This window comes from Nycticebus coucang, chromosome 6, assembly GCF_027406575.1.
Source record: "Nycticebus coucang isolate mNycCou1 chromosome 6, mNycCou1.pri, whole genome shotgun sequence".
NCBI lineage: Eukaryota > Metazoa > Chordata > Mammalia > Primates > Lorisidae > Nycticebus > Nycticebus coucang.
In genome coordinates, this window is record NC_069785.1 from 19,528,529 (window position 1) to 19,589,476 (window position 60,948).

At 44.5% G+C, this 60,948-nt stretch overlaps 2 protein-coding genes across 7 annotated transcripts; both read right to left on the bottom strand.

Moving 5' to 3' along the window:
• Positions 1-25,479: 25,479 nt before the first annotated feature.
• PSMA6 (proteasome 20S subunit alpha 6) lies at positions 25,480-60,500 on the bottom strand. Of its 6 annotated transcripts, none has more exons than XM_053594457.1 (8): positions 60,284-60,500; positions 47,953-48,043; positions 43,057-43,151; positions 34,566-34,647; positions 33,699-33,854; positions 31,445-31,623; positions 28,614-28,708; positions 25,480-25,712 (listed from the first exon to the last, which is right to left on the bottom strand). In XM_053594457.1, exons 1-8 carry the CDS (start codon positions 60,353-60,355, stop codon positions 25,655-25,657), a joined length of 828 nt encoding a protein of 275 aa, XP_053450432.1. In that variant the 5' UTR covers positions 60,356-60,500; the 3' UTR covers positions 25,480-25,654. The 6 variants fall into 6 exon arrangements, with proteins under 6 accessions (XP_053450432.1, XP_053450437.1, XP_053450433.1 ...); XM_053594462.1 differs by having other exon boundaries at positions 60,280-60,478; XM_053594458.1 differs by lacking the exon at positions 47,953-48,043 and having other exon boundaries at positions 60,280-60,494.
• On the bottom strand, positions 38,952-39,481 carry LOC128587937 (60S ribosomal protein L26-like). The gene has a single exon (XM_053594463.1). It carries the CDS (start codon positions 39,419-39,421, stop codon positions 38,984-38,986), a length of 438 nt encoding a protein of 145 aa, XP_053450438.1. The 5' UTR covers positions 39,422-39,481; the 3' UTR covers positions 38,952-38,983.
• Positions 60,501-60,948: the final 448 nt, after the last annotated feature.

Here is a 60,948-nt window from a genome sequence, read left to right on the forward strand (position 1 = left end):
AGATAGGGTCTCACTCTGCTACCCAGGTTGGAACTCCTAGGTTCTGGGCTCAAAGGATCGTCCCAGCTCAGCCTCCAAAGTAGGTGTGTGTACTTGTTTTTCTTTTTTGTGGAGATGGGGTCTCACTGTGTTGCTCAGGCTGATCTTAAACTCCTGAAGATCCTCCTGTCTCAGCCTCTCAAAGTGCTGGGATTATAGGTGTGAGCCACTCTGTCCAGCCTATTGGTATTTTAGGACAAGACAATAATATGGTGCAGCAGTGAGTGCTTTACAGAAGATTCAGCTCACTGAGAGATGAGGAGTGGTTAGAGAAGGGACTGGTGTCAAGAGGAGCTCCAGGCGATGGCATCTTTGAGAGGGACAAAGGCAGGAAGGACACCCGAGAGGCGGCAGGACCTGTGGGAGCCTAGGTTACTTGGGGGTGCACCACCCCCTTTGGTCCCAGGAAGGAAGCTCATGACTGCAAATCCTTTCCTTTCTGCATTTTGGCCATGCCACCTTCCTCCTGGGGGCGGGGGTGAGACTCACTCTCAGGTCAGGACCCGTGTCAGGCTGGGCATCTCCCCGGTGCCAGTGGAGGACACCAGGGCCACAGTACCACCACCACCTCTTCTGATTCTGGCCCTGTTTCCAGTGTCCCCAATTCTTCTCCTGAGCAGGTAGACCTGGCCAGAACATCCTTCCAGACCTGCTTTTGTATCCCTCAGTGTACTTCCAGGATGCCCATGGATAACTTCTCAGCCACCTGAGGCCATCTTGCTATGCTAAACTCTGAGAGGCTGAAATAGCACCAGAATGGAAGATTCTGGATCAGCTCTCCTTTGGTCTCTCCAGCCCTGCCTTGAATGCCAAAGTTCAAGTTGAACTGGACCCAAGGGAGAGGACAAACCATAAAAGTAGCTGCCCCTCCTATTCACACACACAAACAGGCATGCTGGGGAAGGGACCAGAAGCTTCCAATTCTTGTATGTAAGGCCAGCACTGGGCAGATGGATCTTCATCAGCAAAGGAGGCGGGGTGGTCAGCAGCTTCTTCCAGTGTCCTGCCGATGATACCTGACATCTGTGAGCTCCAGACTGCTCTTTACTAATATTACATCTCTAAGATGAAGGGAAGTAAACCCCTGGCCTGAGGCAGCCTCAGTGGTGAGATTCACCCCTGTGATTCAAGTGGCCATTTCCAAGTGACTCTCTGGAGTGATCATGTGATCCAAGCCTACTTTTGGTGGACAGGATGGGGTTGGGTCATAGGCTCAAAAACATGTTGGCATTTCATTCATTCATTCAACAAATGTTTATTTATTTTTTTATTTTTTTATTAAATCATAGCTGTGTACATCAATATGATCATGGGGCACCATACACTTGTTTCATAGAATATTTGACACATTTTCATCTCATTAGTTGACATAGCCCTCCTGGCATTATCCTAGTTACTTTGTCAAGACATTTACATTCCACATTTGCCAAGGCTCACATGTACAACAAATGTTTATTGAACACCAGTGCCACGCAGTGTGTTGGATCAGAGGAATAATGGTGAACTAAACAGAAAGCAAATTCTCAGGCTGGGTGCGGTGGCTCACACCTGTAATCCTGGCACTCTGGGAGGCCAAGATGGGTGGCTTGCTTGAGCCCACAAGTTCAAGACCAGCATGAGCCAGAGTAAGACTCCCATCTCTTAAAAAATAGTCAGGCGTTGTCGAGGGTGCCTGTAGTCCCAGCTGCTCAGGAGGCTAAAGCAAGAGGATAACTTAGGGCGGCGCCTGTGGCTCAGTGAGTAGGGCCCTGGCCCCATATGCCGAGGGTGGCGGGTTCAAACCCAGCCCCGGCCAAACTGCAACAAAAAAATAGCCGGGCGTTGTGGCAGGCGCCTGTAGTCCCAGCTGCTCGGGAGGCTGAGGCAGGAGAATCGCGTAAGCCCAAGAGTTAGAGGTTGCTGTGAGCCGTGTGACGCCACGGCACTCTACCCGAGGGCGGTACAGTGAGACTCTGTCTCTACAAAAAAAAAAAACAAAAAAAGAGGATAACTTAAGCCCCAGAGTTTGAGGTTGCTGTGAGCTATGAGGCCATGGCACTCTACCCAGCTGGACTGAGTGAGACTCTGTCTCAAAAACAAAACAAAACAAAAACCAGAAATCCACCTCTCATTGAGGGTAAGGTGTTCAGAGTGTCTAACGCTAGGTCGTCCAATGGATCTTACTTTCAGGCTGGCAGGGCAGGCAGGTTGTCAGCCTGCAGAAGAGAGAGGACGGTCACGGCTCCTTCTACCTCAGGGATTTTGAAAATCCAGTCTGGACAGTCTGTGGAACCCTGGATATGTGAGGTGAGAAGCTGTTGGGAACCAAGATGGATCCCGTGTCTATCCATAGCTGCTCCAATAGTGAGAAGAGTTTGCCTCTGTTCTCTTCTGCATAGTTGCTTAAGTCACAAACCACAGGCCTTTGCTGCTTTCGGTGGGACAGGGTCCTTAGGGGACACATGAAGAGAAGTTGTACACTAGCAGCCTTTGGACGTTGTGGCTCATTGCTGGGGAACGACAGGGTGGAGGCTGGGGCCCCAGAGCAAGCCTTGAGTTTGTCTGCCATTCAGAGTTTCAGCAGAGCCTGGAATGCCTCCAGGGGCAAAGAAGGTATGTCTGCCAAAGTCTGCCCAGCTCTTCACAGCCACAGTCACCCAGGAGCAGCAACGAGTGGGCAGGAGCCAGGGGGTGTGTGGGGACTGAGGCCATGGCCAGCGGAGGCCCTTGAAGTCCCGGGCAGGTTCCTCAAAAGCAAAACCACTTGAAATATATTGTCTGGGACAGCCGAGTCCCTATGGCCAGTCCCCAACAGCCCCAGAGGCTTCTGTTACGGAAACCCCCATCCAGCAAGGGCAGCTGATGGCTGGAGATGCACGGACATAGCCAAGGGTAAGAGCTGAAGGACTGAGGGTAGGTGGCACCTCAGGGGAGATGGGCCCCACCTCGGGCTGCTCCACCTGGGCTATTCCCCTCTTCTCCTTTTGTTTTCAGCTCTTGCTTCTCCCCCAGAGAAGGGAGCTGGGAGATTCAATTGCCCTGAGGACCTGCCAGCAAACAGTAGAAGGCAGGGGCCTTGGCAAGCCCACAATGTCACCTCTGTGAGAGTAGGCGGGGTAATTATACTCAGCTGGCAGCCACAGTGGCAGCGGGAGTTTCCCATCTCACCAGCTTTGCCTCCTTCTGTGTGGTAGAGGCTGTGGGGAGATCTGGGGATGGAGGGGCAGGGTCCAGGGGCAGGAGATGAGCCAGGCCTTGAAGAGGAGCCAGGAGGTAAAAGTTTGCATTAGAATCCCAGGGTGAAGGGCAAGCCCCCTTCAGGATCCAGAGTCTTACTAAGGGAAATAAAGGGCCCACGGTCCAACCTGCTGGGTTATGGCGCAGCCAGAAAGGGACAAAGTGCTCTGGGAAGGCCCCAGGGAAGGGCCTGGTGGAGAATGTACCTCATCTGCCTTTCCTTTTTCCTTCAAATCTTGGGGACTTTCCTGGGGTCAGGGCTGCTGTGGACAGCTCCAGAGGTGTGGGCTGAGGCATGCGTGTTGGGCAGTATCCATCTGGACGATGGGTTGCTTTTTTCCAATTGGGTTGCTTGAACCTAGGAATTTGACCTGTGCAGGTCTGCAGTGGGTGTGGGGAGGGCAGCTCATCAGCTGTGGGCCTGCGGTCCCTTCCCCAGAGGAGGGGCTCAAGGAAGAGGGCACAAGCTGCACTCTCAGGCCACACACCTGACCTGAGTGAATGCCCAGCCTGGGAGGGGCATAGCAGGTCTGCAGAGTGCCCTGATGCCCTGGATGGGAAAGCCCAGGCCTCCTCCTCCCTGTCCCTGGGCTGTTTGCCTCCATACCTTGCCCTGCCTGGGTACTAATATCTGTCCCTGGAGCAGGGGCACCTCATAGAACCCATCAAATTTCATCCCGAGTGACTGCAGCCATACAGAATTGGAATGGAGTCAGTGTGGAACCTGCATTTGATCTGAAAATACAGATCGTGAGGGTGAACTACCTATCAGATGAGTGTTGGGTCAGGGCCAATTATTTAATTTCATACCTGCCCTAACATAACCGACAAGGATTTTAGATTCGCTCAGTCAGTAAACACTTACGGACACCTCCTGCTACCATTCAGCATCATCTCTGAGGATGTTAAAATAATGGCAAGTTGCAATTAGCAAGTTGCAAATAATGGCAAGTTGCAATTAGCATTAGGGGGAACATTTTCATGTCAAAGTAGAGATAATGGGCTCTATCCCCATTAAAGTGCAAAAGTCGTGACTGAGCTTGTCTACTTGCTTCTGAAATAAGATAATAGAAAACCCACCCCAATCTGTGTCAAAGGAAAATAGGCCTCGAAGTATCTCCTGACCACAGAGCTAAAATAAGAACCAACTTCCCTGCACACCTCAGAGCTGCAGCGGCTCGCAGAAGAGAAGCCTGTGGGGGGAGGGGGGCTTTGCCGTACTGACAGGAGGGTCCACTGGCCAAAAGGTGACCACCACAGGAGGGAGGCAGGGACCAATTCTCTCTCAGGGTGGCGGGAAGTATTCATATAAAAGGTGAAAGAGCCCAGATTGGTTTTGAAAGATGACACCAAACGTGCTGGCTGGCAAGGGAAGCCTGCCTGGCACAGAGAAGGGCACAGGGACTACCAACCTGGGAACAAGGAGGAAGGGGGTGCAGCTGGCACCCTGAGAGGCCTGAGACTGCGCTGAGGGCCCAGGGCTTCTGCCCGAGGGTGGGGGCAAGCCAGACAGTGCCCAAGGGGAGGACACCAGCCTTCCCTGGCCCCTTCCCCTAGAGCCTGGGGTTTTCCCCACACTGTCAGCCTGGCCAGAGTCCCACGGTGCAAGGTCCTGCCGGAGTTACTGGGGAGGAGGCCTCTGGAAAGGGGCCCCTGGGAAGAGGCTGCTTCTCCTCAAGCTTCACTGGCTCATTCCGCTGTGGAAAGCACCAGAGAAATGGTCTGTTACTGCGGAATTACTGGCGTTGACACAGAAATTCAGGGATGAGGGAGCTGTCTAGACAAAAAGAAATAGGCATTTTGCACAGAGCTGCCCCCTGCTCTGCGTGCAGGGCAATGGTTCTCAAACTTTGGCTAGAAGAATTACCTGGGGGCAAGAGGCTTATTAACACAAAGACTTCCTCGTCTTTCTTCTCCTCTGAAACCACCCAAGAATGTTCCATTTTAGTAAGCACCTGGTGACTCTGATGCAGTGTTTAGGTGGGCCCAGAAACCTGGAAATTGAGCCACATGGCCCAGAGCCACCTGGGAGGCTGGGAACTGATGGCACACTGAGGGGCACGGCAGTTCTGGAGATTCCAGAACTGTTACTGTGGTTAGTATCAGTCCCCCCATGCTCCCCTGCCACAAAAATCTCAGCATCCCCATCTACTCCTAATAGCTGGAGCAAAGGCTGCACTAGGCTAGGCGAGGTGGCTCGCAACTGTAATGCTAGCACTCAGGGAGGCCAAGGATGAAAGATCCCTTGATCTCAGGAGTTCAAGACCAGCCTGAGCAAGAACAAGACCTGGTCTTTAGTAAAAATAGAAAAATCAGCCAGGTGTTGTGGCGGGTGCTTATAGTCCCGCTCCTTGGGAAGCTGAGCCAGGATGATTGCTTGAACCTAGGAATGTGAGGTTGCTGTGAGCTATGATGATGCCATGACACTCTAGCCTGGGCAACAGTGTGAGACTGTCTCAAAAAACAAACAGTGGCCTCGTGCGGTGGCTCATACCCGTAATCCTAGCACTTGGGAAGCTGAGGCGGTGGATTATGTGAGCTCACGGGTTCAAGACAAGCCTCAGCCAGAGTGAGACCTCATCTTGAAAAATAGCCTAGCATTGTAGCAGGTGCCTGTAGGCCCCGCTACTTGGGAGGCTGAGGCAAGAGGATCACTCAAACACAAGAGTTTGAGGTTGGGCAGCGCCTGTGGCTCAGTGAGTAGGTGCTGGACCCTTATACCAAGGGTGGCAGATTCAAAGCCAGCCCCGGCCAAACTGCAACAAAAAAATAGCTGGGCGTTCTGGCTATTTTTGTGGTCCCAGCTACTTGGGAGGCTGAGGCAAGAGAATCGCTTAAGCCCAGGAGTTGGAGGTTTCTGTGAGCTAAGATGCCATGGCACTCTACCCAGGGTGACAGCTTGAGGCTCTGTCTCAAAAAAAAAAAAAAAAATTTTGTCTTCAACCGTTCACCCTCTCTAGGGTCAGAGGCTGTTAGGGGTAGATGGGCCCATTGCACAAGCTTATGGGCCTCAATTAAGAGGCTTAGTCACCTGCAGTCCGCCGTCTCCTAGATCCTAAATTGCAGCTTGGAAGTCAGGGCAGGGGGTGCAGGTGCCCTACCTTTGGGGCCCTCCTAAGGCTCTCACTGAGGGGCTGGGCTCAAGGAGGCCTGTGTTAGGACTTGCCAAACTGTACCAGCACTGTCTCAGTATCCTTTGGGGGAGGCAGAGATTTTGCCCTAATAATCCTCTCCCCTGCCCAGCCCTAACCCTAACTCTGGTCTGTGGCCTTTCGTCCCCTATGAGAGTTGCCGTGTGAAGGAGTTAGGAGGGGCTTCCCTGCCTGAGTGGGAGACAGGCCACAGGGACAGCCCCCAGAGCCCTAAACGCCTCCCTGGGGACACCACGGATTAGCTGACCACAGTGAATAAATTTAGCTAGATAACGTTACCCAGCAGGAGGCAAATTCTGCTTTTAAACCGTGCTTTGCTTTTTCTTTTCTTTCTTTTTTTTTTTTTGTAGAGACAGAGTTTCACTTTATTGCCCTCGGTAGAGTGCCGTGGCATCACACAGCTCACAGCAACCTCCAACTCCTGGGCTTAGGCGATTCTCCTGCCTCAGCCTCCCGAGTAGCTGGGACTACAGGCGCCCGCCACAACACCCGGCTATTTTTTTTTTTTTTATTGCAGTTCGGCCGGGGCTGGGTTTGAACCCGCCACCCTCAGTATATGGGGCCGGTGCCCTGCTCACTGAGCCACAGGCGCCGCCCTGCTTTTTATTTTCTTTTTTATTTTTTGAGGCAGAGTCTCACTATGTCACCCTTGATAGAGTGCTGTGGCATCACAGCTCACAACAACCTCAAACTCTTGGGCTTAAGTGATTCTCTTGCCTTAGCCTCCCAAGTAGCTGGGACTACAGGCGCCCGCCACAACACCCAGCTATTTTTGTTGCATTGTCATTGTTGCTTAGCTGGCCCAGGCTGTGTTCGAACCTGCCAGTCTTGGTGTATGTGGCTGGAGCTGTAACCTCTGTGCTACGGGCACCAAGCCTAAACCGCACTTTGGCTTCCTTCTTACTAGGCCACATGCCTCATTTGGTGAACATACTGACTGGGAGAGTTCAGTGTGTAACAACGGGAAGGCATTACCTGCTCAATTGCAATTTGCCATTGTCCCTTCCCACTAGGCAGTCCCAGGCCATTCCAGAGAGCTGAGCTGGACAAATAGCCATGTCTTTCTGTGGCCTCAAGGGAGCCTCTGGGCCCCATTTATGGGTGCAAATAAGTTCTGAAACTTGAGTTTGGCATTGGGTAAAACTGCAGACCGACTGTGCTGGGTTACCGCAAGCAAGGGTTGTGTTGCATGAGCAGCCCATGTAACAGGGCAAGACTCTGTGGTCACTGATCTGCACACAGACCTGGTTTGGAATCACCACCTGCCATTTGTGTGACCTTGGGCAAGTCATCAATCTCTCTGAGCCTCAGAATCCCATCTGTCAGGCAAGAAAAAAACACCCACCTCCCATGCTTGGTGTGGAGTCAGGAGGCCTCTATCTGAGGCCTGCTAAATGGTAGGTGGTGGACACTAGCTCCTTCACCTCCCCTCAAGTGCCCCTGGCCTTCTGCTCCTCTCCTGAGAAGTCAGGGCCTGTCCTGGAGGCAGCAGCAGCAACACAGGCAGAGAGCTGACAATAGGTGACACTCTCACCAGGCCCTCAGCCCAGGGGGTGCAGGCAGAGTACAGGGCAAGAGGAGCTGCAGGTTTGCCTCAGGCACCGCTCACTCCACCCCATTCTCCCTGAGGCAGCCTGGGGTGCCACCTGCCTGCCTGGCCCTGCCCCTGCCCTGGGGCTCACCAGAGTGCGCTGCCTCTGGTCATAGGCTCCATGTTCAAGGGTCTCAGGCCACCTTGACTCGGGGTCCACGCAGAGCCTAGCTCCAAGGACAGTGCAGGGCAGGGTTTGCTGCTCTCTGTGGGTCCCTGCATCCATCACCAGGACTGTAGGCTCAGAAGTGCGTGTCCGTGTGCCTGCACTTTCTGCTCTGGACAGGGCAAGGAGTTCAAGTTAGATAAATAAGCAAATGCTAAACATAAGCATAAACTTGAATATACAAACCATTAATACATTACAAGGGAGGGAGGGGGGAAGAACGGGAGTCTGAGGGTTTTGTGAGCCTTCCCCTGGGGTGAGCAGGGCCTTGTCTCCTGCACACCACATGGGGCTGCTGTGGGAGCAGCTTGCTCTTTGTCCCATGACAGCGGTTGGAGAAAGAGCACAGGGCCTTCCTGCCCTCCCTCTTCAGGTATTTGAAGGCAGACACTGCAGGCCGCCTGGGCAGCCCCAGGAACAGATTTGCATTATTTTGTGGCAACAAGCAAATCTCCTGGAGGGGATTTTTGGAATACCTGGGAGCTGCCTAGAGGGAAAGCCGAAGGAAACAAGAGCACAGAAGGCAGAAAGAAACAGGCCTCGGCAGAGGCTGAGGCAGAGGTGGCTTGGCCTGAGGCTCTGGGCTCAGGGACAACTGAGGCCTCTAACCCTCCTTCACCCTTCCCACTGCAGAAGGGAAGCCAGGCCCTGAGCAGGTCCCACAGCCCTCACTGACCTGTGGGGAAGCTTGCCAAAGCCAGGCTTGTCAGGTGCAGGGTGGATCAGAGGAGGGGCCAACCAGGCTGCAGACCTCGGTGGAAAATTTCTGCAGCACTCCTGCGCCTGCGGCTGAACCCCGGGTAAGGGCACCTGCACCAGGCTCCACCCTGGCCCTGACTGCGTGGGAGGCACCCCCACCTTTGGCCAGTAGATCAGGGGCTGGGGCAACAGCTGCTGAACAGCTCAGCTTTCAGGCTCAGCCATTGACCTTCCACTTTGTTCTTCTCTGGACCTGCCTGGCCTGACTGTGGGCTCCTTGGGTGTGGGGGTGCTGGGCAGGGGTGGGGAGGTGATTAGGAAACTCAGGAAGACATATGAAGAAGATTCAACAACGCTGCAAAACAGGCTGAGAATCTGAAAAAAAATCAGGCCATGTTGGCTTAAAGAAATTAAGTCACATTCCACTGGCGTAGCAAGATTTTAAATTTAAATAGCTGTTCCAGCCCAGATGCACACCAGGGGTCCTCAAACTTTTTTAAACAGGGGGCCAGTTCACTATCCCTCAGACTGTTGGAGGGCCCGACTATAGTTTAAAAAAAAAAGCTATGAACAAATTCCTATGCACACTGCACATATCTTATTTTGAAGTAAAAAAACAAAATGGGAACAAATACAATCACACCGCCTCATGTGGCCCGCTGGCCATAGTTTGAGGACCCCTGCTACTGGTTAGTGTAGTGCTTTACTCTCATGAGCCCTTGGGGGAAGAACATCCATGGGACACCTGCTGTAAGCTGAGCAGGTTCACAGTCTCTTGTTCAATCCTCAGTTGGTAAGGGCCCCCCCGGCAGCAGGACAGTACAAAGCAAAAGAGAATTGCTTCTGACCTCAGCTGCTCCCAGAAAGGTTGGCTGGAGCAGGCTGTTCCTGAGGTCCTGGAAATGCAAGTGTGTTCCATTCAATCAGTCTTCAGAGCAGGAGCATCATGGTCTCTATATCCCAGGAAGATAAGAAGCATGCAGGTGCCAGAAGGAGTGTCCTATGGACACTTGGCAGGGTGCCAGGCCCAGGAAGTCCACCCTGCCCTTCAGAGGCCCAGCCAGGGGAAGCGAAGGAAGGAAGCCTTAGAAGCTAGGATTTCCCAAGGCTGGGAATCCTCCTGGCTCCAATTACCAGATAGGCAAGTTAGTTGACCAGTAGTTTTCCATAGGTAACAAATGCCAGCGAGAGGTTGCAAAATCCCTCCTGCACTTGTAAGCTTCAAGAGGCCATATTCTGTCAATAAGAATGTGAAAAGAGGCTGGGCATAGTAGTTTACACCTGTAATCCCAGCACACTGGGAGGCTGAGGTGGGGGGGTCACTGGAGACCAGCCTGGGCAATATAACAAGACCTCATCTCTACAAAAATACAAAAAAATTAGCCAGGCGTGGTGGTGTGCAGCTATAGTACCCTTTTCAGGAGGATCCTCCCCACGCCCAGTTCCACTGTATTGTCCCTGGGCAAGTGCCTGGACAGGAGTTAGTGTGACTATCCCCCACCCTGGAAAACCCCTTCCTCCAAGGCCATTAGCCCCCCTCCTCTTACAAGGAGGCCTGGAACTGGGGTTTTCAGAAATGAAAATCAGCTGTGAGCACCTGCAGCTCTTCCTGCTTTAGAAGAAACAGCATTATGCTGGGTTTTACATGACCTTTTGTTTTTTAAGTACACTTACAGAGAAAGAAATAGAACAAAAAGAAAAAAAAAAAAAACAACCCAGAAGGGATCTCCAGGCAGTTTGTGGCAGGAAAGGGGCCTACTACAAGTGTTTTTGAGTAGTTAGAGGCATTCTTTCACCAATCAAGGGATAGTGGTTGCAGTCCCTGGGGGTGTCCCTAAAAGAGACACCTGGAAGGAGGCCTGGAGGCTTTTTTTTTTTGAGACAGAGTCTCACTCTGTCATCTTTGATAGAGTGCCATGGCATCATCATAGTTCACAGCAACCTCATACTCTTGGGCTCAACCAATCCTTTTGCTTCAGTCTCCTGAATAGCTGGGACTACAGGTGCTCACCACAATGCCCAGCTACTTTTTCTATTTAGTAGAAACGGGGTCTTGTTCTTGCTCAGGCTGGGCTTGAATTCTTGAGATCAAGGGATCCTCCAGCCTCAGCCTCCCAGAGTGCTGGGAATACAGGCTGGTTCTTGCCCAAGGTGTCTCTCCCATGCCCAATCTGCAAACTCCCACACTGCTAGATGCAGACAGGATGTGAAGCTGCCACGGGTACCTAGGCAGTTCACTGACTTGGAGGAGACACTCCGCAAGACACGCAAGGGCCTTAGTTCCTAGCTCCTGGTCCATCTTGCCTTATTCATCCCTTATGCCCCAAACCAGGTTCTGACTTGCTGGAGGGGCTCAAAAATATTTGCTGACCAATAAGAAGAACTAAGAAAATGTTTCCTAAATAGACAAGAGATGGTGAATAACATGGCCCCTGCACAACCTTCTTCCCTGGGTTCACTCTTGAAGAGCATTTTCTCCTTCCTTCCTTCCTTCCTTCCTTCCTTCCTTCCTTCCTTCCTTCCTTCCTTCCTTCCTTCCTTCCTTCCTTTCTTCCTTCCTTCCTTCCTTTCTTCCTTCCTTCTTTCCTTCTTTCTCTTTTCTTTCTTTCCTTCCTTCCTTTCTTCCCTTTCTTTCTTCTCTCTCTCTCTTTTTTTGACACAGAGTCTCACTTTGTCACCCTGGGTAGAGTGCTGTGGCATCACAGCTCACAGTAATCTCAAACTCTTGGGCTCAAGCGATTCTCTTGCCTCAGCCTCCCGAGTAGCTGGGACTACAGGTGCCCATCACAATGCCCGGCTGTTTTTTAGAGATGGAGTCTCGCTCTTGCTCAGGCTGGTCTCGAACTCCTGAGCTCAGGCAATCCACCTGCCTGGTCTTCCAAGTGCTGGGATTACAGGTGTAAGCCACTGCACCGGGCCTTTAAAGGACATTTTCTCGGGCGCTAGATGCAAAGGCACAGAGAAGCAAGCAGCCTTCTCCAGGAAGGCGTGTAGTCACAGGTCTCTAAAGTCCCTCTGCTGGAATGAATGGACCACTTTTTCAGACGGGGGGTTGGGGGATGGGGGAGGCTGTGATTTGCCCCCTCCTGTGTCCAGAACTTAATGGCAGCATGAGCCAGAAGCAGTTGTCTGTGCCTGTAATCCCAGCACTTTGGGAGGCCAAAGCAAGTAGAATTGCTTAAGATCAGAAGTTTGAGACTAGCCTGGGCAACATAGAGAGATCCTATTTCTTGTCTTTTCTTTTTTTTTTTTTTAATTGAAGACAGAGTTTCATTATGTTACCCTCGGTAGAGTGCCATGACATCACAGCTCACAGCAACCTCAAACTCTTGGGCTTAAGTGATTCTCTTGCCTCAGCCTCCCAAGTAGCTGGGATTACAGGCATCCTCCACAAAGCCTAGGTATTTTTTGTTGCAGTTGTCATTGTTGTTTAGCTGGCCTGGGCTGGGTTTAAACCTGCCAGCCTTGGTGTACGTGGCTGGCGCTGTAACCACTGTGCTACCAGCGACTAGCCTCTTTCCTTTTTTTTTTTATTTTTTGTAGAGACAGAGTTTCACTTTATGGCCCTTGGTAGAGTGCCAGGGCATCACATAGCTCACAGCAACCTCCAACTCCTGGGCTTAAGCGATTCTCTTGCCTTAGCCTCCCGAGTAGCTGAGACTACAGGCACCCGCCACAACACCCGGCTATTTTTTTGTTGCAGTTCGGCCAGGGCCAGGTTTGAACCCGCCACCCTCGGTATATGGGGCCAGCGCCTTACCAACTGAGCCACAGGTGCCGCCCTCCTTTTTTTTTTTTTTTTTTTTTGAGACAGAGTCTTACTCTGTCACCCTGGGTAGAGTGCCGTGGCATCATCATAGCTCACAGCAAACTCTAACTCTTGGGCTCAAGTGATCCTCTTGTCTCAGCTTCCCCAGTAGCTGGACCTACAGGTGCACGCCACAACACCCAGCTAATTTTTCTATTTTTAGTAGAGACAAAATCTTGCTCTTGCTCAGGCTGCTCTTGATCTCCTGAGCTCAAGGGATCCACCCATCTCGGCCTCCCAGAGTACTAGGATTACAGGCACGAGCCACCTCACCCAGCCGAGAGACCGCGTTTCTACAAAAAAACCTTCTTTTAATTAGCCAGGCATAGTGGCATGTGCCTGTAGTCCTAGCTACTCAGGAGGCTGATGGCAGAGGATCACTTGAGCTCAGGAGTCTGAGGTTGCAGTGAGCTCTGATGATGCCACTGCACTCCAGCCTTGGTGATACAAGGAGACCCTATTTCATAAAGAAAAAAAAGAAATGCCAACATGGCCATCTTTACAGAAGTTTTTTTGCCTTCCCTCCTGATGACTTGTATGAGCTCCCTGAAACAAGTCCCAGCCATGCCTTTGGGGGCTGCCCAAGCAGCGTGGCCCCAGTTATACTAAGTGACAGAAATACGGCTCTAATGGAGGTTGTCAACTTGGCCGCTAAACCCGGTCAGTAACTGAGGTGCTGCTCACGGCCTCTATCCCTGGAAAACCCCATCCGGGCGGCACTCTGCAGCTCTGAGCTGGGGCTCTCCCCAGATTATCCCTACCCTGGCCGGAGAACAGGTCTTTCCTGTTCTTTTTTTTTTTTTTTTTTTTTGTAGAGACAGAGTCTCACTGTACCGCCTTCGGTAGAGTGCCGTGGTGTCACACCGCTCACAGCAACCTCTAACTCTTGGGCTTACGCGATTCTCCTGCCTCAGCCTCCCGAGTAGCTGGGACTACAGGCGCCCGCCACAACGCCCGGCTATTTTTTGTTGCAGTTTGGCCGGGGCTGGGTTTGAACCCGCCACCCTCGGCATATGGGGCTGGCGCCCTACTCACTGAGCCACAGGCGCCGCCCCGTCTTTCCTGTTCTTGTTCTACTTCTCCTTCCCCCCTGCCCACCCTCATTCCAGTCCCCAATGAAGCCTTGATCACTGCAGAGCTTGGTAAAACCTAAACCCCTGGGTTAGCTCTGAGGTCCCCCCCTGCAGTGAGGTCGGATGTTGCCTTCTCTGGGAAGGATGCTCCTAAACCCGCCTTCACACAGCAACTACTCAAAAGGGGCATCAGGAGCTTCACCAAAGTGGATGCAACTCCACTCAGCACCTGGGACGGTAGATGCATATTTCTCTATGTCCTTGTATCCCTTGGGATCTGGGAGAGGCCTCTCCCCAAGAGAGTCTGCAGAAAGGCCTGGTGGATCTGCCATACACCCTTGAAAGGGGAGCCCCAGGAAGCGGTTGCTAGGCAGCGGGGCTAGCCAGCAGGGTAAATTACTGCTAGACATTTGCATGGTTATCCCCTCCACTGGCTCTGAGAGTCAGGGATGAGATCAGCAAAGGCACAGAGTCGCCTTCTGGAAACCTGTTTGACTTCTCAGCACACTGGTAAGCTGCCCACTGACCAGAGGCGGTATGAGCCCAGAATACACTTGACTGTGGTCATGTCACCTGCACGTCATCTCACAATGCTTCCTGACCAGCGGCCAACACCGACCTGACCAATGACCAGGAGGGGCCTCAATGCACACGTGCCTGGAGCAGCATCCTGGGGACTCCTGCTTTGATAGACCAAGAGCCTGGACTCTGAAAAATTTCCCCTGCTGCTTCTGATGCAAAACCCTGGCTGAGGACTACTAATCCAGCACCTTTCAGTTTACAAGTCTTCATGCTTACCCTCATGGGACATGGACAGAGAAAAGTGGTATTACGGAGAATTTAAAAGCACTGGGTTCAGTGTGTTCCTTCTTGCACAGAGAGGTCAGTAGGCGAATAATGCTTTTTGTCACCCAGGAGGCTCTTGAGTCAGAACAAAGCCCCAGCACATGGTGGTGTTCATCTTTCATCAGAGGCAAGGTAAAGTAAGATTCACAGGGCGGGAGGTGAGGACGTTGAGCCTGAGGTCAGACGTGGAACATGCGACAGGATGACGTGATGCCGGGGAATGCTGCAGGCTGCTCTCTCCTTCAGTGGCTCTTGCTCTTTGTACAGTGGTGACGGCTTTGCCAAGGGAACTATGAATGCACTTCATGTATGCACGGAGTGTGGGGCCACCTTCTAAGGGACTGTGACCCAGAGCTGCGGAAAACAAGTGCCCCACACAGAGTTAAAACTGGGGAGTCTTAACCAGCATGTGACCATCTGAGCAGGCGTCCTCTCCACCTAGTGCTAGCAGACCATGTGGGAACACTTCAAAAACAGGTGAGAATATCCACGCCTTTTATTTTGGCATTTAATGGGAAAATTGGGGGCTTATTCACTTCATAAAAAGACTGACAACTTTAATCTTTTAAAAAAATCCAGGCTGGCTTAGCACCTGTAGCTCAAGCGGCTAGGGCCCTATCCACATACACCAGCAATGGCAGGTTTGAATCCAGCCCTGACCAAAAAATAGCCAGGTGTTGTGGCGGGCACCTGTAGTCCCAGCTACTTGGGAGGCTAAGGCAAGAGAATCGGTTGGGCCCAGGAATTTAAGGTTGCTGTGAGCTGTGACACCACAGTACTCTATCCAGGGCAAAAGCTCGAGATTCTGTCTCAAAAAAAAAAAAAAAAATCCAGGCCAGCAGTGGTGGCTCATGCCTGTAATCCCAGGAGGTTGATGTGGGTGGATTGCTTGAGCTCAGGTGTTCAGGACCAGCCTGAGCAAGAGTGAGACCCCATCTCTACTAAAAACAGAAAAATTAGCTGGGTGTTGTGGCAGGCACCTCTAGTCACAAGTACTTGGGAAGCTGAGGCAAGAGTATCATGCCTGGCCTACAATTTTACTTTAATCAATGAATTGAATTTATTCTAGAGACTGAGTCTCCCTCTGTTGCTCCTGGTCTCAAGCAATCTTTCCAGCTTGACTTTCCAAAGTGCTGAGATTATAGGCGTGAGCCACCGTACCTGGCCTTAAAACATTTCTTGTTTGTTTTTTTTTTTTGTAGACAGAGTCTCATTTTATCACCCTTGATAGAGTGTTGTGGCGTCACAGCTCACAGCTCACAGCAACCTTCAGCTCTTGGGCTTAGGCGATTCTCTTGCCTTAGCCTCCCGAGTAGCTGGGACCACAGGCGCCCACCAGAACGTCTGGCTATTTTTTTGTTGCAGTTTGACTGGGGCAGGGATTGAACCTGCCACCCTAGGTATATGGGGCTGGAGCCCTACCCACTAAGCCACAGGCGCCGCCCCATTTCTTTTTTCTTTTTTTTTTGTAGAGACAGAGTTGCACTTTATCGTCCTTAGTAGAGTGCTGTGGCGTCACAGCTCACAGCAACCTCCAACTCCTGGGCTCAGGCGATTCTCTTGCCTCAGCCTCCCAAGTAGCTAAGACTATAGGCACCTGCCACAAAGCCCAGCTAGTTCTTCGTTTGTCTTTTTCTTAGAGATGGGTGTCTTGCTCTGGCTTGTCTCAAACTCCTGACCTCCAGCAATCCACCCACCTCCGCCTTCTAGAGTCCTAAGATTACAGATGTGAGCCCAGCATGGTTTTAACACATTTTTAATGGCAGCAAAATATTTTATTGAACTATGATTTCTTTTCTCTTTCTTCTTCTTCTTCTTCTTTTTTTTTTTTTTGAAACAGTCTTACTCCTGCTCAGGCTGGAGAACTATGATTTCCTAATTAATTTCCTTTTGCTGGCTATCTAGGATGTTTTCAGTTTCTTCATACATGTTTCTTATTATGAATATAGGCCAGGAGCAGTGGCTCATGCCTATAGTCCTACCACTCTGGGAGGCTGAGCAGGGAGAATCCCTGAAGCTCATGAGTTTGAGACCAGTCTGACCAAGAGCAAGTCCCCATCTTTACTAAAAATAGAAAAGTTAGCTGGACATTGTGGCAGGTAGCTGTAGTCCCAGTTACTCAGGAGGTGGAGGCAGGACATGAGGATCACTTGAACCCAGGAGTTTGAGTTGGCTGTGAGCCAGGCTGATGCTAGGGCAGTCTAGCCTGGGCAACAGAGTGAGATCCTATCTCAAAAACAAAACAAAACTACTCTGACATAATTCTACATTTCTAATTACTTCCCTCAGATAAATTCTTACAAATGGAATGATTTTCTGCTTTTCCGTTCTTGATGAATATTCCCAAGTCACCCTCTAGAGAGATATTTATACTTCCTTCAGCTATTTTTAGAAGTAGCTTACTTTTTTCCTCCCCCACTGGAAAATAACATTTCTTTTCTTTTTTTGAGACAGAGTCTAATTATGTTGCCCTAGGTAGAGTGCTAGAGCATCACTGCTCACAGCAACCTCAAACTCTTGGGCTTAAGAGATTTCTTGCCTCAGCCTCCCAAGTAGGTGGGACCACAGGCGCCCACCACAATGCCTGGCTATTTTTCTGTTGTAGCTGTCATTGTTGCTTAGCTGGCCCAGGATAGGTTCAAACCTGCCAACTTCAGTGTATGTGGCTGGCACTGTTAACCACTGTGCAATGGGCACTGAGCCAAAAATAACATTTCTTGAAATCCCATCAGCTGCACAATCTGTTTCTGACATTAAACTCTTTCTTCCTTGGCAATTTGATCTTTATTTTTTAATTTTTTAATTTTTTTTTGAGACAGAGTCTCAAGCTGTCGCCCTGGGTAGAGTGCCATGGCATCACAGCTCACAGCAACCTCAAACTCTTGGGCTCAAGCAATTCTCTTGCCTCAGCCTCCCAAGTAGCTGGGACTGGTAGATGCCCGCCACAAAGCCTAGCTATTTTTTGGTTGTAGTTGTCATTGTTGTCCGGCAGGCCCAGGCTGGATGCAAACCCACCAGCTCCAGTGTATGGGGCTGGAGCCCCAGCCTCTTGAGCTACAGGCACTGAGCCTAATCTTTCTTTTAATTAAAAAAAAAAATTTTAATTTCAAAATATTCAGTGTGTACAAATGTTTTTGTTACGTGGATGCGTAATAAGAACATTTGTATATCATCTGTCCGTCACCAGAATAATGTTCACTGTACCTGATAGGTAAGTTTTCATCTCTCATCCCTCCCACCTTTCCCCCTTCTGGGTTTCCAGTGTCCTTTACATGGGTGCCCATGTGCACCCCTCATTTAGCTCCCACTTATAAGTGTTTCTTTTTTCATTCCAGAGATACTTCAATTAGGATATTGGTTTCCAGTTCCATCCAAGTTGCTGCAGATGACATTATTTCATCCCTTTTTATGGCTGAGTAGTACTCCACGGTATATATTCACCATACTTTCTTTGTCCACTCATGAGTTGATGGGCACTTAAGTTGATTCCATATCTTTGCAACTGTGAATTGTGCTGCAATAAACAATTGAGTGCAGGGTGGCACCTGTGGTTCAGTGAGTAAGGCGCCAGCCCCATATACCGAGGGTGGTGGGTTGAAACCCCGCCCTGGCCAAACTGCAACAAAAAAAAGTAGCCGGGCGTTGTGGCAGGCACCTGTAGTCCCAGATACTCGGGAGGCTGAGCCAAGAGAATTGCGTAAACCCAGGAGCTGGAGGTTGCTGTGAGCTGTGATGCCATTGCACTCTACCCAGATGTCAAGCCAATGTCCGGCTATTTTTAGAGATGGGGGTCTCAGGCTGGTCTCCTACTGTTGAGTACAGGCAATCCACCTGCCTCAGCCTCCCATAGTGCTACAATTACAGGCATAAACTACCGAGTCAGAGGAGTAAATAACTTTTAATGTATCTCCTCATTCTTTCATACAACGAATATTTATTGAACACTTGCAATGTGCCAAGTAATATTATGTTATTTTAAAAGTTTTAGTAGTTTGGTAGAAAATGTTATCTTGTAATTTGCATTTTTTATGTTATTATCATTATCATATTGTTATTTTGAGACAGAGTCTCAAGCTGTTGCCTTGGGTAGAGTGCTGTGGCAACATAGCTCACAGCAACCTCCAATTCTTGGGCTCAGCAATCCTTTTCCTTCAGTTTTTTTCTATTTTTAGTAGAGACGGGGTCCCACTTTTGCTCAGGCTGGTCTCAAACTTGTGAGCTCAAGCAATGCACCTGTCTCGGCCTAGGATTACAGGTGTGAGCCACTGCACCTGGCCTGTAATTTGCATTTTAAAATTATTGAGATAAAATAAAAAGAAATAAAATTATTGAGATTAACCTTTTTTTTTTTTTTTATGAGACAGTCTCACTTTGTCACCCTTGGTAGAGTGCTGTCACATCACAGCTCACAGCAACCTCAAACTCTTGGGCTTAAGCTATCCTCTTGCCTCAGCCTCCCAAGTAGCTGGAACTACAGGCTCCCACCACAGCATTCAGCTATTTTTTGGTTGTAGTTGTCACTGTTGTTTGGCAGGCCCAGACTGGATTCGAACCTGCTAGCTCTGGTGTATGTGGCTGGCGCTTTAGCCACTTGAACCACAGGTGCTGAGCCAGAGATTAACCATTTTTTAAGCTTTATCATTATTGACTAGACATTTTTGTGATTTGTCTGTATTGATGGTATATTTCTCAATTTCTGTGTTTTTTTGTTCCGATTTGTTTTTACTATTTGGACTTTTATCTATTTATTTATTTTTAATTTTTTGTCCTTCAGGCAGAGTCTTACTCTGTTTCCTCAGGCTAGAGTGCAGTGGCATCATCATAGCTCACTGCAACCTCAAACTCTTGGAATAAAGAGATCCTCTTGCCTCAGCCTCCCAAGTAGCTGAGACTACAGGTGTGTTTAGCTACAATCAGCTAATTTTTCTTCTTATTTTTTGTACAGACAGGGTCTTGAGATTGCCCAGCCTGGTCTTGAACTCCTGGGCTCAAATTATCTTTCCACAATGGCCTCTCAGAGCGCTAGAATGACAGATTTGAGGCATTGCACCCTGCCATATAGGCATTTTTTTTTTTTTTAGAGACAGTCTCACTTTGTTGCCTTCAGTAGAGTTCCATGGTGTCACAACTCACAGCAACCTCCAGCTCTTGGGCTTAGGTGATTCTCTTGCCTCAGCCTCCCGAGTAGCTGGGACCACAGGTGCCCGCCACAACACCCGGCTATTTTTTGTTGCAGTTTGGCTGGGGCCAGGTTTGAACCCGCCACCCTAAGTATATGGGGCCGGTGCCCTACTCACTGAGCAACAGGTGCTGCCCTATAGCCATTGTTTTTGCTTAGAAAGTACACCACTGTCTGGAATTCAGTTTTTAAGCTAAATTATTTTAATTTCCTTCCTCTTTTTCTTTTTTTTTTCCTCTCTCAAGCATAAAAAAAAGTTATCTCTCTAAGCCATCTGGATTTTATATTGATGTAAGATAAGAGATAAAGAACATTTTTTTCCCCATATATTTTCTCCCCTGATTTTCCCATTGATTCGTGGCCCTAATTTTATCATATATTAAGTTCTTACATATGCTAGTTTGTTTCCGGGCAATTCCAAATATTAAAAACACATTCCTTTAGTACTTTGACAAGAATTACTTTAAACTTACACATTACTTTGGAAAAGAATTGGCTTTACCATGCCCAGCACTTCCATATAGCAGCAGGATGTCTCTCTGTCACGTTTTTTAGTTTCCATCCTATGGGTCAGTATTTCCAGTGAGAACTATCCCTGACAGAGACTACTGCTATTTATATTTTTGTTGTTATTGTGATATATGTATTTCATATAGATATATATCAATATATCACACACACACATATATATCAATATCACATATGTATATACGATTTCCTTTTTATTTTTTTTTTGAGAGTCTCTGTCACCTTAAGTAGAGTGCTATGGTGTCACAGCTCACAGCAACCTCAAACTCTTGGGCTCAAGTGATCCTCTTGCCCCCTGAGTAGCTGGGACCATAGGTGCCTGTGACAATGTCTGGCTAATTTTTCTGTTTTTAGTAGAGATGGGGTCTCTCTTTGCTCAGGCTGGTCTTAAACTCCTGACCTCAAGCAATCTGCTTGCCTTGGCATCCCAGAGTGCTAGCATTGCAGGTAGTTCTTCCTGTTAATATAGGAATGATACTTATTTTTTAGGTGTTTTGGGAGGGCAGGGAAGGGGAAACTCGACCAAGAGTAGTTTTTTTTTTTTTCTTTTTGAGGCAGGGAGGGTCTCATCCTGTTGCCTGGGCCAGAGTGCAGCGGCATCACAGTAAACCTTGAACTCTTAGGTTCAAATGATCCTCCGGCCTCAGCCTCTGGAGTAGCCAGGACCACAGGTTGTCACCACTGTGCCTGGCTAAGTTTTTTTTTTTGTGTGTGGTTTTTGGCCAGGGCTAGGTTTGAACCCGCCACCTCCGGCATATGGGACCGGCGCCCTACTCCTTGAGCCACAGGCGCCGCCCATGCCTGGCTAATTTTTATTTATTTATTTATTTATTTATTTATTTTTGTAGAGACAGAGTCTCACTTTATGGCCCTCGGTAGAGTGCCGTGGCCTCACACAGCTCACAGCAACCTCCAACTCCTGGGCTTAAGCGATTCTCTTGCCTCAGCCTCCCGAGTAGCTGGGACTACAGGCACCCGCCACAACGCCCGGCTATTTTTTGGTTGCAGTTTGGCCGGGGCCGGGTTTGAACCCGCCACCCTCGGTATATGGGGCCGGCGCCTTACCGACTGAGCCACAGGCGCCGCCCCATGCCTGGCTAATTTTTAAAAAAAGTTTTTTGTAGAGCCAGTATCTCACTATGCTGCCCAGATTTGATTTCGTCTAATGTTCCTGAGAAACACACTTCTTGAAGTCAGACAGACTTCAAGGGAGGCCGAGGTGGGTGGATTGCTTGAGCCATGAGTTCAAGACAGCCTGAGCAAAAGTGAGACCCTCGTCTGTACTAAAAGCAGAAAAACTGAGGCAAGAGGATCGCCTGAGCCCAAGATTTGGAGGTTGCTGTGAGCCGTGACGTCACAGTCTTCTACCCAGGGCAACAGCTTGAGACTGTCTCAAAAAAAAAAAAAAAATCATTTGGTTGTGGCACAAATCTGAATCTTGGCTGTGGGGGCTAGTGAGGGAGCTAAGGACCCTATCCTGTGAGAGGATGTTTTGAGGTATAAGTTAGAAACCAGCCTGAACACCGTAACAAGACCTCCATCTCTACAAAAAATAGAAAAATTAGCTGGGCATGGTGGTGAGTGCCTGTGTTTTCAGCTACTTGGAGGCTAAGGCAGGAAGATCGCTTGAGCCTATGAGTTTGAGGTTGCTGTGAGCTATGATGATGTCATTGCACTCTGGCCTGGTCAAAAGAGAAAGACCCTATTTTAAATAAATAGGCTCGGCGGCTGTAGCACAGTGAGTATAGTGCCGGCCACGTACACTGAGGCTAGTGGGTTCTAGCCCAGCCCGGGACAGCTAAACCACAATGACAACTACAACAAGAAAATAGCCAGGCATTGTGGTGGATGCCTATAGTCCCGGCTACTTGGGAGACTAAGGCAAGAGAATGGCATAAGACCGAGAGTTTGAGGTTGCTGTGAGCTGTGACACCACAGCAGTCTACCCAGGGTGACATAGTGAGATCCGTCTCAAAAAAACAAAACAAAAAACAAACAAAAGATGATTATATAAAATGCTAAGAAAAGTGCCTTGTTTTACCCAAGGAATATATATATATATGTTTTTTGTAGAGACAGAGTCTCACTTTATGGCCCTCTGTAGAGTGCCGTGGCCTCACACAGCTCACAACAACCTCCAACTCCTGGGCTTAAGCGATTCTCTTGCCTCAGCCTCCAGAGTAGCTGAGACTACAGGCGCCCGCCACAACGCCCGGCTATACCCAAGGAATATTTTGATAAAATAGTAATACAAGAATATAGACACAATTTGACACTCAGGGGGGTATATCCAGACATTCATGAATGTGAAGCTATTTTGAGTAGACATAGGCTTTTCTTCTCTTTATACTTCATTTTTCATAAACAGTATAGTACCATTTAGGTAATAAGTGATTAAGAAACTACTCTGTCTCTTCAAAAAATAAGAAAATTAGCTGGATACGGTGGCACGTACCTCTTGTCCCAGCTACCCAGGAGGCTGAGTCAGGAGGATGGAAGTTGAACTCAGGAGGTGGAAGTTACAGCAAGCTATGCTCATACCACTGCATTCCAGCCAGGGCAAAGAGCAAAACTGTGTCTCAAAAAAGGAAAAAAAACCCAAATTATTCTATATTTAATCCTAATTCATGTAGATTTTGCACTTAAAAAATTTATTTTTCTAACAAGTTAGAGTTTTAGTATCCTATCCCTAAAAGGTATCCTCTTACAGGAAAAACAGACTGATGTGACAGTCTCTCATCCATGACCCCAGAAGGGTGGAATCGGTCAAGGCTCGAAGGGTGCAGTTCAGTCTGTTCAGGGGATTAGCCCATCTACACAGACCCTAGTTTCAAAATGATGGCAGCACTTTGGGAGAGCCCAGTGGATTTCAACAGAGTAATCCCAGGGCAGCAACCTCGGAACTGGAAGAACCCTGCTTCCCTGTTAGGAAACTTTACTACTGACTCAGTTCTGAAGAGGATGTGGTTGGTGAAGTTTCCTGCTTCTGGTGGTCACATGCCCACGTGGCCTCCTCTTGTGTGGGCCTCATGGTGACAAAAACGGGCAACTCTGACTTCAGGTACTGGCATTAGACCAGCAGCCACTCACCTGTGTAAGTTCAACAGCAGCAGTCTTTTTTTTTGTGATTTTTTTTGGCCGGGGCTGGGTTTGAACCCGCCACCTCCGCATATGGGACCAGCACCCTACTCCTTGAGCCACAGGCGCCGCCCAATAGCAGCAGTCTTAATCAGTGCAAATGAGGTCATACATACTTTAGACTTCGCAAGATTTTTGGATTATCTATGACAATTAGTAGTTCAGGTCAGCCGTCTGAAGATCTTAAAAACTTAATTCTGTACATTAACAAAAAAGGTTACTGTGAATACACAAGTTTTCCCTTAATGTTATTTATGCCGGTACCTCTAAATTTTACTGTAAACCAATTCCTTAATGTCTGCCTTAAATTCTTAAGACACACACACAAAAATACACATTCTACAACTTTTCCAGTCCTGTTTCCTGAAGGTTAACAATTTCTACTCTAAAAAATAGTTTCTTGGCAGTGCCTGTGGCTCAAGGAGTAGGGCACCGGTCCTATATGCTGGAGGTGGCGGGTTCAAACCCAGCCCAGGCTAAAAATCACAAAAAAAAAAGTTTTTTATTGAGTATAGAGTAAATGTTTTATTTCAAAACTCCACGACCAATCAAGCTAATCTTTTTACTATAGTTGATGCCTTCAATGGAACTTGAGAGTCCAGGTTGAGGAATATCCTATATGAAGGAGGATTTGTAAAATAAAGGCCTTATGGCACATGACACACTAGGAGGAAGTCGCAAAACCAGACTTGTAGTTTGTTATTTAAATTATCTTATATAGGTAAAGTTTACATTTCTGGCTATTAAGTCCCTAAAGTCAAGAAAGCTTTTATCTGTCAACACAATGATAATGCTAAATGTGAAGGTGCTGAATATTTAAGTCAGCATATGCTAACAGCCTAATACTTAAAATTGGAGGTAAACCACAAAATCACCTCACTCCAGTTATGATTGTCAAAAAGGCGTAAGATAAAAAGTGTTGGTGAGATGTGGAGGAAAGGGAACCCTTACAGTTAGCGGGAATGTGCATTAGTGTACAGCTGGTTTTTTGTTGTTTTTTTTTGAGACAGTTTTTTTTTTTGACCCTTCTGCCCTCGGTAGAGTGCTGAAGGGTCACAGCTCACAGCAACCTCAAACTCTTGGGCTTAAGTGATTCTCTTGCCTCAGCCTCCCAAGTAGCTTTGACTACAAGCACCCACCACAACGCCTGGCTATTTTTCCGTTGCAGTTGTGATTGTTGTTTAGCAGGCTTGGGCTGGGTTCGAACCCGCCTGCCTTGGTCTATGTGGCCAGTACCCTAACCACTGTGCTACGGGCACCAAGCCTAGTGTAGAGCTGTTATGAAAAACAGTACAGTTCTTGAAATATGAAACATAGAACTACTATGTGATCTAGCAACCCCACTATATATGCTGGGTATACATATTCAAAAGAAATAAAATTCGTAGGTTGAAGAGATAGCCATAAAAGTTGGATGTGGTGGCATGTACCTGTGTGTAGTCCCAGCTACTCAAGCTCAGGTGGAAAGAAAGCTTGAGCCCAGGGTGAGTTAGAAGCTGCAGTCAGTCACCCACTGCACTCCAGCCTAGGTAAACAAGCAAGACCCCAACTCAAAAAACAAAAGGGCTAGGTATTAAAAAAAACAAAATTCTGTCATTTGTAACAGCATGTATGAACCTGGAGGATGTTATAAGTTAAACAAACTAGACATAGAAAGACAAATATTCTTACTCGTATACAGAATCTGAAAAGTTGATCTCATAGAAACAACGCATAGAACAGTGGTTATCAGGGACCACGGTGGTGGTGAGGGGACAGGCTGATCAATAGGTGCAAAGTTATAAGTAGAAAGGAAGAATAAGGTTTGGGGATCCTACTGCACAGCAGTCTCAACAGTAAAAATAACCCGAAAAGAAGGTTTGGAATGTTCCCACCACAAAGAAATGATACATGGTCTAGGCGATGGGCATGCAAATTACCAATTTGATAATTATGCGATGTACATACACATCAAAACATCACATAAATACATACAGTTATTATGCATCAATTTAAAATAAAAATAATTGAAAAAAATGCAGGTAAAAAAGACAGGATGCAATTATTTCCAAAAGGATTGCTTTTATTTATCCAGCAAGTGATAGTGACCCCTAACCACTTCCTAGCAGGAGGAGGATTGGGAGAGGTTCCTTTCTCAGTCCAAGGGCCTCCACAATGTTGGTCTGTTGGTTCCAAACACGTAGACAGGTGGCATCACAGATTTGGTAAACTAACAATGCTTAATCTCTCTCTGCTAGAGCAACAAGGTGAGCATCAATCTCTGCTTCTGTAAGAATTCTAGAAGGAAAAAGAGGGGAAAAAATCCAACTATTTACTTTTTAAAAATTTTTTCTTCATGGAAAATTACAAACACACAATAGTAGCACAGTATAAATTCCCATGTACCTATCAACCTATTTCAACTATGACCTATTTATAAGCAATCTTTTCCCAGATATTATATCGATTTCACCTATACACAAAAATGTTTACTTGAGATCAGATCTAGAATAAGTTTTATGAAAACAAAACTATACATAATGTATTCTATTTAGTGTCTATGTAAAAATGCATTTATAGTGTGATGAGTGTGTCAAACAGTCTGTGATGCTAGTGTATGATGCCCTACGATCATATCAATGTACACAGCTATGATTTAATAAAAAAAGAAAAAATGCATTTATACCTAGTACAACTCAAGTTCATATCAGCTGATAAAAATTCATTGAAAATTTTTAAACAGATTTTAAAAAGCTGCCCAGATTCAGCTGTAGTCCATGAAAATAAAATCATAATCTGATAAAGTCTGTTAGCCAGAAGGCACTCCAGGTCGAACATACGATATCTAAATGATGTTTGCTTTGAAAAGAATCAATTGCTTGGCAACCTTGTTAATGTGATCTGTTACTATCAGACTTTTAAAAAGCTAAATTTTTCAAAATGACATTTTTTAGTGCAATTTGAGACAATATTAGTTTATATAGTTGTTGTTGTCTATGCTATATATTCTCATCACTATTTATATATACTTACTGTCACAGAATTTATAAATTATACAAAGGCTTTTTAGGTTTTTTTGGAGATAGAGTCTTACTCTATTCCTCTGGCTAGAGTGCCATGGGGTCAGCCTAGCTCACAGCAACCTCAAGTTCCTGTGTTCAAGCAATCCTCTTCCCTCAGCCTCCCAAATAGCTGGGACTAAAAGTGCCCATTATAAATGCTCAGCTAATTTTTCTTTTTTCAGTAGAGATGGGCATCTCTCTCTTGCCCAGGCTAGTCTTGAACTACTGAGCTCAAGGCATCCTCTCGCCTCGACCTCCCAGAGTCCTAGGATTAAAGTGTGAGCAACCTTGCCTGGCCAAAGTCTTTTTTAAAGACAAGGTCTCTATGGAAAGAAGTATGGGGAATCCTCAAAGCGCTAAAAGTAGACCTTCCATTTGATCCTGTAATTCCATTACTAGGTATCTACTCAGAAGGGAAAATAAAGATCATTTTACCATAAAAAAAAAAAAAAGACAAGGTCTCACTCTTGCCCAGGCTAGAATATAGTGCCATCATCATAACTTACTGCAACCTCCAACTCCTGGGCTTAAGCACTTCTTCTGCCTCAGCCTCCCTAATAGCTGAGACTACAGGTATACACCAACATGGAAATTTTTCTATTTTTTTGTAGAGAAAACAGGGTCTCCCTCTTGCTCAGGCTCCTAGGCTCAAGCATTCCTCCTGTTTCATTCTCCCAAGTAGCTGGGACTACAGGTATACACGACCATGCTCAGCTCATAGTTTATATATTTTTCAAATCATATGAATTTTCTTTAAAGCTTTTATGTTTATATCACTTACCAGCAAGCAACCAAAAGAACAAATTACCAAAAAACAAACAAACAAACAAAAAAAACCACATACTAACAAAAACTCTGCAGGGTCTGGTTAAGCTTAGTTTTACCACTTCCCCACTCCCTATGCCCTACCACCATGTGCCGGGATTGTGATCTAAGAGTAAATATATATAACAGTTAAAATGCCTCCAGCAGTTTCTTACATCTGTGAATTTAACTGTAGTATTTTTATTGAACACAAAAGCATCTTTGTCCATAGTATGTCCTGGGAGGATTCAATGAGCCGATGTATATTTAGCACCCAGTAGATTTGAATCATGGAATCTGCAAGGCTGATGTGTGGTAGTGAGTCACTCAGTAAGTAAGAAAACAGGAGCATCCTGCATCTGCAATTCAGTTAGCCATATTCAAAATTCAGGTTTTTCAAAGATCTCTGGATAAAGGTCTGATGCCTATTAGTATTTCATATTATTCTTCAAAGTCCTACTTCAATAGCTACTAAATAACCACAGCTCCATCTGAAAACCTGATAAGTACTACTCTCAAGAGTTAAATGGGTGGTGCCTGTGGCTCAGTGAGTAGGGCGCCGGCCCCATATACTGAGGGTAGCAGGTTCGAACCCGGCCCCAACCAAACTGCAACAACAACAACAAAAGAGTTAAATGTTTACTGGCCTTAAACTAAAAACACAAAGAAACAATAAAATCAATGTGGCTGGGCACCTGTAGCTCAGGGGTTAGGGCACTGGCCACATGCTCTAGGGCTGGTGGGTTCGAACTTGGTCCAGGCCTGCTAAACAAAAACAAACAAACAAACAAACAAACAGCCCAGCGTTGTGCAGGGCACCTGTAGTCCCAGCTACCAGGGAGGCTGAGGGAAAAGAATCGCTTGAGGTTGCTGTGAGCTATGACACCATAGCACTCTACTGAGGGTGACGAAGTGAGCCTCTGTCTCCATTTAAAAAAAAAAAAAAAAAATCAACATAACAACAAAACCTAACACTTTACTCCTGACATAAAGAGGGTTATGTTATGTCAACTCTAGTACTGATATAAAACCACGCTGAAATGAGGACAAAAGCTGTTGTATTTGTCTTAAAGAGACTCTAGTAAATTTTAAAACAGATCTCTGAAGTGCTGAAGAAAAAAAAACTGTTATCATAGTCAAAAGCACTCCACATTGTATATCAAACCAGCACATTGTACCCCATAAATGCATTAATGTACATAGTTATGATTTAGTAAAGAATTAAAAAAAAATGTTCCCGCTAAGTTAACAGGACAAATGTACCCATACGCCTCCACCTTTCTAGTCTGCACTTGCAAACTTTTCTAAGTACATGCCCATGTATATAACTCACCTGAATTTAGGATTTTCAACTGTAACTACTCCAACTTCTATTTCTGAAGGTTTGAAATCAATTGACAGAACAGTAGACAGGCATGTAATAGCAGTCTGGAAAAAGTATCAAGATTAAAATACAGTATTTTTGAAAAATGCTAAGGCTTTTTCATTCTAAGCATATTCAAATCACACTAGTTAATCACAAGCTCTTTGTTAAATGCCAGCTCTATGGTTCGGTGACAAAGTTCTATGATCATGTGCTACCAACAGACAACTAAACTCTAATGTGTTGCCTGACAATGACGAGAAACCAAAAATCAAAGGAGTCCATCAAACAAAATAGGATGGTTTTTACAAAGCAGCTGATTTGGTTGATGTCCTATATTCCAGGCATTATGAATAGGGTAAAATGTGAAGAGGGGAAAGTTAAGAGATACGGTCTGTAACAATTTAAGAATGTTTTGTTTTTTTTTTTTTTTAATTTAAGAATGTTTTAAGTGTTTTGGCCAGGCATGGTGGCTCAAGCCTATAATCCTAGCACTCTGGGAGGCCGAGGTGGGTGGATAGCTTGAGCTCTTGGGTTCAAGACCAGCCTAAGCAAAAAATCGAGACCCCGTCTCTACTAAAAATAGAAAAACTGAGGCAAGAGGATCACTTGAGTCCAAGAGTTGGAGGTTGCTGTGAGCTATGAAGCCACAGACTCTATCTAGGGAGATAGCTTGAGATTCTGTCTCAAAAAAGGGAATGTTTTAAGTGTTTTGATATTTAATGTGGTTAATTATTTATGCAATTACAAATTCCAAATAAAAAAAAAGGTTGAAGAAACACTTAAATAGGGCACAGTATTCCCTGGATGAAAACTAGCTTTGCATCCCCTCTCCTCTTAGAATAAAATATATTGCCAACCAAATACGAAAGCATTAGATGGTCATTTTCTTGTCATTTATCAGAAGCATGTAGTTAAATCTTCAGAATGGCTTTAATCCCACATCCTTCCATCTAAAATCTACTAAAATTTTTGTTTTTAATTTCTCTGCAGTAAGAGGCTTCTTTATAGTTTAAGATTACTAAATATTTGTTTTGTTTTGAGACAGTCTCATTATGTTGCTCTTGGTAGAGTACCAAGGCATCATAGCTCAAAGTAACCTCAAACTCCTGGGCTTAAAGGATTCTCTTGCCTCAGCCTCCCAAGTAGCTGGGATTACAGGCACTTACCACAATGCCTGGCTATTTTTAGAGACAAGGTCTTGCTCTGGCACAGGCTGGTCTTGAACCTGTGAGCTCAATCCACCTGCCTCAGCCTCCCAAGTGCTGGGATTACAGGCATAAGCCACCGTGCCCAGCCTATTACTAAATATATTTGTATAAGCATTTTCGTTTATTCTGTCAATTTAAAACTTCCCAATCATTATGACTAATCCCCTCAAGAACCCACAGAAAGCTAACTCTATTTTTGCATCACAGATATAATTTCTTTTACTAGGAAGAGGTCTGTTTCCCTAAAGATTTGGTGTGTGGCTGTCTTTCCTTTAGGACTCTATGAGCAGTATTACTGACCTTAACCTTTTTACTTCTGCTAACAGAAGAGTAAGCCTAATTTGAGTTTCAACCATAACAATCATACAGGTCTTTGGGCTTTGTCTTGATTTTTCTTTTCTTTTTTTAGAGACAGGGTCTCACTATATTGCCCAGGCTGGCCTTGAACACCTCAGCTCAAATAATTCTCTTATTTTCGCCTCTCAAGAAGTGGGACTACAGGCTCATGACACCACAGCTAGCTGACTCCCAATCTTATCTGTATTCCCATTTTACTACATATGTTGCTGAAAGCCATCCTAAATACATTATGAAATAAGATATGAGGGCAGCGCCTATGCTCCGTGAATAGGGCGGCAGCCCCATATACCGAGGGTGGCAGGTTCAAACCCGGTCCCAACCAAACTGCAACAAAAAAAATAGCAGGGCATTGTGGAGGGCGCCTGTAGTCCCAGCTACTCAGGAGGCTGAGGCAAGAGAATTGCCTAAGCCCAAGAGCTGGAGGTTGCTGTGAGCTGTGACCGACGGTGACAAAATGAGACTCTGTCTCAAAAAAAAAAAAAAGAAGATATGCAATTAAGTGAATAAAAGCAGCCCTAATTTTCCCATGTTACCTTAATGACATCTATTTTCTTCTTCTTCTTTTTTTTTGAGATAGTGTCTCACTCTGTTGCCAGGGCATCATCATAGCTCACTGCAACCTCAAACTCCTGGGCTCAAGTGATCCATCTGTCTCAACTTCCTGAGTAGCTGGGACTACAGGTGCATGCCACCATACCCAGATAATTTTTCTTTTTTTTTGTAGAGACAGAGTCTCACTGTACCGCCCTCGGGTAGAGTGCCGTGGCGTCACACGGCTCACAGCAACCTCTAACTCTTGGGCTTACGCGATTCTCTTGCCTCAGCCTCCCGAGCAGCTGGGACTACAGGCGCCCGCCACAACGCCCGGCTATTTTTTGGTTTCAGTTTGGCCGGGGCTGGGTTTGAACCCACCACCCTCGGCATATGGGGCTGGCGCCCTACTCACTGAGCCACAGGTGCCGCCCCCAGATAATTTTTCTATTTTTTTGTAGTAGATATGGAGTCTCACTATGTTGCTCGGGTTGGTCTCAAACTCCTGGCCTCAAGTGATCTTCCCACCTCAGGCTCTCAAAGTGTTGGGATTACAGTTATGAGCCTCTGCACCAGCCCAATTTTATTAAGCTGACAAACTTGGATTTTGTAATATAACTCAGGAATAGCCATCATAGTGTCGATCAGGATTCTCACTGTTCTATGTAACATAAAAACAGTTCCTTTTGGTTAACTTACTTCCACTGTCTGTTCAAATGTCCAATCAAATTTCTTTTTCACTTTTTTTTCAAGGAAGCTGGTTGACTCAGTTTGTTTAACTCCTGCTGCAGTGGCTTTAAACCCACAGTAGTAACCCGCAGGATCACACTTGTACACCTGAGGGCCTTGTTCTTCATCTATACCAATTAAAATCATACCTAAAAATAAAGAAAGAACCTAATTAAATATGGTTTAGCTTTATAGCACAACATTTCCTCTTTCTGGTGTCACATAGCTGTTGTTAATCATTACTTTGGCCATCAATTTTAGCATATGTGCTTTGCTTTAAGAAATATTATAAACACTTTCCCACAACTCCAACGTTACCAGAAAAAAACAAAAAAAAATATAACCTAATCGTATGCACCCTTATGTTAATCCAAAATAAGAAAAAAAAAGAAAACTGGTAAGCAAATACAGGTTATCACCACAGATAAATTACCATTTTGGACAAGGATTTATCGCAGATTTTATTTATTTATCACGAAAAATAGCTTGAATTATTATAAATGTACTTTACAATTTTCCCATGTAAAATTGCTATTACCTAAACCATGTTTCTTTGAACCCCAATACTTTATTTTTTAGAGACAGAGTCTTACTTTATCACCCTCGGTAGAGTGCCATAGTGTCATAGCTCATAGCAACCTCCAACTCCTGGACTTAGGCAATTCTCTTGCCTCAGCCTCCCAAGTAGCTGGGACTATAGGCACTTGCCATACTGCCTGGCTATTTTTTGTTGCAATCTGGCAGGGGCTGGGTTCAAACCTGCCACCCTCAGTATATGGGGCCGGCGCCCTACCCACTGAGCCACAGGCGCTACCCCCAGAACCCCAATCCTTTAAGTTGTTATATGGTCAAATAAACTTGGAAAACATTTTCATATACATCTCTCTTGGAGACAAATAATAAACAACAGTATATTAAATGGGCTGAAATTTTAACTCAGCAGTTCTTAGATTTATTTAACTAAGGGATTATTTTCTTTCTTTTTAATTTAAGGATTACCTATTATGGTTCCAGGAGATACACTCTGGGAATGGTAGCACAAAGTGAAATACACTTAGGGGCTACATGCTTGTCTTTGCACTGCCCATCTTCAGTACTGCTGGTATAAGTATACATCCCGTTAGTCAGTCTGTATAAACCAAACTCTAAGTTCTGTACGTGGCTCAAGTGGCTAAGGCGCCAGCCACATACACCAGAGCTGGCGGGTTTGAATCCAGCCCAGGCCTGCCAAACAACTACAATGACAACTACAACCAAAAAATAGCCAGGCATTGTGGTGGGTACCTGTAGTGCCAGCTACTTGGGAGACTGAGGCAAAAGAATCGCTTAAACCCAGGAGTTGGAGGTTGCTGTGAGCTGTGATGTCATTGCACTCTACCCAGGGTGAGAGCTTGAGGCTCTGTCTTAAAAAAAAAAAAAGAAAAAAAATTCTGTACATGTAACTTTATTACTGCAAATCTAATGTTAACACATTACAAACACAATTATAATAAACACCACCATCAAATTTCTTTCTACTCAGCAGAGCAGGTAACAAAGTAGTTAAGTGGCTTAAATGGCTTAAGTCCTAATTATTATTATTATTCTTATTTTTTGAGACAGAATCACTGTTTCCAAACCACACGTTCAGAATCCATTGACCTTTCTCTGTGTGTTTTCTTCTTTAAAAGTTGCAATTTATTTACATTTGGCAGGATCTATTTTTTGAAATTATCTTTTATTTTTATTTATAAATATTAGTTGTTTATTTTGTGAGACTTAAAAAAAAAAGTTAACTGATGACTCCATACTAAATCTCAAAGTCAAGGCATTCTATAATAGACATACTCTTATTTGACAATGTGAATGTTATTTTCTTTGCATTATTATTATTGCTTAATATTTCGATGCAGCAATTCTCTGATTTCTTTTTTTTTGGGCCGGGGCTAGGTTTGAGCCACCCGCCACCTCCGGCACATGGGACCGGCACCCTACTCCTTGAGCCACAGGCACCGCCCTGATTTCTTTTCTGAATGTATTTATGTTCGTTCATTCTTGTTTTTGTTTCTAGTCCTTATCTTAAACATTGTTACTGTTATTAAACTTTAGGCCTTTTTAATTTTGTGAAGGCAAAAAATGGAAACCTAATAAACACATGTATATGTGTATTGTAAAAAAAATAAAATTTCTGAAAAAAAAAAGTTGCAATTTATCAATTATTTAAGAGACTTCTTAGCATACTTACAACAACCAAGAGGCCTCATTTCAGCATTCTGTGTGTAGACCTGAGAAATGTCAGCAATTCTTTTACACAGCATGTCCACGGGAATCTCATAGCCATACTTGTATTTCCAATTAGCTGCCTCATAGCGAGCCCTCTGTACCTGGGATCTGCTGTCAGCTTATAGCATAAAAAACAAGGGTTAACCTCACCAGAAGAATGAGCCTAAAAGCTAGACCACTGTCCTACCCTGTGTGCACACGAGTTAAGAAAAGGAAAAGGGGTCTGCTATGGCTTTTTCTCTATCAATCAACATTAAATGATCAGCAATAAGTACATACAATTTTTTTAGATGGAGCTCTATACACAGTACTGTCCTACTTATCTTTTTAATTAATTAATTTTTTTGTGGTGTGAGCCCCTCATCAGCGTTCAATACTATTTTTACAAATGTCTAGAAACTCCCAAAAGAATAGGTAATAGGAAGAGAGAATAATCTCAATCCTGGTTTGAAGGTCTGAATTTTTCAGAAAACAAAAACCCAAAGTAATTATCATAATTCTCACCCAATTCTAACTAGTGTCATTATTACCAGGTTTGAGATATACTGACTTAGGTCCTCTTAAACTACTAACTATAGCTGAAATAAAGTAAATAATCTGTGAGAGGGGCCTCAGCCCAGTTCTCACAAAGTAGCATAAAGACCTAATTTCATAATATCTATAATTTTGAAAAAGCTCACTATACTCTTAAAACTTGATGCTAGTCTTGGAAGACTGCAAATCTACTCACATCACCTGATGATCAGGCACTAAAGGAAACTTAAAATACAAAACCCGAGCAGAGAACAACATACAGCTTATATACCTAAGTAGACATCTGGCCAATTACCTGTCATTCCTGTCATCACACAGCCAATGTTTTCGGTTATCTTGAATAAGTGAGTCACTGTGCTGGAATCCAATAATTTATCCTAATGAACAAAATAAACACAGACTTTTTTTTTAATAAACTGATGGGTCTCTGTGTACTTATAAAAATAACACTATGAGGCAGTAACAACAAACTATATAATAAATGTCTTTTATTTTATAGTTAATATTAATTTTTTAAAAAAGAGTTGGGGTGGATAACTCTGTTTTCCTTATCTAGATCCTTTTCCACAGTAAACTGTGGATAAGAATGATAGCTTTTCAAAGCTTGTCTCCTCAAGGTCCCCAAAGAAAAAGACTTAGAAATCCCACTGTGGTTATAATCAGACTCTAAAGTTTTGGTTGTTTTTTTTTATTGTTAAATCATAGCTGTGTACAATCAAGGGTTCGATGTGCTGGTTTCATATAGCATTTGAAAGCCTTCATGGCATTTTCTTAGTTATTGTATGTAGACATTTGTATTCTGCATTTAGTAAGTTTCGCCTGTACCCATTCTAAGATGCACCGTAGGTGTGGCCCCATCCATCACCCTGCCTCCACCCGAACCTCCCCCCTCCCTTCCCCTTCCTTGGCCCTTTCCTCATAGTCTTGGGCTATAGTTGGGATACAGCCTTCATGTGAAAGCTATAATTTAGCTTCATAGTAGGGCTGAGTACATTGGATACTTTTTCTTCCATTCCTGAGATACTTTGCTAAGAAGAATATGTTCCACCTGCATCCACGTTAACATGAAAGCGGTAAAGTCTCCATCTTTCTTTAAGGCTGCATAATATTCCATACTATACATGTACCACAATTTGCTAGTCCATTCGTCGGTCGATGGGCACTTGGGCTTCTTCCATGACTTAGTAATTATGAATTGGGCTGCAATTAACATTCTGGTACAGATAGACGTCTTTGTTATATTGTGATTTTTGGTCTTCTGGGTATAAAACTAGTAAAGGAATTATAGGATCGAATGGCAGGTCTATTCTTAGGTCTAAGTATTCTCCGAACATCCTTCCAGAAGGAATGTATTAGTGTGCATTCCCACCAGCAGTGTAGAAGTGTGCCCTTTTCTCCACATCCACGCCAACATCTCTGGTATTGGGATTTTGTTATGTGGGCTACTCTTACTGGGGTTAGGTGATATCTCAAAGTAGTTTTGATTTCATTTCTCTGATGATTAAGAATGATGAGTTTTTTTGTCATGTGTTTGTAGATCATGCGTCTGTCTTTTTTTTTTTCTTTTGTGGTTTTTGGCCGGGGCTGGGTTTGAACCCACCACCTCCGGCATATGGGATCGGCGCCCTACTCCTTGAGCCACAGGCGCCACCCGAATCTGTCTTCTTTAGAGAAGTTTCTCTTCAAGTCCCTTGCCCACCCTGAGATGGGATCACATGTTCTTTTCTTGCTAATACGTTCGTGTTCTCTGTGGATTCTGGTTATTAGACCTTTATCAGAGGTATAACCTGCAAATATTTTCTCCCATTCTGAGGGCTGTTTGCTTGCTTTACTTACTATGTTCTTGGCTGTGCAGAAGATTTTAGTTGGATCAGGTCCCAGTAGTGTATTATTGATACTGCTTCAATTGCCTGGGGAGTCCTCCTCATAAAATATTCAACCAGACCGATTCCTTCAAGAGTTTTCCCTGCACTTTTTTCAAGTATTTTTATAGTTTCATGTCTTAAGTTGAAATCTTTTATCCAGTGAGAGTCTATCTTAGTTACTGGTGAAAGGTGTGGGTCCAGTTTCATTCTTCTACAGATTGCCAGCCAGTTCACCCAGCACCATTTGTTAAATAGGGAATCTTTTCCCCACTGAATATTTTTAATTGGCTTGTAAAGATCAAATAACGGTAAGTAGCTGGATTCATCTCTTCGTTCTCTATTCTGTTCCAGACATCTACTTCTCTGTTTTTGTGCCAATACCATGCTGTGTCGATCACTATCGATTTATAGTACAGTCTCAGGTTTGGTAGCGTGATTCCTCCTGAGTAATGTTTTGGCTATTCAAGTTTTTTCTAATTCCATATAAAACAAAGCATTATTTTTTCAAGATCTTTAATAGAAATTGCATTAAAATTATATATTCCTTTGGGTAGTATGGACATTTTTTTTTTTTTATGTGGTTTTTGGCCGGGGCTGGGTTTGACCCTGCCACCTCCGGCATATGGGACCAGCACCCTACTCCTTGAGCCACAGGTGCCGCCCGGTAGTATGGACATTTTAACAATGTTGATTCTTCCCAGCCATGAGCATGGTATGTTTTTCCATTTGTTAACATCTTCAGCTATTTCTTTTCTTAAAGTTTCATAGTTCTCTTTGTAGAGATCTTTCACGTCCTTTGTTAGGTATAGTCCCAAATATTTCATCTTCTTTGGCACTACTGTGAAAGGAATAGAGTCCTTGACTGTCTTTTCAGGCTTGGTTATGGTTGGTATATATAAAGGCTACAGATTTATGGGTGTTGATTTTGTAGCCTGAGACATTGCTATATTCCTTGATCACTTCTAAAAGTTTTGTAGTAGAATCTCTAGTGTTTTCCAGATATACGATCATATCATCTGCAAAGAGTGAAAGTTTGATCTCTTCTGACCCTATGTGGATACCCTTGGTCGCCTTTTCTTCCCTAATTGCAATGGCTAAAACTTCCATTACAATGTTAAAGAGCAATAGAGACAATGGGCAACCTTGCCTGGTTTCTAATCTAAGTGGAAATGATTTCAATTTAACTCCATTCAATACGATATTAGCTGTGGGTTTGCTGTAGATGGCCTCTATTAGTTTAAGAAATGTCCCTTCTATACCAATTTTCTTAAGTGTTCTGATCATGAAGGGATGCTGGATGTTATCCAAAGCTTTTTCTGCATCAACTGAAAGAATCATATGGTCCTTATTTTTTAGTTGTTTATGTGCTGAATTACATTTATAGTTACGTATATTGAACCAGCCTTGAGACCCTGGGATAAATCCCACTTTGTCATGGTGTATAATTTTTTTGATGTGTTGTTGGATTCTGTTTGTTAGGATCTTATTGAGTATTTTTGCATCAATATTCATTAGTGATATTGGTCTATAATTTTCTTTTCTTGTTGGGTCTTTCCCTGGTTTGGGGATCGAAGTGATGTTTGCTTCGTAGAATGTGTTGGGTAATATTCCTTTCTTTCTATATTTTGGAAGAGGTTTAGTAATATAGGTACTAGTTCTTGTTTAAAGGTTTGGTAGAACTCTGACGTAAAGCCATCTGGTCCTGGGCTTTTCTTTTTAGGGAGATTTTGTACAGTTGATGCTATTTCAGAACTTTATATAGGCCTGTTCAACATTTCAACTTCATTCTGGCTAAGTCTTGGTAGGTGATGTACTTCCAGGTATTGGTCGATTTCTTTCAGATTTTCCTATTTCTGACAGTAGAGTTTCTTGTAGCATTCGTTAAGGATTTTTTGAATTTCTGAGGGGTCTGTTACCATTTCTGATTGATGAGATTAGACATTTTATTCTTTTTTTTCCTGGTTAGGTTGGCCAAAGGTTTATCTATTTTATTGATCTTTTCTAAAAACCAACTTTTGGATTTATTGATCTGTTGTATAATTCTTTTGCTTTCAATTTCATTTAATTCTGCTCTGATTTTGGTTATTTCTTTTCTTCTGCTGGATTTGGGGTTGGAGTGTTCATCCTTCTCCAGTTGCTAGAGATGCCCCATTAAGTTATTAACTTCCTCTCTTTCCGTTTTCTTGAGGAAGGCTTGCAGTGCTATAAATTTCCCTCTTAGGACTTTGCAGTATACCAGAGGTTCTGGTAATTTGTGTCTTGATTGTTGTTTTGTTCCAAAAATTTGGTGATTTCGTTCTTAATCTCATCTATTTCCCATCTATCCTTCAGCATAAGGTTATTTAGCTTCCATGTTTTCGTACGGGTATGCAGGTTCCTGTTGTTATTGAGTTCAACTTTTATTCCATGATGGTCTGAGAAGATGCAAGGAATAATTTCTATTTTTTAAAATTTGCTGAGGTTAGATTTGTGGCCTAGGATGTGGTCGATTTTGGAGTATGTTCCGTGGGCTGATGAGAAGAATGTGTATTCAGTTTTGTTGGGATGAAACGTTCTGTAGATGTCTGTTAAGTCCAGATGTTGAACGGTTAAGTTTAAATCTAAGATTTCTTTGCTTAGCTTCTTTTTGGAGGATCTATCCAGCACCGCTAAAGGGGTGTTAAAATCTCCAACTACTATGGAACTGGAGGAAATCAAGTTGCACATGTCTGTTAGACTTTCTCTTATAAAATAAGGTGCATTCTGATTGGGTGCATAAATATTAATAATTGAAATCTCATCATATTGAGTATTACTTTTTTTTTTTTCATTTTAGCAGTGTTTAATGAAAGTTGCATATAAGATTATTTTATTCCTGCATCTTCTCGATTGTTTCTTCCTTGTACTTGCCCTTTTCCTTTCCTACTTGGCGAGATTTGGCTTTTCGTTCAAGGATCTTTTTGCGGTCTTTGTCCAGTTTAAGCCTAGTAATGACCACCTTGCTGGGGTGAATGCCCACGTAGACAGTTGTGCCATTAGCCTTTTCCCGCTGCACCCGCTCAATGTAGATGACATATTTCTTCCTGTAAACCTGGACTACTTTGCCAATCTGCTGACCTTTATAATGCCCCCGGACAACCTGAACTTCATCATCCTTTCGGATGGGCATGGATCGAACATTGTACTTCTGTCTCAGCTCTTTGGAAAGAGGGGAAGACATAATCTTCCTGCGAATGTGGGAAGGTGCATTGAAATGCCTTTTGCGGTTCTTGCTTCGGTCCGAAGTCACAAAGGGATTGAACTTCATTTTGGCTGGCAGGCTGAGGCAAGAGGATCGCCTGACTCCAACAGTTTGAGGTTGTTGTGACCTATGATGCCACAGCACTCCGCTGCCTCTCCGGCGATGGCCGCAAAAGCGAGTATTACTTTTAACAAATATGAAGTACCCATCCTTATCCTTCCTTATTTCGGTTGGTTTAAAGCCTGTTGCGTCTGCGAATAGGATTGCAACGCCTCCTTTTTTCTGCTTTCCATTTGCCTGGAGTATAGATGACCATCCCTTCACCTTGAGTCTATATTAGTCTTTTAATGTAACATGCGATTCTTGTATGCAGCAGATATCTGGCTTGAGTTTTTGTATCCAGTCAGCCAACCTGTGCCTCTTTTTTTTTTTTTCTTTTTTGTAGAGACAGAGTCTCACCTTACTGCCCTTGGTAGAGTGCCGTGGCATCACATGGCTCACAGCAACCTCCAGCTCCTGGGCCTACGAGATTCTCCTGCCTCAGCCTCCCGAGCAGCTGGGACCACAGGCGCCCGCCACAACACCTGGCCATTCTTTTGTTGCAATTTGGCCGGGCCTGGGTTTGAACCCGCCACCCTTGGCATATGGGGCCGGCGCCCCACTCACTGAGCCACAGGAGCCGCCCCAACCTGTGCCTCTTTAGAGGACAATTTAAACCATTCACATTAATTGAGAATATTGATAAGCCTTTTAAGAGTCCGGTGGACAGTTTTAATCCTTTTGCAACTGTGGAAGTTGGAATTTGGTCAAAATTTCCTGGGTGGGTTTATTTTTGTGGTGGAAGATTACGCTGGTCTTTATGGAGGATAGGTCTGAGAATATCCTGGAGAACTGGGTTAGTTATGGCAAATTTCTTCAACATGTGAATGTCATTGAAGTATTTAATTTCTCCATCATAAATGAAATTCAGTTTAGCTGGGTACAGGATCCTGGGTTGAAAGTTATTTTGTTTTAGGAGATTAAAAGTCAATGACATCCTCTTCTAGCTTGAAAGGTTTCAGCAGAGAGATCTGCAGTTATTTTAATATTCTTCCCCTTGTAGGTGATGGTTTTCCTTCTTCAGGTTGCTTTCAGAATTTTCTCCTTCATATTAACTTTAGTGAAATTGATTATGATGTGTCTGGGGGATGTCTTATTTGGGTTGAGTCGTGCTGGAGTTCCGAAACTGTCTGCTATCTGAATTTCAGAATCTCTTGGCATGTCTGGAAAGTTCTCCCCTTCATAATCTCTTGGACAAGAGACTCTGGGTCTTGTGAAGCCACTTCGTCACTTTCGAGGATCCCTACAAGACGAATATTGGTTTTCTTAGAATTATCCCAGAGCTCTCTGGGAGAGTGATCTGTTTTTGCCCTTCATTTCTCTTCCTCTTTGAGAGTTTGGGAGTGTTCGAAAGCTTTGTCTTCAATGTCAGAAATCCTTTCTTCTGCTTGCTCCATTCTGTTACTGAGGGATTCTACTGTGTTTCTCAGATCTTTGAGGGCTGAAACTTCTTGTCTCAATGTGGCAAAATCTTTGGTCATTTGGTCTTTGAATTCGTTGAATTCTTGAGATATCTTTTGGGTTACTGCTTGGAATTCTGATCCGATCTTATTTGCTATCCAGATCCTGAATTCAATTTCTGACATATCAGCTATTTGTTTGTGCATGGGATCTTGTGCTGTGTTCGCCCCATTGATCCTTGAGGGTGTTGATCTACTCTGATTATTCATATTGCCAGAGTTTTTCTGTTGATTTCGCCTCATGATTGTTTTTCACCGTTGCCTCTGGCCGTCCTCAGAGTTGGGGAGGTGTCTCTCCAAGATTAGACCCCAGCGAGATCACTCTGTTGTTGCTGGATCTTTGTAGGGAGTGATCCTGTGTAGTTCCTCTGGGGCTGCCCCAGCCAGGGAGTCCTGGTTGTGGAAGCAGCTCCAGAGTGTGACACACCCAGATCCGCAACAGGGCGGGAGGTGGTGTGCACAGTTCTGGGAGTGCCTGGTGCCCAGTGACTTTGGCACAGAGAGCTCAAGGCTCCAGCAGTGTCTGGCCAGGAAAAGGGTTCTTCGTAGAGGCAGGGAGGGCTCCGGGGGGCATGTGGCTACCAGAGTCCCTAGCCAGTGGAGCGGGCCGGTGTGGAGGCAGGGAGGGTACAGGAGGGAGTATGCAGTGTTGTGCAGCTCCTGCAGTTCCTGGTCAGGGCATGCAGAGGCCTGGCGGGTGCAGGTCAGGGGTCACAGCGCAGCTCTTATGGAGGTCCGGGCAGCGCCATGCCCAGGAGTTTGAGGTTGCTATGAGCTGTGATGCCACAGTACTTTACCCAGGGCAACAGCCCGAGGCTCCAGTGTGCCAAAACCGGTCTCACTCTGCCCCTGAGGGTTAAGGCTGTAAGGCAGCTCAGTCCCTGCCTGTAGGCTGCTCAGTCACTAGGTTACTAGCTCCCACACGATCCTTGCTCTGCAACCCTGAGGGCGAAGCTTGCCAGGGCAGTTCTCTTATAATGGCCCTGCGGCCCACAGCCAAACACTATTAGCTCCATCTGGCTCAGCAGCTCAGTCTGGGGCCCTAGACAATGCCCAGAGTTCTCCGCACTCCTGCTCAAGCTCTCCCCAAGGCAGTTCAACCGAGTGCCAAGTCCAAAACAGTTCACAGGTAAGGCCTTTTCGGTTTGCAGTCTCACTGCTGCTTGTACTTACGGCTGCTGGCGGGATTAGGTCAATGGAACACACACAACCACTTGCCAGTTTTCCACTGTTTTTGTCCTCCTCTTAGGCCTTGCTGACTCCCTATATCCTCAAAGGGATGATTATAGGCAGATCCCACCAGCTAGAGATGCCTGGAGTGTTATCTCCCCAGACTCACTGCGCCCAGTTGCAGGGAAGCTGTTACTCGGCTGCCATCTTGCTCAACCTCCTTTTTTTTTTTTTGAGACAGAGCCTCAAGCTGTCACCCTGGGTAGAGTGCCGTGGCATCACAACTCAAAGCAACCTCCAACTCCTGGGCTCAAGCGAGTCTCCTGCCTCCGCCTCCCAAGTAGCTGGGACTACAAGCACCTGCCACAATGCCCGGCTATTTTTTAGTTGCAGCCATCATTGTTGTTTGGCAGGCCCAGCCTGGATTTGAACCTGCCAGCTCAGGTACATGTGGCTGGCGTCTTAGCCACTTGAGCCACAGGCACCTAGCCACACTCTAATGTTAATTCTGTCTACTCAGCTGAACTGTATATAGACATTCAAAAACACTTCTTTTTTTTTTTTATGGTAGAGACAGAGTCTCACTGTACTGCCCTCAGGTAGAGTGCCGTGGCGTCACACGGCTCACAGCAACCTCTAACTCTTGGGCTTACGTGAATCTCTTGCCTCAGCCTCCTGAGCAGCTGGGACTACAGGCACCCGCCACAACGCCTGGCTATTTTTTTTGTTGTTGTTGCAGTTTGGCTGGGGCTGGGTTTGAACCTGCCACCCTTGGCATATGGGGCCGGCACCCTACTTACTGAGCCATAGGCGCCGCCCCTCAAAGACACTTCTTAAATGACTAACAGGAATGTAGAATCAAAGTAAGAATAATGGTAAGTGATGTACATAATAATATACCTTTATACAAATTCATAAAAAATTCTTGCATTATGTTCTGTAATAACTGACTATTTAGACATTATTACTTACAGGTACTTTCTTCTGTGTGACAATTACTGCACAATCTTTCCCTCTGACAGCTACTGATGTAAGGCCACCTTGGTTAATAGCTTTAAAAGCATATTCTGGAAAATAAAATAGTTTTGTTTTTTAAAGGTGGAAAGAATTAGCACAGATTCATATAATGGAATAAATAGCAAGTTTAAAAAATGAAGTACAGCTATATGAACTAACATGGAATGTCATCTAAGACATGCAAAGTCAAAATAATAATAATGATGGTAAGTTACAGTTAAGGCAAATCCAATTATTTCATTTTCTTTTTTTTTTTTTTTTTTTTGAGACAGAGCCTCACTATGCTGCCCCTGGTAGAGTGCAGTGGCATTACAGCTCACAGCAACCTAAACTCTTGGGCTTAAGCGATCCTCTTGCCTCAGCCTCCCAAGTAGCTGGGATACAGGCATCTGCTACAACACCTGGTTATTTTTTTGTTGTTGTTGCAGTTCTCATTATTGTTTTAGCTGGCCCGCACTGGGTTCAAACCCACCAGCCTCAGTGTATGTGGCCGGCACCCTACCCACTGAGCTATGGGCGCTGCCCAATTATTTCACTTTCATCCTACTAAAATTATTTTCATTAGGCTCAAATATCCAATTTCCAAGGAAGCTTTAATTTGATTAATTAGACCATATCAAATCTTTATTAATTACATGTTTTATCATTTTAAAAGTTTGTTTTGTGGGCATTATTACTATCAACCCTGATCTAAATTTGCTCTAAATTTTCTCAAGATTTAACACTTCTATTAACTTTTGGTCAATTTGACCACATGCAGTTTTAATTGCTATTAGATTTTAGTGCATTGATTTTTATCTACCAAGTTGAATTTTTCTGGATCATGCCTTTTGCAATTTTCATATTAACTACAACATATGATTCTTTTTTTTTTTTTTGGTAGAGACAGAGTCTCACTTTATCGCCCTGGGTGGAGTGCCGTGGCATCACACAGCTCACAGCAACCTCCAACTCCTGGGCTTATGCGATTCTCTTGCCTCAGCCTCCTGAGTAGTTGGGACTACAGGCGCCCGCCACAACGTCCGGCTATTTTTTTTTATTTTTTATTAGAGACAGAGTCTCACTTTATCGCCCTTGATAGAGTACTGTGGTGTCACACAGCTCACAGCAACCTCCAAGTCCTGGGCTTAGGCAATTCTCTTACCTTAGCCTCCTGAGTAGCTGTGAGTACAGGCGCTCACCACAACGCCCAGTTATTTTTTTGTTGCAGTTTGGCCGGGGCCGAGTTTGAACCTGCCACCCTCAGTATATGGGGCTGGCACGCCCTACCCACTGAGCCACAGGCACTGCACAACATATGATTTTTTTTTTTTTTTTGAGGTAGAGCCTCAAGCTGTCACCCTGGGTAGAGTGCCATGGCATCACAGCTGACAGCAACCTCCAATTCCGGGGCTCAAATGAGTCTCCTGCCTCTGCCTCCCAAGGAGCTGGGACCACAGGCGCCTGCCACAATGTCTGGCTACTTGTTAGTTGCAGCCGTCATTGTTGTTTGGTGGGCCTGGGGTGGATTTGAACCCGCCAGCTCAGGTGTATTTGGCTGGCGCTTTAGCTGCCTGAGCCACAGGCACCAAGCCACCAACATACGATGTTTTAGTTTATTTTAACAGACTTCAGTTTGTGCCCTTCTTGCTGCTGTCAATCCATTCCACAGGTTACTGAAATCAAATGGTAGAGTAACAAATTACTTGACACCCATGTAGTATAGGTGATAATGATTGTCTTTGGAAAGCAAATTATGGATGAGACTATTACTTTATATGCTATATATTTCTATAAGATTTAAATTTAATGGCTAGGCACCGTGGCTCATGCCTATAATCCTAGCATACTATGGGGCCAAGGTGGGAGGATCACTTAAAGCCAGGAGTTGGAGACCAAGGCAAGACCCTGAGGCTGGGTGCGGTGGCTCATGCCTATAATCACAGCACTCTGGGAGGCCAAGGGGGGTGGTTTGCTTGAGCTCACAAATTTGAGACCAGCCTGAGTAAGAGCGAGACCCCTTCTTGAAAAAGTAGCTGGGCTTTGTGGCAGATGCCTCTAGTCCCTACGTGAGGCAAGAGAATTGCTTGAGCCCAAGAGTTTGAGTTTCTGTGAGCTATGATGCTATGACACTCTACTCCAGACAAAAAAGTGAGACTGTCTTTTTTTTTTTTTTTTTTTTGAGAAAGAGTCTTACTATGTTGCCCTCAGTAGAGTGCTATGACGTCACAGCTCACAGCAACCTCCAACTCTTGGGCATAAGTGATTCTCTTGCCTAAGCCTCCCAAGTAGCTGGGACTACAGGTGCCCACCACAACACTCAGCTATTTTTTTGTTGCAGTTGTTAGCTGGCCTGGGCCAGGCTTGAACCCACCACCGTAGTATGGTGCCATAACCACTGTGCTAAGGGTGCTGAGCTGAGACTGTCTTAAAAAAAAAAAAACAAAAACAAAAAGAGTGAGACCCTGTCTCTAACTAAAAAAATAAGAAAAAATACAAAATCTAGCTAGGTATTATGGAAGGTGCCTGTAGTCCCGGCTACTCAGGAGGCTGAGGCAGGAGAATCACTTGAGCCCAGGAGTTTGAGGTTGCTCTGAGCTATGGTGACTCCACAGCACTCTAACCTGGACAACAGAGTGATAGCCTGTCTCAAATAAACATACAAACAAAAACTCAAAAGGACAAAAGGATTTTAGAAAAATCACCTTAAAGGAAGGAATCCTTAAATCTAGATTAGATTTAATTGGCCAATTATAAATGCTAATTTTTTTTTTGTGTGTGTGTTTTTTTGGCCAGGGATGGGTTTGAACCCGCCACCTCTGGCATATGGGACAAGCACCCTACTCCTTGAGCCACAGGCGCTGCCCAAATGCTAATTTTTATCACCCAATTGCACCACAAATAATTTTTAAAATACAATGGGTCCCTCATTATCTGTGGGAGATTGGTTCTAGGATTTCCTGTGGACATCAAAATCCATAGATGTTCAAGCTTCTGATATAAAATGTTGTAGTATCTGTATATAACCTATCCGAGTCATTTCATATACTTCAAATAATCTCTAGATTATGTGTAACACCTCATACAATATAAATGTTGTATAAATAGTTGTTACACTATGTTTTTTAGGGAATAATAAGATGATAAAAGTCTGTAGCACGGATGCAATTTTGTCCCCCAATATTTTTTATTTGTGGTTGGTTGGATCAATCAATGGAGGTAGAACCCACAGATACAGAAGCCTGACTGTACAATTTTCAAACTTCTTCTGAGTTCTGTTTCTGATATGGCTAGAAAACTCCTACCAGATCAGCCCTCTACAGATAAAAACTACAAACTCTAGACAAAACAATAACTACCCAAAGATATCAATCATATTCTAGAGGGGAGTCAGTGCTTAGGAAAAAGGAACAGCATGGGGTAAAGTTTCCCGTTTTCAGGGCTCTAAGTCTGAGAGCAGTCAGCACTTAACTCCCACAGAAAACTCAGTCTGTTTGACTGAAGAGCTGAAGGACAGTCAGGAATAACTAGATAGGGAGAGATTACAGGCATGGGCCACTCACTGTACCCAACCCCGGCCATAAAATACTTTATTCCCGTTTTTCTTTACTTAGGCCTTGTAATCCTAACACTCTGAGAGGCTGAGATCAGAAGACTGTTTGAGGTCAGGAGTTCAAGACTACTCTGAGCAAGAGCAAGACCCCATTCTCTACAAAAAATGAGAAAAATCAGCCAGCATGGTGGTATGCACCTGTATGTAGTCCCAGCTACTCAGGAGGTTGAGGCAGGAGGATCACTTGAGCCAAGAGTTCAAAGTTGCAGAGTAGATTTCAATACAGTATTATCAAAGATAAAGATTTCATAATGGTAAAAGGACTAATCCATCAAGAAGACTTAACAATAATAAAAGTACAAGCACTCTATGAGAGAGCTTCAGAATACAGTAGAACCTTTGTAAGCTGACAACTCAAGGGAATGCAACAAACTGGTCAACATACACAGGTGGTCAACATAAAGAACTAGGCCTATTGTACTGATCCATACGTGTTGTACAAGTCTCATCCATAAAAATTAGGCCTGGCTGGGCAGTACCTGTGGCTCAAGGAGTACGGCGCCAGCCCTATATACTGGCCTTGGCCAAAAACTACAAAAAAAGAAAAATATCTAGGCCTGGCTCAGCACCCATAGCACAGTGGTTACGGCGCCAGCCATATACACCCAGGGCGGTGGGTTTGAACCTGGCCCAGGCCAGCTAAACAACGATGACTAATGCAACAAAAAATAGCCAGGCATTGTGGCGGGCGCCTGTAGTCCCAGCAACTTGGAAGGCTAAGGCAAGAGAATCGCTTAAGTCCAAGAGTTTGAGGTTGTTGTGAACTGTGATGCCACGGCACTCTTCTGAGGGTGACATAGTGAGACTTTGTCTCAGAAAAAAAAAAAATAGGCGGCACCTGTGGCTCAGTCGGTAAGGTGCCGGCCCCATATACCAAGGGTGGCGGGTTCAAACCCAGCCCCGGCCAAACTGCAACCAAAAAATAGCCGGGCGTTGTGGTGGGCGCCTGTAGTCCCAGCTACTCGGGAGGCTGAGGCAAGAGAATCGCTTAAGCCCAGGAGTTGGAGGTTGCTGTGAGCTGTGTGAGGCCACGGCACTCAACCGAGGGCCATAAAGTGAAACTCTGTCTCTACAAAAAAAAAAAATAGGTCAACTTAAGGAGGTAGTCAACTATAGAGATTCCACTGTACATGAAAAGAAAAATTGACAAAGGCAAAAATGCTCCATCCCATATGCATGTAGTTGGAGATTTTAACACTTCTCAACAAATGCTAGAAATGAAAAAAAAAAAAAAAAAGGCTGGTTGTGGCGGCTCTCACCTGCAATCCTAGCATTTTGGGAGGCCAAGGCAGGAAGAGAGCTTGAACTCAGGAATTTGAGACCAGCCTGAGTGAGAGTGAGACTCCATCTCTATAAAAATAGAAACAATTAGCTGGACGTTGTGTGGTGCCTATAGTCCCAGTTACTTCGGAAGATGAGGCATGAGGAGACTCTGTTCCCAAAAAATAAATAAGTAAATAAATAAAATTAAAAAAGAAATCAATAGAGACCAGCTTGAGCTAGAGTGAGACCCCCATCTCTAAAAATAGCCAGGCATTGTGGCAAGAGCCTGTAGTCCCAGCTACTTGGGAGGCTGACGCAAGAAAATCACTTAAGCCCAAGAGTTTGAGATTGCTGTGAGCTATTACACCATGACACTCAATGGGGGCAAGAAAGTGAGACTCCGTCTCAAAAAAAAAAAAAAAAAAGAAAGACATTGATGGGTTGCAGAAGAAGTCACGAGGGAAACTTTAAAATATTTTTCACTGAATGATCATAAAAATACATTAAAATTTGTAAATGCAGCTAAAACGGTGTTCAGAGAGAATTTTATTGCTGTGGTAGATTCTCAGGTGGTCTCCCCTTCAAGATCCCTGCCCCTTTGTGTAGGCAAGACCTGTAATTTACTTTTAACAAAAAGAATATGGTCAAGATGAAGAGATATTATTTTCCTGATTGTACTGTAAGGCTCCATCTTGTTAGCAGATTCATTCGAGATCCTCCTTATTGGCTTGATAACCTAAGTGGCCTTCTGACAACAGTCAGCAAGAAGGTAGGGCCCTCAGTCCTACACTGCAAGGAAATAAATTCTGTGAACAATCTCAGTGAACTTGGAAGTAGATCTTTCTTTAGTTCAGCCACCAGATGAGAACATAGCCTGGATAACATCATGATTAAGATTTTAAGCAGAGGACCCAAGAAAGTTGTGTCCAGACTGCTCCTAATGCACAGAAACTGAGAAAATAATGTGTGTTGTTTAAGCCACTAAATCTGTAGTGATTTTTTATGCAGCATAGAAAATTAACACAGTCGGCTCGGTGCCTGTAGTACAGTGGTTACAGCACCTGCCATATGCATCATATATGGCAGGTTCGAGCCTGGCCCGGGCCAGCTGAACGACGACAAATGCAACAAGAGAATAGCTGGGCATTGTGGCGTGCGCCTGTAGTCCCAGCTACTTGGGAGACTAAGGTAAGAGCATCATTTAAGCTCAAGAGTTGGAGGTTGGCTGTGAGCTGTGATATGACAGCACTCTACTGAGGGCAACACGGTGAGACTGTCTCAAACAAACAAACAAACCCAGCTAAACTAAAATTGGCATTTTGAACACAAACCACAAACCAACAAATCTACTGATCCTTTCATAGGCTAGAAAATAGCGCCCTTCAAAAGATATCTATGTTCTAGTCCCTGAAAACTGTAAATGTCACCTTATATGTCAAAAAGGGAGGGAACTTTGCAGATATGATTAAGTTTTTATTTTTATTTTTATTTTTTTTTTTTGGCCGGGGCTGGGTTTGAACCCGCCACCTCTGGCATATGGGTCCGGCGCCCTACTCCTTGAGCCACAGGCACCGCCCCATGATTAAGTTTTTATAAGGAAAAAAAAGTTCTGGTTAACACTTGACCCACATAGCAACTATTCCATAGAGAAAAAAGCATGTAGGCTGGGCATGTGTTTTGCAGTTTTCCACAGGTCCCACCATTTCCTGTCATATCTTATTTAGCCTATTTTACTTACTGGCATTACTTACCCAGTCTGCATAAGCATTTCCATCTGTCATCCTTAACTAAATAATACTTGTTTGTTGCTTAAATAATACAAAATGTAAAAGCCACATAAAATTTTCTCCCACAAAATAAAAAACATTTTACATATTAAAAATACTTCTCTGGCGGTGCCTGTGGCTCAGTGAGTATGCCGAGGGTGGCGGGTTCAAACCCAGCCCCAGCCAAACTGCAACAAAAAAATAGCCGGGTGTTGTGGCGGGCACCTGTAGTCCCAGCTGCTCGGAAGGCTGAGGCAAGAGAATCGTGTAAGCCCAAGAGTTAGAGGTTGCTGTGAGCCGTGTGACGCCACGGCACTCTACCCGAGGGCGGTACAGTGAGACTCTGTCTCTACAAAAAAAAAAAAAAAAAACTTCTCAACTGAGAAAGCACCTGTGAATTTGCCAGCATTCATTAAGGAAGTCCTCCCCTCTCTCTGTTTACATAGACCAGTGCTGTCCCACACAGACCCACAGAAATTTCTTGGATCATGTCCGACAGAACAGTCATTAGCCACATGTGGCTATTGAGCATTGATGTGGCCTGTGCAACTCAGGAACTGAGCTTTTAATTTTAAGTTCTTAGTTAAGAAATTCCTACTATTCCTCTCCTCTGAACTTCCTTCTCAGTCTCCTTCATTGCTTCCATCTCTTCAGCTAGCTCCTTTCTTTTTTTTTTTTTGTAGAGACAGAGTTTCACTTTATGGCCCTCGGTAGAGTGCCGTGGCCTCACACAGCTCACAGCAACCTCCAACTCCTGGGCTTAAGTGATTCCCTTGCCTCAGCCTCCCGAGTAGCTGGGACTACAGGCGCCCGCCACAACGCCCGGCTATTTTTTGGTTGCAGTTTGGCCGGGGCCGGGTTTGAACCCGCCACCCTCAGTATATGGGGCCGGCGCCTTACCGACTGAGCCATAGGCGCCGCCCAGCTAGCTCCTTTTTATTTATTTATTTTTTTGAGACAGAATCTTACTTTGTTGCCCTCAGTAGAGTGCTGTCGTGTCACAGCTCACAGTAACCTCCAGCTCTTGGGCTTAGGTGATTCTCTTGCCTCAGCCTCCCTAGTAGCTGGGACTACAGGTACCCACCACAACACCCAGCTATTTTTTGTTGCAGTTTGGCCGAAGCTGGGTTCGAACCCGCCACCCTCAGTATATGGGGCTGGTGCCCTACTCACTGAGCCACAGGTGCCGCCCCACCTAGATCCTTAAATATGGTTATTCCCCAGAAGTTTATCATTTCTCCCTATGCCTAGATGATTTTTCCTATACCATGGATCTTGCTATAACCTACGTAAATCGCTACTAATTTTGTTACCTCTAGCTCTAGACCCATACTTGTAAATGCCTATTTCTCCCAAAGATGTGTCTGAAAATGAACAAGTTGGCCAGGCATGGTGGCTCACGCCTGTAATCCCAGCACTCTGGGAGGCCAAGGTGAGTGGATTGTCTGGGTTCACAGATTTGAGACCAGCCTGAGCCAGAGTGAGACCTCGTCTCTAAAAATAGCTGGGCGTTGTGGCAGGCGCCTGTAAGCCCAGCTACTTGGGAGGCTGAGGCAAGAGAATCATTTGAACCCAAGAGTTTGAGGTTGCTGTGCGCTGTGATGCCACAGCACTCTACCAAGGGTGACAAAGTGAGACTCTGTCTCAAAAAAAAAAAAAGAAAATGAACAAGTCCTCTCCATAAACTGGCTTTATTTCTTATGATCCTTATCTCAAAGAATGGCATTATTAGCCAGTTTTTCAAGCTATAAAGCTGGATATTATCCTTGACTCTGCCCACCCCAACCTAAGAAATGCCCACTTACATCTAGGATTTGCTTTACAACACCCTAGAAGAGAAGGGGAAAGTGTGTGAGAGAGAAATAAGACTGATGAAATACTGACAACAGATGTAGCTGGGTGATAGGTACTAGAGGGTGACTGTACCGCTTACTTTGTTTAAAATTTTGTTTAATAGGCTCAGCGCCTGTAGCTCAGTGGTTATGGTGCCAGCCACATGCACCGAGGGTGGCAGGTTTGAGTCCAGCCTGGGCCAGCTAAAATAACAATGACAACTGCAACAAGAAAACAGCCACAGCAACGCCTGTAGCTCAGTCGGCAGAGAGCCAGCCACATACACTGAGGGTGGCAGGTTAGAACCTGGCCCTGGCCAGCTAAAAACAACAATGCAACTGCAACAAAAAAAAATAGACGGTGTTGTGGCGAGTGCCTATAGTCCCAGTTACTTGGGAGGCCGAGGCAAGAGAATCGCTTAAGCCCAAGAGTTTGAGGTTGCTACGAGCTGTGACGCCACAGCACTCTACGCAGGGCAAGAGCTTGAGACCCTGTCTCCAAAAAAAAAAAAACGAAATAAAAGAAAATAGCTGGGCGTTGGGATGGGCACCTGTAGTCCCAGCTACTTGGGAGGCTGAGACAAGAGAATTGCTTAAGCCCAAGAGTTTGAGGTTGCTGTAAGTTGTGACGCCACAGTACTCTACCCAGAGCAACAGTTTAAGACGTTGTCTCAAAAAAAAAAAATTCTATGATAAAACTTATAAAAAAAAAATAAACTCAAAAGTTCCTCTATTCTACCCTTTCTCTCTTATTACTTTAGTTCACTCATTAGGGTTTATGTGGATTACCAAACAAGCCTTTCCTAACTGGTCTTCCTAACATCAGTCCCTTTCTACTCTGATCTCATTTCTACACTCAGCTCCCCTGCTATCTTACTTAATGACCTTACTGTTCTTAAAAGACCTCTGCCAGCTCTCTACAAAAATTATGGGACAAAGTTAAACTCTAGCATGGTACCTGAACCCCTTCATAATCTTGCTACAGTTTACTCTTCCAGTTGTAACTAACTCCTGTCACCCCAGCTAGAGTGGTGCAGAAGGCATCATTGTAGCTCACTGCAACTTCAAACTCCTGAGCTCAAGTGATCCTCCTCCCTCAGCCTCCCCAGTAGCTGGGACTACAGGTGCACACAACTACACCAAGCTAAATTTTCTATTTTCAGTAGACACAGGCTCTTGCTTGTGCTTAGGCTGGACTCAAACTCCTGAGCTCAAGCGATACTCCTGCCCTGGCCTCCCAGAGTGCTAGGATTCCAGGTGTGAGCCACTGCACCTGGCCCTTGTGATTTTCAATAAAGGTTTGTATAAATTAATCTCTAGTTTCGGGCGGTGCCTGTGGCTCAGTCGGTAAGGTGCCGGCCCCATATACCGAGGGTGGCGGGTTCAAACCTGGCCCCGGCCAAACTGCAACCAAAAATAGCCAGGCGTTGTGGCGGGCGCCTGTAGTCCCAGCTACTCGGGAGGCTGAGGCAAGAGAATCGCTTAAGTCCAGGAGTTGGAGGTTGCTGCGAGCTGTGTGAGGCCACGACACTCTACTGAAGGCCATAAGTGAGACTCTGTCTCTACAAAAAAAAAAAAATAATAATAATCTCTAGTTTCAAACTATAATATATTTTATAATGATTTCTAGAAAAATGGAGACTGCCCACATTAAAGAATCTAGAGACAACCCCAAACCTGAACGACATAATAATATCACAATTTACAGTAGAGGTGAGCAACCTTTTGCAAATTAAGGCCAATTAAGAAAAAATACCTTATGGACAGCATTTCATTGTTTTAAGTCAGAATTCAAATGTTTGCAACAGTATTTAAAGACTTTCTTTCTTTCTTTTTTTTTTAGAAAGTCTCATTATGTAACCCTCGGTAGAGTGCCGTAGTGTCACAGCTCACAGCAACTTCGAATTCTTGGATTTAAGCAATTCTCTTGCCTCAGCCTCCCAAGTAGCTGGGACTACATGTGTCTGCCCCAACGCCCAGCTATTTTTGTTGTTGTTGTCGTCATTGTTGTTTAGCAGGCCTGAGCCAGGTTCAAATCCACCAGCCTCAGTGTATGTGACTGGCGCCCTAACCACTGGGCTATAGGCACTGAGCCTAAAGACTTTATTTGTAAGGCTGAGTGTGGTGGCTCATGCCTGTAATCCTAGCACTCTGGGAGGCAGAGGCAGGTGGAATGTTTGAGCTCAAGAGTTTGAGACCAGCCTGAACAACAGTAAGACCCAGTCTCTAAAAAAAAAAATAGCCAGGCCTTGTGGTGGGCATCTGTAGTCCCAGCTACTCAGGAGGCTGAGGCAAGAGGATCACTTCAGCCCAAGAATGTGAGCTATGACACCACAGCACTCTATCAAGGGTGACAAAATGAAACTGTCTCAAAAAAAAAAGAAACAACCTTTATTTCTATCACTAAAGATTTTGGTTTGGGCTAAAATTTTGGAACCTTACAAAACTAGTAAATACTATTTTGTTAAACCCAGTAATCTGGTCCTTGAATGTCTAAGACTATAGGAGAAAATAACTGATGGCCCATTTCCCATTTTTCAAATGGGAAAAATTAATGATCACACTCAACTCAAAGCCCTCAATTTTTAAAATTTTAACTTAAATACAAAGTAAAACACCTATTTATTGGTATTAGGTTGAACCACATGAAACAGCCATTTTTACAGACAAAAAATAGTCAAAACACCAGCAGTTTCATATGGTTCAGCCTAGAACAAACCATTACATCAGAATGTAAATTGCTTCCTCATTCACAAAGATAACTGTTAATACATAGTTGTTTTGTATGCAGACATGTCTTTTCCACAGTGATCTCTTATTAGCTTTTTCTTCCTTCTCTATAATTTTACCTAGCACTTTCCCAACTTTACTGTGATTCATTTGTATAGCATGGGGGGGGCGGGAACAGCTACATATGAAAGGTACAGAGGCAAAATGTTGAGGACAAACAGGGTGAAACAATGCATCACAGTGTGAGCTCCTCACACTGTGATGCAAACAACAGCATAGATGGTATCTACTTGTCAGGCTACCAGTTAGTATCAGTCAAGACTTTTCCCACCTATAATTTTGTTTGAAATGCTGTATTGAGTTTTGGGATATAAATATAAGCTAGAAAAATAAAAATTGAATTTAGAGATCCAAACATTCCATAAAATTTCATTAAAAAAAAATAAGGGATGGGATGGGCGGCGCCTGTGGCTCAAAGGAGTAGGGCACTGGCCCCATATGCCGGAGGTGGTGGGTTCAAACCCAGCCCTGGCCAAAAACTGCAAAAAAAAAAAAAAAAAAACCAAAAAAACAAGGGATGGCCAGGAGTGGTGGTTCACACCTGTAATCCTAGCACTCTGGGAGCCTGAGGAGGGGGCATTGCCTGAGTTCAGGAGTTCCAGATCAGCCTGAGCAAGAGCAAGACCCTGTCTCTACTGAGGCAAGAGGATCACTTGAGCCCAAGAGTTTGAGGTTGCTGGGAGCTATGATGTCACGGCACTCTACCAAGGACAACAAAGTGAGACCTGGATCTCAAAAAAATAAATAAATAAAAATAAAAAAGAAAAGAAAAAACCAAAGGATACTGGCAATGGAGGCCTGTTCATTTTTTGTGGCAAATGTATCCTGTTCTGTAAGCCTACATCTTGCTCTTACTCTATAAACCTCTCTTTCTTCCTCAATAAACTCTGTTCCATGCTTGCCTTAAAAAACAAAACCAAAAAGGGTTGTCTGGCGAAGTGTGGTGGCCACTCTGGGAGGCTGAGGCTGGAGATCAGTTGAGGTCAGGAGTTTGAGACCAGCCTGAGCAAGAATAAGGGTAAAACCTCATCTCTACTAAAAACAGAAAAATTAGTTAGGCATCATGTTGGGAACTAATAGTCCCAGGTACTCAGGAGGCTGAGAGAGGAGGATCACTTGAACCCAAGTCTGAAGTTGCTATGAGTTAAGCTGACACCACGGCAATCTAGCCTGGGCAACAGAGACTCTATTTCAAAAAACAAACAAACAAAAAAAAAAAAAACACAAAACCTTAAAAAACAAACAAACAAACAAAAAAAAAAAACCCCCAAAAACCAAAACACAAACACCACCAATGAGGTATGTTCTACTGGGGCAAAGAGAATTTATTTGTATTCAAAACTTCAATGCTATGTGAGTAAAACTTTCTATTACTAAGATATTTTGAAGCTGCTTATGCTGTCTTTCCCTAACCTTGGAGGTCAGATAACTGGGAAGTGTGGCTCATTACACAGTGCCTCCTAATATTTGCTCTTCAGAGCAGTAACCCTCAAGGGCATGCAGGGGTCCTCAAACTACGGCCCACGGGCCACATGCTGCGGTGTGATTGTATTTATTCCTGTTTTGTTTTTTTACTTCAAAATAAGATATGTGCAGTGTGCACAGGAATTTGTTCAGTTTTTTTGTTTTTTTTAACTATAGTCTGGCCCTCCAACGGTCTGAGGAATAGTGAACTGGCCCCCTGTTTAAAAAGTTTGAGGACCCCTGGTAGAGTCATTAGAAATCTTGGCACCAATAGAAGGGAGACTATGAGATTTGAAAATATAGCAGTGTTTGATTCTGTCACTTTTTTAAATAGTTATATATGCATTTGTGTGTTTAGCATGTCTGTACATGTATACACGAGCACGCATGCACACATACAAGCATGCATTTAATTCAGATTCAAGGAGGACATGAGAAACATAGGTTGAGAAACACTGCATTTTTTTGTTTTTTTTTGAGACAGAGTCTTACTTGGGCACCCTTGGTAAGTGCCATGGCATCTTAGCTCACAGCACCTCAACCTCTCGGGCTCAAGACATCTTTTTGCCTCAGCCTCCCAAGTAGCTGGGACTGCAGGTGCCCACCACAAGGCCCAGCTATTTTTTAGAGACGTGGTCTCACTCTGGCTCAGGCTGGTGTTGAACCCGTAAGCGCAGGCAATCCATGAGCCTCAGCCTCCCAAGTGCTGGATTACAGGTGTGAGTCATCGTGCCTGGCCCGAGAAACACTGCTTTAAAATAATAATTTTATTATTCTTAGTGCCAGGTGCAGAGGCTCACACCTATAATTCTGGCATTTTGGAAGCCTAAGGGTGGGGAGGATCACTTAAAGCCAGGACTTTCAGACCAGCCACAACAACACAGGAAGATGCTGTCTCTACAAAAAATTAAAAAATAGCTGGGCATGATGGCACGTGCCTATAGTCCTAGCTATTAGGGAAGCTAAGAAAGATCTCTTGACCCAGGAATTCGAGGTTGCAGTGAACTGTGATCACACCACTGTGCTTCAGCATGGTTGACTGAGAGACTAAAAAAAAAAAAGTCAATTGGTAGTTGTCAACTGTAGTAGTCACAGAACCTAGTAGAGTGCTTTGGTCATTAGTGCTTAATAAACGTTAAAAAATAAATAAAATAGGCTGGGAGCAGTGGCTCATGCTTGGAATCCTAAAACTCTGGGAGGCCCAGGTGGGTGGACTGCTTGAGCTCAGCAGTTAAAGACCTGCCTGAGCAAGAGTGAAAGCTCATCTCTACTAAAAATAGAAAAAAAAAAAAAAAAACCCAGCTGGGCATTGTGGCACACACCTATAGTCCCAGCTACTTGGGAGGCTGAGGCAAGAGGATTTCTCAAGTCTAAGAGTGTGAGGTTGCTGTGAGCTATGATACCACGCCACTTTATCCGCTAATTAAATAAATAAACAAACAAACAATTTTTTCAACTGCAAAAAAGGCAAATAGTTAAGTACATCTCAGGTTATTTATTAGTGAAATTTCTGAGTCCATTTTTATCAGCCACTGTTTCTTCTAGACAGCATCCCTCACAAAAACACTGAGAGTTTACTATATAGCCAGGCACTGTCCTGAGTATTTTATATCTGTTAACTAATCATATCCTTAGAGCCCTATAAGCTAAGTGGAATTATCTCTATTTTACACATGAAGAAAGTTCTCATACCTGATGTGAAGCAAGGACTTCCATCACCCAGGAAACCTGGCTCCAGTACACAAAACCATTTATTTCCTATCAGTCTCTACCAGTCCATTTCTTTGGAGCTCTCAATCACCATGCTCCCTTCTTAGAAGCAACAGAGCAGTGCTCACATCTACCTGGCAGGCAAATCCAAACAACTACTCTTTTCCGTCTTTGCTAGACCTATGCAGCGAAGGATCAACATATAGAAAGGGGGTAGATTTGGCCCATGAGCACTTCAGTTCCCCACTGGTAACTCATGCAATTCTTGAAATTAGATTTCAAAGCTAGATGCTCCACAATTTTTAACACACAAATACAGCTTGCATACTTAAAAGAACTATTTCAATAGTTAACAAAGGGTATAAACTGAAAAATATGTCTTTCTCCCTACTCTCCGGGAGCAAACACTCTTGATAGTATAATTATACAGACATATTATGTTTATAATTGTGGTTAGCATTGCAACTTTAAATTTATTTTGTCTATTTTCTGATTTATCAACTTTAGACAAAATTCATCTTCTGAGTCCAGAGTATGGACAATGAGGAGCATATCTACCTTCCCATTAATCTTTTCTTTCCTTGTCATCACTCCATTTTTGTTATACTGTTTTTCTACTGCCAAAATTAACAACTTGCACTCTATATTCTCATATGTTTGCCTTGGAACATTCTAAAGTTTATAAACTAATAAATAGCATTTGCAATATTATGATTATATGCATATATTTTACTGGAGAACTAAGCATGAAGGGACCCACAGAAATGGAACTATTCCATGTGGATACCACTAGTAGTTTAGAGCTACTAACCTAACAGACAAAAAAAAAAATGAGCCAAAGAATCAAGCACTTACTGTCATTTACTGTGCATTTAGCATGTGGGCAGGCATGTGCTAAGCAATGTACATACATTGTCTTATCTGATCCTCAAAACAATCATATAAGGAAGAATTATTATTAGCCCAAGGAAGGCTAAGGTTACACTAGTATGGAGCAGAGCAGTGATAATAACTTGGGTAGAGCTCCAGGGCCTAAACTCTTTACCACTAAACTACTTGCTCACATTAACTATTCTTTCACTTTCATTTTCCTAACAGTGTCTAATTAATGACCTGAATAACAGAAAGAGTGTGTTATGTACACAGACTAAAATCCTTCTGTCTAGATATTAAACCTGTTTTGAACCATGTGTTTTTTCCCCAAATCTTTTTAAACTATGATAACAACACCCTATTTGGCCTTTTCACTCACCAAATCTGGGAAGCTTTAAAAATTATGCTTTATGGCTAGATTTTACATACAGTACACAGAAGTGTGACTCAGCGTACTTTTCCTCAGTGTGACTTTTCCTGAGTATTAAACACTATGAAATAGAACACTCAAAGCAGTAGTCCAATATAGAAAAAAATTTAAAACTCAGGAATGAAACACTAAAAATGAAAATCCCTTGAGGATAGTTATCTTTGTTCTATCTTTGATTGTATTTTTCAATTGGGGATAAATTACAAGAGCTATAGAATTACACAATATAGTGTTGATTTTTGCAACATTATATACAGTATGTAGCAAATACACTTAACCAGTTTCATTCCATGTTATCTTTCATTCTTTCTACAATTTAAAGGTGAAGAGAATCTCATTTACAGGTCAACACTCTCCTTATTTCTAAGCACAAAAGATTACATTACTGTCCTTGTCAAGGCACCGAGATACTAAATTCATTAAAAAATTCAACCATTGATTGAAAACCAGCACATTTTACCCCTTTATTGCACTAATGTACACAGCTATGATTCAACAATAAAAATAAATACATTAAAAAAAAATTCAACCATCATGAACCAGACATAAGCCTCTCCTGGCACTAAATTCTTTATGGCAAGAAGTCAAAGGTCTGGTTTATAATCATAACCTAAATCTTGACACCATCTCACTTCAGCTAAATATAACTGCTATATCGAGTAACCCATAATTACTCCAGGTTTCTTTCCACTAAAGCTGTTCCTCAGTCAACAACTAGCACACAGTACCTCAATTACACTTCAGAACCAGCATTTAAACTACAGGCTCATTCAAATAGCTGGGTTAAAAAGGGGATGCCAGTTTCAAGAACAGCTCTAGAATGAATGGCTCTCAATTTTATCTACCAGTTTTCTAAAGCTGTCTTGAACTCTGTAAATACTTGCAAATTGGCACTTTTCATTTGTCTTTTTATCCGATTGTATAGATATCTGTTACTCCCTTTAAGCTGTGAGCCTCAGTATGGGAGAGAGTGTAACATTCATCTTTGTATCTCCTAGGACCAGCACAGTGTCTGGCACACCGCAGGCTCTGAATGCCTGTGTGGGACAAGGAAGTCCATGCTGCAAACAAAGGAAAACCGAGAGCCGGCATTTTAGTTGCGAGGTTAAGAAATCAATTACTCTTTAGAGAAGAGACCTCAGGCCAACCCAGGAGAGAATGCAACAACTGGAAGTGGCCTCACAAAGCCAGAGCCAGGAATTATAGCCCTAACTTCCCAACTATTGAATGCAGGGAGCGCGGCCGCTCTCCCTGAAGAGCCAGGCGATCAGGCTTCAGGCCTTCGATCCCTGCCTCCAGACAGCACTGGGAGCAGCATAGGACTCAACCTGGCCTCTGCCCTAATGCCTTCCCAACTCTGTCCCTGCTTCACCCCCAGGCTAAACTCTGGCCGTGTCTGCTTGCTGTACCATGACGGGGCAATTCAGGTGGACCATAAGACGGATGTGGCTCACTCACCTACTTGGTAGAGCCGACCTTCGGGCGAAAAAATGGTAATGTGGCGGTCAAAACCCGCGCTGGATCCACGGGACATTTTGGTGCACCTACTACTTCAAGCACAGTATCCGGGCCCCTGAGCTCTCGCACCAGGCGTAAAAGCCCCCCCGGAAGTTGCAGAGACTGCTTCCGGGGCACTGGCCGGGTTTCTTCCGCTCTCGCACACCAAACTCGCGGCTCTCTAGCCGGATTGAGCGCAGGGAGAGCTCCGAGGCCCCGCCCCTGGGGGGCGGGTGGTTGTCTCTGGAGCGCGCCTGCGCCGGGCCCGGGTTTCTGACCGGGTGAAGATGCAGAGCAAAGTTGATGGTTTAGGGCTTTCAGCAGGAGAATGCAAAAGAAGGACGGAAAGGTTTGCTGGGGGTCCAGAGTAGTAATTTGCGTATCAGTGTAAATAGACCGTGTAATCAACAAGCCTGTCGTTAGTTTTGGCGCCTCGCAGCCATCCTCTGGTTAGATTGCTGACTTGCTTCCCTAACCTCCTTACCCGCCACTTTCCTTCCAATTTTGGAGGGAAATAGATCGCAGGTGCAGTAGCACTGAAGAGACCAGGTTCAAGTACCACTGGAAAGAACAGGATTTTCTTCTAGCCAGGCAAGAATTTCCTTTGGCCAACAGCCCGGACAAGTTTTA

What these genes read in the sequence shown, in the direction of transcription:
- LOC128587937 (XM_053594463.1), bottom strand. Translation starts at nt 39,421, where the DNA reads ATGAAGTTCAATCCCTTTGTGACTTCGGACCGAAGCAAGAACCGCAAA.
- PSMA6 (XM_053594457.1), bottom strand. Translation starts at nt 60,355, where the DNA reads ATGTCCCGTGGATCCAGCGCGGGTTTTGACCGCCACATTACCATTTTT. An exon ending in CCAAAATGCTAGGATTGCAG is followed by an intron (nt 43,152 to 47,952) that starts GTGAGAGCCGCC and finishes TTTATTTTCCAG; the next exon opens with AATATGCTTTTAAAGCTATT. An exon ending in GTTGAAAATCCTAAATTCAG is followed by an intron (nt 25,713 to 28,613) that starts GTGAGTTATATA and finishes TTTTCCTTCTAG; the next exon opens with AATTCTTACAGAAGCAGAGA.